This window comes from Sycon ciliatum, chromosome 6 (genome assembly GCF_964019385.1).
Source record: "Sycon ciliatum chromosome 6, ocSycCili1.1, whole genome shotgun sequence".
Taxonomy (NCBI): Eukaryota; Metazoa; Porifera; class Calcarea; order Leucosolenida; family Sycettidae; genus Sycon; species Sycon ciliatum.
In genome coordinates, this window is record NC_088648.1 from 32924603 (window position 1) to 32996201 (window position 71599).

Below are 71599 nucleotides of genomic sequence, written 5' to 3' on the forward strand. Positions count from 1 at the left end.
TATGCCATTTACTACCACACTTGCAAAACATTCATATCCATGTACACGTACATAAGCATACCATAGCATGGGGCATGGATGTGTGCAGTACATGTAGATAAACACAGAAAATGTGCGATAAGACTTTCGAATAGAGGGGGGAGGTAGGGGGGTAAAGTCTATTCGAAATGCGTTACGTTTGCAAAATAAATGCGAACTTATGAGATGCTCCCTAACTGAATAATTATTATCTTGAGTTAGTTGTTTGCTTTATTTACAGTCGAAGAACAAACAGGCAAAATTGCCGGATTTACATCATATCGACTAAAAGAGAAGAAGCGAGTATATTCCCATTATTCAAATAACTGCCCCACCCCGAAAACATTGGTCAACCAGGATTGGTCACACAAACGCTATCAATGAGAGGAAATAGTCAATTTTTCAGACTGCTTCCTTATTCAACTCCCTCATCCGGTACTCAGGAAAGTTACGATAATTATATTAAACAGTTTTGTCAACATGCGTTGGGGAAGAATAGCACTGGGTGTGTTTCGTGTAAGGCAAGCAGACCTCCGGCGACCCATGGCACCTATTTGTGACAGCAGCAGCGCGAGGCACAGTAATGACAGTATGATGGGGGTAAGGGAAGAAGAATGCATTCGGGAGAGAAGAAACATTTGTAGAAAAATACGAGCGCTGCAAAACGGCGGAAACAATGGAGCGATGCACCAGATTCCATGCAACAGAAGATATGCAACCAGCAATGGAGGAGTGAGAGGCAGAGAGGTGTGTGTGTGTGGGAGGGGGGGGGGGGGGGAGATACTATAGAGCCGAAAACAAAGCAGCATTGTTGAGAGCTTAGCCTCCCAGCACGGCGACAAGCAGGGAGTAGTAAAATACCGGCATTTTACTACTCCCTGGTAAGAAGTCTACTCCTGTACAGTAAGTATTAAGGTAGAGCGGCAGCGATCAACAGCTCTCGGGGTCTTTTCAAGGGGCTATAACTCTGAATAATACAGCATGAATGAGGATAGGAACAACAGTAGCAGCAGCAACAGCAGCAGTAGCATTGGCAGCAGTACAGAAAACACTGCAGTGGCCGGTGACCAACGGGCCCAGGCTACCCCCGTAGCATGTATGATACACTACAGACAAGTCTGTGGATGTGTGTGCCATAATTGAACAGGTGATCGCGTGCATGAGGACGGGTTCGCGTGTCACTGAGAGCTTCTGAAAGCAAGCTGTATGCCAGCAAATTAGAAAACGGCTACGCTAACACATTGCAGCGGCAGTGGTAGCACGGACACTAGAAGAAATAATGGAAACGTTTATCCAACCGAGGCACGGACCCAACACGACGTCGCAGGAGAAGCAGCTCGGCTCCTTTCCTGAAGAACGTCGTCGCTGCTGCGAGAAGCTAGCCAAGCTTGGACGGCATCATCACACACATATGCCGCTGCACATGTGCTCCACAACAACACTTAGGACTGTAAAGGTACGAGGACATCTCTCTGACGTGAAGCGCAACGAGTACAAGCACCGTTCGCAGCTTTGCTGTATATTATGGTATAGTCGGCGATTCGAGAGCAGACTCGAGATTTGTCTTCAAGCAATGATCGGATACGTCTGGAGTCGCACCCGTCAACGCGATCTGCTACTGTGTGTCTGGGTACACCGTCGGTAGTCATGGTGATAGTGATGCAGGCATACCACTACACTACCAACCACAGTAACACTGAGTGCACTATTGGCAGCCATGGTAACCCTGTGCATACCACTAGTAACCACGGTGATGCCGGGAAGATTGCTTGCAACCGGGGTGATACGGACTAAACACCTGACGCACAGCAAAACAGAGCGAACAAATGAGGGATGTTGCTGTACTTTACCGGCAGATCGTCATTGGCCGGGATGATAATAGCTTGTGACAAAGCATATCTATGAGAGCAATACTACCGTGTCACATGACCTCAGTCACAGGCTCGGTGTATCCACAGCATATCACACGACCGCAGTCAGCCGTGCATCCAAAGCATTGTCATCGGAAAGCTCAGCTGTGCGTGTTCCGTGACATCAAGTGCGTTCAAGCATTTAAAATTCTCTACATCAGACCGCTATGCTCGATCTTGACTGCTGGGTGGCGATCTGAACATGCGCTGCCAGAACCATTCACCAGATGCGTTACTACTCGTCGCCGTCGTTCCAGAAGCAGTCTTAGTTGTTTCATCGGCAGCTTTCTTGTCGTCAGTGTCGCGTGGACTCACGTACGGCACGGCGTCCGCGCGGTCTTCGAACACGATGGGGAATACCTCGGAGTATTGCGTGACGAAGTGCACCTTGATGCCCTCGCGCACAACCTCGTCCAGCTCGTCCCAGTCGCAGCGATTCTCCTCGGGCAGTACGATGGTCTGGACTGAGGCCCGCCGAGCTCCCAGCACCTTCTCCTTGATGCCGCCGACGCGCAGTACCTTGCCTTTGAGCGACACTTCGCCCGTCATGGCCGTGTTCTGTCGGAGGGGCTGGTTGAGGGCAAGCGACAGCAGGGCGCTGACAATGGCCACACCGGCTGATGGACCGTCCTTCGGTACAGCACCCTAACAAAATACAGCACAACACAATATAATTAGACTCGGGTGGAGAGCCAAGGATTAATTTATCAGAAGAAAAGAGGACCAAAAAAGAGGTACTCTTTTCTTCTTATAAACACAATATAACATAAAACAGTGATTAACATTCGAAAATCATACGTATTAATTCATTGGTTTGAGGGAAAGATGCAAACTGGAGAAAATCTGAAGAAAAATTGACTATCACCACCAGGACTCGAACAAGGGACCTTCGCTTGAGGCCAGCGTACCATAGTCTTTCACACAGTTTGTGTATAATATAAGTGGCGGGGACATGATGCCCCCCCCCCCCCCCCTCAGTAGTAAACATGTGTTGGTAGCTACAAAGTTGGTCCGGTGATAACCTGACCAAAGTGACCGCTTCCGGCAGGCCTGCTGATTTCTTCACCAGTTTTGCACTACATTCACCCACAGTGTACGGTTTGCCAGTAAAAGAGGGTTTTCACAAAGTTTCTCCAGCAAACTCACAACCAGGCATTGCTGCGGCGTCGACGGCGGTGGTAACACTGTTCAATGCACTCAGCACACAGACCAGCTATACTGTATCCACAGCATGCAACGAAGCATTCAAGCTGCTTACATACAGCATGCAGCATGCATTACACACATGCCGGGAGATACAGTGGATACACAGTGAAACCTAAGCATAAATTAGCATCAACGGACAGGAGAATCATGCTGACAGGAGAAGGTAGTTGCTTAGGATGCCTCTGTTGTCCTAGATCACCACCATCCCCCCTCAGACCTCAGACCTGCCCATCGCAGAAGTGATGATAGCGAACAGCTATGTTAGATATAGCAACTTGTGCTGGGATTACACCATTCAACAGCTTGCAAGGCTGATGAATTGACCCCCCCCCCCCCCCCTCCACACACACACACACACACACACACACACACACACACACACACACACACACACACACACACACACACACACACACACACACACACACACACACACACACACACACCGCCACTAACACCACAAAGAGCATCAGCATCATCATCAGGACACCAACCAGTAGCAGCAGCAGCAGCAGCAGCACAAGCACGTACAATTGTTGCTAAACATAACATACCTGTGGAGAGTGAAGATGCAGAGTTGATGTGACCAAGTCATTGATCCTTTCTGGGAAATGCTGCATGGCGTACACCTAGAGACAACCAGCACACAGATAGACATACAGTGAGAATGACAGCAGCAGAGAGATTACATCACCACTGTCAACAAATATACACCAAGAAGCTTACATGTAAGAAACCTGTGCTCGTGGGAGAGAGAGAGAGAGAGATAGAGAGAGAGAGAGAGAGAGAGAGAGAGAGAGAGAGAGAGAGAGAAAGAGAGAGAGAAAGAAAGAGAGAGAGAGAGAGAGAGAGAGAGAGAGAGAGAGAGAGAGAGAGAGAGAGAGAGAGAGAGAGAGAGAGAGAGAGAGAGAGAGAGAGAGAGAGAGAGAGAGAGAGAGAGAGAGAGAGAGAGAGAGAGAGAGAGAGAGGCAGGCTACATCATGCCGCTTACCCGCGAGTACGAGTAGGCAATGCTGGCACTTTCCTGCAGCACTTGGCCCAGACTACCGGTGGTGATCAGACTTCCCTGGGTACCCTCTGAGCCACGATAGCGATTGGTGATCTCCAGGTAAAGTGGGGCACCACCTGATAGACACAACAGCGGACACGATGACAACGACGACAACAACAGCAGCAACGACGACGATGACAACAACAACAACAGCAGCAACGACGACGATGACAACAACAACAACAGCAACAAACATCAGCAGCAGCAGCACACAAACAAACAGACAGATACACAGGCAGACAGAGACAGAGTTCACATAAGAATGAGTTTGGTATAGAGAGTGATACAAGTACAGTGCTGCTGCTCACTGAAATCCAGTTGCCAGAGTCAAGCTGGCAATGTGCACCTTTTCCCAGCCCAGTGTTCGCAGGTCTAGGGCTGCACAATGCCCGGTGGCGTGTACTTGAAAAACTCGACTGGATTTCATTGAGCAGTGCTGTACATGTACATGGCAACACATACACACACCAACTGAGAACAGCCGCTGAAGTTTCAAACATAGGGAGAGCAGCCGTTGAATATTTTCAAATCAAAGGAGAGTAGCTGATGAATGTTGTTGACCTAGTCTAGCTTACTGGAAATGGCCAAGTTGAACAGTGTCGCCATAGACACATTTACATACATGCGAGCGTGCTCACATGCAGACACATATGTACACACATACCCCCACCCACACACACCCACATACATACACCCACATACATACAGACACACACATGATGACACCCAAACACAGTCCGCCAGTCAGTCAGTCAGACAGTGAGTCAGTCAGTCAGTCAGTCAGACAGACAGACAGACAGTCAGACAGTGAGTGAGTCAGTCAGACAGTCAGTCAGACAGTCAGACAGTCAGACAGCCAGTCAGACAGCCAGTCAGCCAGCCAGTCAGTCAGACAGTCAGCCAGCCAGCCAGTCAGACAGCCAGCCAGCCAGTCAGACAGACAGACAGCCAGCCAGCCAGTCAGACAGTGAGTGAGTCAGACAGACAGTCAGTCAGTCAGTCAGTCAGACAATCAGACAGTCAGACAGCCAGACTGTGAGTCAGACAGTCAGACAGATAGACAGACAGAGAATCAGACACACACACACACGCACGCACACAAACACACAGAGGCAATAATCACCAGTCATTGAAACTCACCAGTCGATGTCCAGCTCAAGCCCATGACCACACCGGGTGGAGTGGTATCATACAATCGATCTGACGTATAGATAGGCTTGCCGACAAAGTCGGACAAGTTCTTATCGGACACCGATACTACCTCACTGGTTTCCGGAAGCTTCTCCACGATCTTGTATGCTGCCTTGCGGTAGATCTATACAACAGAAACACACACACACACACACACACGCACACACACACGCACGCACGCACACACACACACGCGCACACACACACACACACGCACACACGCACACACACACACACACACACACCTTGACCTTGACCTTTGACGCCCATCGCCGGAGGCGATGATAGCAATGCTACGGCAGAAGCCATAGCAACTTGTGCTGGGATTACACCATTCAACAGCTTGCAAGGCTGAAGAATTGACTGTCACTATTCAGCCTGGTCTACACCATACAGCTATTTGGAGTGACATTTTCTGGCCAGTGAATCCCTTTTTTGGTCTTTTTCATTTTTTTCTTTTTTTCTTTTTTTTTTTTTTCTTTTTTTTCTTCACACACACACACGCGCACACACACACACACACACACACACGCACACACACACACACACGCACACACACACACACACACACACACACGCACACGGTTACAATGATGCGATACATGGCTGCACGGTAACAGCATGACTGTAGCCATCAGCATCACTACACTCAGACAGGCGGCAGAGCAGCAAGCATGGCAAGCAGTGTGTTGCTGCAGCTGCAGAGCATAACCATCTCCAAATCAGAGTCCTCTGGTTCGGTAGAGTGCTCAATATTCATTCGAATAGAGCTATCTTACACACGGCACAGAGCACCACGCATCATCCGTTGTAACTAATAATTTCATGCCCATACATAGGCAATCATCAGACAACTAGATTGCCTATGGGCATGAAATTATTAGTTGCAACGAATGATGCGTGGTGCTCTGTGCCGTGTGTGAGCATAACCGTCTCTACACTTTCCACGTCCCCAGTACCTTTTCTATCTGCTTCTGCAGACCGCGTACACCGCTCTCGCGACAATAGGCGCGAATCAGAGTGCTGATGGAATCCTCGTCAATGGTGGTACGACCTTCCTCAATGCCGCTGTCCTTGCGAGCCTTTGGCATCAGGTAGCGCTGAAAACAACAAGAACAACAACAACGGCGACGACAGCAGCAGCAGCAACATGATACGGCCACGACAAAACAAAACAATATAAATATTTAGAAGAAAACACCCACCTATAGCAGCACACCACAAAGCTGTGAATAAAACCTGGCCCTTAACGCTGTACAAGCCTGAGTAACATCTAGGCGTGTACCAGCTTTTTAGTCATATAAGCAAGAGTACACTCGGAGGGAGTTGTGGTTGCTCGTGACAGTGCTCATTGAGATACACCAAGGTGCAGAGCCTAGTAGGGTCTGATGATCGGTTAAAACCGTGAAACTCAGAGTTACAGCAGAAACACTTTAGATTCCTGTCAAGTGTAAGCATGAGTACATAAACCTCTCTTGATCTAAGGCGTGTACCAAAGCCAAGAACTAAAGTATACCCTGGTGTGTTACCACTGAAACCAGGATTATGTGTCGATGACCAATCAAAATAGGTTCCTACAGGGCAATGCCAGTTGTATAGTAATCATACTTGGTCTGCGTCAGCAATACTGTCGCTTATCTTTCGACAATTTGAACTTAGACTTTGGACATCAACGCGTGCACTTGAGATGATAAAACTTGGTACGGTGGAAGGTAAGGTATAGAATGACAACTGGCCACAAGGAATTTAATGTCCAAGGAGGGGTTCATACTTTTTTTGGTCCTCCTCGTCGCTACTCTCGGTGCTGGTGACAAATAATTGTTGCTCGGAATCGACACTCTCGCTTTCGCAAGCTCATCTCTCTTCCTCTCCGCTGCCTGGCTATTTTCTAAAGGGAAGTCGATCGTGACGGTCGCCTTCTCTATAGGACTTTGCGTGGGCAGCACGACTGCCTGTGTGGTTCAAATCAGTCGCCCTTCTTTGCAAGATTTATTTTGAATGACGACGACGCGTACAGTACTTGCAAATCTCCACGATGCACTGAATACACCGAGCGTTGAGCTGGAGGTGAGGGAACTGCGATCTCGGCTTGGCGAACGATCCCTGAGGTGAGTGGCCTTGGGCCGTTTTGCAAGATGGAACTGATTCCGAGGAGCCGATTACTTTCTTGGGCTTCGCGCTGCTCTTGCCTGCGCAGTGTGACAAGATAATCTATTTTGATGCGGCTCTGTGTCAATCAGAATCACCCACCCGTCGCTCTCGAAATCCACTCGAAATCTAGCTAGACCTTTCAGGTACTAGTAAACTAACTGACTAACCAATATTGGGATGAAATGGGCTGCCAAGTGAGCAATGGCGACATAAAAACAAAGCTGAAAGATAAGCGACAATATTGCTGATGCGGACCAAGTAATGTTATGCAACACTTGGCCGATTGGACCAGCCAAGATTTCCGGCTATGCAGAACTCGGCCATGCAGAACTCGGCCCATTCGCTTGCCAAGATGTCTGGTTGTGCAAGTATGCGTGATAGCACGTACCTTAGCAATTTCCACTTTCTCATGTGCCATGTATCCGGAGACTTCGATCACTTCCATACGGTCTAGCAGAGCCGTGGAGAACTCAGGTGGAATAGAGTTGCCGGTGCAGATGAATAAGATCTGATACAGACAAACACACACGCACACACACACACACACACACAGACAAACACACACGCACAGACAAACAAACACACACACGTACACACACACACGCACACACACACACAGACAAACGCACACACGCACACACACACACATGCAAGGCCACGTTCGAGATCGCACAAAACACCCTACTCACAGCCGCCAAGTGGTTTCGAACTCGGGACATCAAGATCTGCTCAGGCAAGCGCATGCGCTACTGGACCACATAAGCTACAAGTACCCCCCCCCCCCCCCACACACACACACCCCAGGCGGGTCACTACAAGACTGGCTGACCCGGCTCTGGAGCAGACACACTCAGTCTTACCTTGGAGAGATCGACGGGAACATCGAGATAGTGATCCAGGAAGGAGTTGTTCTGCTCCGGGTCCAGCACTTCCAGGAGAGCAGACTGCGGATCTCCGTGCACACTCTTGTGAGCCACCTTGTCCACCTGTCAAACAGCGTGTGCGACAATCAGTGTGACAACGAAGACAACATCAATATGAGAGCAAAGATTTATAAGATATAATTATAGTGACACATTCCTAAGGGTGTGCAGACTCCACTGTAGCCACAGTTCATGTTTCACATAGTTACACACCAATACCCAAAAACGGTCTCTTGGCTACAAATTCTTCCAAAAATAATTTTAAAATTACATAAAATCCAAATTTCCAGGCCAGGCCCATCTTCAGGAGGCTTTTCAGTGACAAGAACCAAAAAAAGAAGAAAGAACCAAAAGCAAAAATAACGACATACCACAGTGAGAAAGCAAGGGAGAAAAGGCCGGATGCAATAAAGAACATGGGCAAGGCGTAACTGTGCAGACGCGGGACACACACGTGTTTGAATTTGAAACCCAGTTATCCTGACACCAAAGTTAGGGATACTACGGTCTACCGAGCACCCTTTGGACGAATTTCAGCGGGAAAAATAAATACTTTCTTGGAAATAGTGATGTCATTTGGCAAATAAATCTGGCCTTACACCTTCAAAACATGCGGGATTCATACTGCAAACTGCCTATGTTTGCGACGTGTTCATGTTTGCTAATTTCGCGAGAAGAGCAGCACGCAAATATTAACCATTGTGAAAGCAAGCTTCAACAGTGGGTATACAGTCAACTTCGCTAATAACGACTGCGGATATAACGACAATTCGCGAATAACGACAGAATTTCCACGCCCAGAGCAAAGTCACATCCCACTGTAATACATAAAATGGGACTTCGGGTATAACGACACTTCGCGAATAAGGACACCGTTTTGATGCCCCGCCGAATGTCGTTATAAGCGAAGTTGACTGTATTATTATAATATGCGTGGCCACAGTGCTCCGCGAACATTTCCCATCGTAAACTCGCTGGTTCTGAGAGAGGGCAAAACTCTAGTGACGCAAATATTGGGTGGTTTTCGGTAGTTACAGGTATTTCAAAGGTCCAGTCGACCTACCCTTATAACGATATTTGCGTCACACCAAGAAATATTGTTTAAATAAGGGTAATATTGTTATAGGGGTAACTGGTTCGTTTCATACACATACGTCATAATTCATGGATTTTGTTCTTTTTTTACACTCTTCATAGCATAAAAAACTGACATACATGCACATCATGTACACAGCAAGGTGCCCACTGGTGCCCCCATTGCATTTCGTCATGTCCCAGCGACTTATCAAGTGAAGCTTGCCCTACCTGGATAGTAGGCTCTACATATTCCCTGCTAGGTATTGTTATAAAATGGAAAATGTCGATTGGTCAGCCCATTTTATATCGTTATAGGGGTAATATCGTCATAGCAATATTGTTATAGAGGTAAGGCATTGTATACACAAGTCAATGGAGTGATTTGGTTTGCCAGACAAATATCGTTATAAGGGTAATATCGTTATAAGGGTAGGCCGACTGTACATGCATTGTCCCGGACTGCCTGGGTAGCTGAGGGATGATTGTTAGCATAATCATGACATGATTGTCGTATCATCTTCAGCTACAACACGTGGAGAAAGATAAGCTTCGAGCATGTACCCTGGGCCCTACAAGTGAGCGATGGATCTAGTCACCACAGCTGAAAATACTTGATTTCGAAATGCAAATAATACCAATAATGGTGACAGACGGACAGACAGACAGACGAACATACAGACACACAGACAGACAGAGGGAGAGAGAGAGAGAGAGAGGGGGGGGTAGAAGGCTTACCTCATCAATGACCACAACTGGGTTGCAGGATTTAGTCTTCTTCAGGCACTGAATCAGCTTTCCTGGCATGGCGCCAACATAAGTACGTCTGAACACACAATACAACACATTGACACACAAACAAACAGTCACAGGCAAATTTCACGCGAAAGCATTCACGTCACCATACAGGAGTCTAGAAGTGGACTTTTGGCGACATATCAGTAATTGACCTGGGTCAACTGTCTTCATGCAAACACCCTCCTATTAACCCTTTACCGTTTGTACGTACAAATTTCGACTGCTCGCGGTCGATGACTTCTATGTGCACAGCGCTGGACTGGTTCACCGCAGAGAGCTGGGATTTCCCCTACTTGTAGCCAAGATGTATTCGCAGAGGGTGCCAACAATTTTTTTGTGTGATGCAATATAAAATATCGCGGAAATTGCGACTTGAAAAAAGCGCTTTGGGAAAGGTGCGTACCCTGCGACTTTTGGTATTGTCTGCAGATGTTTTCGACTTTTGCTTGAGCTGGCCTCGCGACTGTCTGCCCTGCTGTACAAGCCATGGATACGGAGCAAGCTCTTTCGCTTCTGGATATCCTTCCTGACGACCCTGTCGCCGCTTCATCCAGCGAAGATGAGTTTGTGGAGCCAGACGATCCTGTTGAAAATATTTATTCTGAAGACGATAGCGACGATGACATGGCGAGTGAAAGCAGCGCCAGTGAGAGTGACATGGATGTCACAGACGGCGACAGTGTCGCTGAGATAAGTGCTACCAAGAGTAGATAAACAAGAGTGTGCAACTCGCGGATGGGTAGGCCCAAGGCGGAATGTTTTGTTGACGTAATCTTTTCGACGACGCACGCGCTGCGAGTCTTTCGGAAAGTTTTCCCTCGTGCTCTTGGCCGGTTTTACACTACAAGGTCGGCGCCCAGCACGTGCTCTCACACTGCTCTGCGGCAAAATGCGCGTTCTTCTGAGAAAAGGTGACGTCAACAAAAAATTCGGCCGGGGGGGGGGGTATCTGCAGATTGTGCAGGAGAGATCCGGAGTTGCACACTCTTGTTTATCTACTCTTGGTGCTACTAATGGTGGAAGGGGACGTAGCAGAGAGAGAGAGAGAGAGAGGATTCGGCAGTGGAATTGGCTGTGGTCACGGTAGAGGTTGTGGTGTACAGGTACTATGTACAGCCAGCGGTGCAACCTGCACTAGTCGATATTTGCAACACTTGGGAAAATACTGACACCGCTGTGACTGGTAACACTCCTGCATTCCACCCAGAGAACGAACCCGGTATCCACTTACCTGAGGGAGCCACTCCAGTGCAAGGATCTGATTTATTGCATATTGCAACAGTTTGCCCGATCGGCAATAAATCCTAATAATTATTAGTGCTAAATAGTGAAATTTTTGTTCGTTTCTGGACTTGAAAGTTGTTGCATCGCATTCCTGAGGTTTTTTTCAGAATCACCCTGTGTTGTACATAATAAAAGTGAAAAATAAAAAAGTTACGGCATGAACAATAGGGACGTTTAGCAATGCGAAAATTCGAACTTTTCGTGGTGGCGATATTTCGCGAAAATCTATTTCGAAAAAGAAAACTTGTGAGGTTTAGCAATGCGAAACGACTTTTTCTCGAAGCTATTTGAATCTTATAGTACCGTACCGTTTATGCAGCTCAGTCTCAAGCAGGGGGCTGTAAAATTACCACTCCCTGTAGTGAAATGCGTACCGAGAAAAGAGAAAGTTACTTTCGCAAATCACTGCAACTTCGCGTCCAAGTTTTCGAAGTTTCGACCTTTGTTTCTGTACTCATTCCCAGACTCGAACTTTCTTTCGAACTTTCGCGTTGCTAAACGTCCTTAATGGCGGTCGGTTTTTGCTGTACAAATACCTAAAACGGTAAACTAAAAGGGTTAAAATGTTTTCCATCGTACAGATTTTCAACCCAGGTTGAATGAAAATTCTCATGTAAGCACATACGAACAGAAAACCCCTCATAACACCAGTCATCCCGGGCAAGGCTCGACCAGTGGCAGATGCAACCATCAATACAGTCTCTTAGACGCATACCTGTGACCCTTGATCTCCGCAACATCACTCATGCCTCCAACGCTGAATCTGAAATACTACAGACAGACAGACAGACAGACAGACAGACAGACACACACACACACACACACACACAACAGCACCATCAGCAACACCAACACAGAAGTAGCAACACCGGGAAGACAAGAGGCAACGGCAGCAGCAATAAACACAATACGGACAAGGGCAGCAACATACCTCTCGGTTGAGAGAGCGGGCGATGGAACGTGCGATACTCGTCTTGCCAACACCTACACACGCGCACACACACACGCACGCACGCGCGCACGCGCGCGCACACACACACACACACACACACACACACACAAACGAAGAAAACAACAAAAATGCAATTCAAAAGCCGGGCAACTCTAGACATTGGCGTCAAAGAGCAGGACAATAAGGCCAGCACAGCAAGCAGACATATCAAAAGCACTATTGAACCAATGTTGGATAGATGTCCTGCTATGGTCAGAAGACTCTGCAAAGACTCTGCAAAGACTCTGCAAAGACTCTGCAGTCAATGGACTATGTTTCGTTTGTGAATGGCACATAAAAATAGTGTGAATACATATTGTACTTCTGATGTCAGGGGCGTCGGAAGGTAATTTAGTGTGGTGCGGTCAGACACCTGAAGCGCAATTTACTCATGGGGGAGGGGTGGCCGAGCCGAAATCTTTGGAATTTGTTTGCCCAAATCAGTGTATTTTATCGTTTCACGGGGCACCTGAGGCAAAGAGTGGTACGGTCAATACCGTGGTGACCGTACCGTGTCAGACGCCCCTGGAAGTACAGCCAAACCTTTTTAGGACAAACACCAAGGGAGCAATAAGCAAACGCTTGTCTTCTTAGCGAGGTTTCATTGTAATTGCGTTTCCTTGCATAATATTGGTTGGATCATCTTCAGTTGGTTGTGGTAGCTTTAAAAGGCTGTGTGTTATGCATCTGACCGGTCTCAGCCACTATACCTGCCTTTCCACTTGGTCCTCCTGGAGTACCAAGACGGTTAGACCAGTGTGGTGAGTCAGGCTACACTCACGTACAGAGTCAGAGCCAGTCGATAACCCAAACAGACAGACAGACACACAGACAGACACACAGACAGACACACACACACACAGACAAAAGGCGTGCGTACCTGGCGGGCCGACGAAGAAGAGAATCTTGCCCTGGACTGAACCCTGTAGCTGTCCAACTGCAATGAATTCCTACACACCGACAATAAGATACAACAGAACACACACACAAGCACAGGAAATGTAGACAAGCCCAAACTTCGGGCCGATAATAAATGAAGACATGCATGCATACACACACCGTATTTTACGGAGTATAAGTCGCACTGGAGTATACGCCACGCCAAGATCTCTTGTCACGAAACACAGACATCTACGCTGTAAATCACCGTTGGTTGGACCATTGTAGCAAAAGCCGATGCACTGACGTTTTAGGGAAGAATCACAAGTGTTTAAAGCGCGGCTTATACTCCGGAAAATACGGTAGAAAGAATAACCACACCCAGGAATACGGTAGCACTGGAAAGACCAGTGTGTGTGTGTGTGCGGGGGGGGGGGGTAATTCAAGCCAGAAAACGTCAACCGCACGTGAAGCACCAACGCAAACAAAGAGATCCCAGATAGCCGGTGGACAACAGCGTGAGTACAGCCCTACGCGTACCCCATAAGCTTACCAGAATGCGTTCCTTGATAGGCTTCATGCCGTAATGGTCTTCATCCAACGTCGTCTTGGCACGCGGGATCTCAAAGTTCTCGTCCGTGAAGTGACCCCAGCGGATAGCCGTCAACCAGTCGAGATAGTTACGGGACACGCTACATATTCAAAAACACACGAACAAGAATAGGAATGTAAGGCAAGCAGACAGACAGAGTCAGACAGACAAACACAGGCACACCCACCCACCCACCCACACACACACACACACACACACACACACACACACACACACACACACACACACACACACACACAACAAAGCACGGGCGCTTATATCATTAGCTGTCTGATAACATTATCTGCTGACAATTGTCGGCGATGCTACTTCCTCCGGAAAGAAAAACTGTGTGTGCATAGTCCTACACAGAACAACAAGGCAAGCAATGCTTATTTGTTGCTAGTTTCATTGCGTAAGCATGAAACTCAGGGTAGCGATTAACTAGCCTTGATTGTCCTTGTTGTTCTGTGTATTATGCTCTGCCTGTGCGGTGGTGTTGAGCACTCTCAGGAAATTGGGTGCATCCTCCGGTGTGCATAGTCCTATGAAAAGTCCTATCTGTTGCTTGTAGTGAGACGAGGCTTAGCATCACAAATTTACGTCGTGCATCGATGGAACTGGGTCAGATTTGCGGCTCTGTGAAAATAGGTGTGCCCATCCAAGTATTATTTTCTACGGGCGAAGCTATAAGAGCCTCAAGAAAACTTATGAGTACAACGATGTTTTTAAGTTGACTATCAAGCATACTCTAGAAAAGTCAGAGCTCAACTGTTTCTGAGTGAACTGCACGCTTCAGTTACGAGAAAACAACACACACAGCATCACCAGTACCTGAACTCGGAGGAGTTTTCATCGAGGAAGGACAGCTTGTTAAGCTCTTCATCAATCACATTCTGAACCTCAGCGGGAACGGTCAGCCCCTGCAACGACAACAACAAAAATGAAACCTCTTTCCATCGAGCAATGCATGTCCTGAAGCCACCCCCATACAAAATCAAGATGTGAATCTCATCTCGGAGAAAGGACTGACAATGAAAACGGACCAAAACGGATAGTATTGCACAAGCATTAGCACCTGTGCTAATAAGAAAGAGTGCAAGAAGAGATGCCAGAAGCACACCAGACACATGTACACAGACAACACACATAAATACACGTAGTCTCACACACACACATAATTATGCTAACCTCGAGTCGAGCCTTGAACTTTTCGGACAGTGCCTCCTTGTTATCTTTCTACATTGGCAAACGTACAGGGGAAAGGAAAACAAGCGTTGTGTTGTGTTGAATGAGTGGGTAGATCGGTAGATGGACTATGAAAGAGAGAGAGAGAGAGAGAGAGAGAGAGAGATGAAACACGCGATCTACGCAGCACACACTGCATTGGCAGCCGCAAGCAAGCAGCACGCGCAGCAGCAGCAGCAGCAGCAGCAACAGCCGATAGACCCAACATAGATAGCAATGTGTACATTAGAGCATGAGTCATAAACTAGCACAGTGCACACAACACCACCATCATACATACCTCCATGCCAAGCTCCTTCTTGATGATCTTCAGCTGCTCGTTCAAATGATACTTGCGTTCAGTGGCCGACACTTTCTCTTCCACCTGCAGGCAAGCATTACGAACACCCAACACACACACACACACACACACACACACACACACACACACACACACACACGTACGCGCACGCACACACGCACACAAACAGATGAAGGGCGTGGCAGTTTTTGAAAAACACCAGCGCATGCGATAAAGCGTCAGTTGGGTTGCTATTCGTGAGTTGTTGTTATTTCCAAGGTTAAAAGTAAGCAGTCAACTGGTTACTTGGTCTGAAGATAGTGTTGTTTTATCCAAGGTTGTTATTAACCCCTTTAGCGCGAGCGTCGTACTAGTACGACGCACATGAGTTGCATGCCCCACGGCCGTCGTACTAGTACGACGCGCGCTGTACACTGTACAGTGAACCTGCATCTCATAGTCGTGGGGTCCGTGTTGAGTCCATAGTGACTTGTTCAAACTATCGTAACTCACTCAATACTTGGTCGATTCTCACAATCGAAACATGTATCTGCAAGAGAAAACTCTCAGCTGGCGATAGAAACAATCGCCGAAGCGATGCTACTACCGGTTGTTGAGATATGCGACTCGACACGGCAAATTTCAACTCGATTTTTTTGCGCAGTCTGCAGAACGCGTATTTTCCATCATGGATCATTTGTGCGCTACCTGCTGCCATGGAAACAAGATTCAAATGATGGTAGTGGATCCAGTGAGTCCTCACAAAAATTTGAGCTCGATACGAGCAAGGAGACCGAAATGGCAGCTGAATATTTGAGCTTGGTTAGTCTTGGCCGTGCTGTGCTCAAGTCTGTCGAGCGCGTGGATGAAGTTTGCCAGACTGTAGCACGGGGTTTTGGTTTCGCTCCGAGCTAGGTTTGACACCAGTTTGTCACTCGTCTCAAGACCTTTCCAGGAAGCTCAAGATCGTGGAATTCGTCTAAGGAAAGGTAAAGTTATCGATCCTTGAGCAGCTAGTACTTTCATGGGAAAATGCGACTTTTACAGGTGTTGTCGTGGGGCGCGCTCAGGTAGCGTCGTGCTAAAGAGGTTAACGAGGTTGACTCTACATGTACAACGTGTAAACGTACGTCTTTAGCGAGTTTCTGCTGCAGATGGCAGACCTCCAGCTGCTGCTTGAGAAGCTGCAGAGACAACTCCAGTCGCTTGGGGATCTAGAAGAGGAAACAACACAGCATGCGTGCACATACACATACACACACGCACACACGCTTGTGCACACACACACACACACACACACACACACACATACAGACTCACACACATGCACACACATATGCACAAGAGATCGCGCGTGTTCAAAGAGCGACCATGCTAGGCATGCAACATACAAGTTGCCGTCAGCCGGAACAGTGCTACATAACATTGCATTGCTGCATTCCAAGCACTCTGGCACTGCTCACACTTCCTTACAAAAATGCATTGTTGAACAGACAGTGACACTGGACAATGCGACCAGATGAGTCTCTGTCCTCGGAGCTGTGTTGACGAGCCCAAACAGGACGACACAGTCACTGTCCCCACAAGAGTGCACCTCAAAACAGCACAGGAAAAACCACTCGTCTATCTACTAAGAGTCTGCTATTATGCGCCCTCAGGTGGTCACTAGAGATACCCTGGACAGCAGTAGCGATGAAGTAAAACGAACTGGGATGTACTACACGCTCCTACTTCCGTTCAAAACACTTTATCAACGCATCCGCTCCTCAGCACAAACTCCATGCCCCCGCTTGGACTTCGAAGTCGTCAACGCAAATCGTCTTACCGTTCTCTCTTCCAGGACTTCCTGCAGCTTGGCTGGATCGGCATTGGCAAGGGCAGCTCCTATGCACAGGAAACATGCAACATCACACCACACCACATCGCCAACAAAAAAACAACACAGACAAATCAAAAGAGTACACACGCAGCAGCATCGACACTCAGACCCTCATGTGCACCCACAGATGTTCTCTTGTAGCAACGCCAGCAGATAGCAGCTTTCTCTCTCTCTCTCTCTCTCTCTCTCTCTCTCTCTCTCTCTCTCTCTCTCTCTCTCTCTCTCTCTCTCTCTCTCTCTCTCTCTCTCTCTCTCTCTCTCTCTCTCTCTCTCTCTCTCTCTCTCTCTCTCTCTCTCTCTCTCTCTCTCTCTCTCTCTCTCTCTCTCTCTCTCTCTCTCTCTGTCTCTCTCTCTCCGCCTTGAGAACTTACCAAAGTCAGCCAAGTGTGCTGGGTTGTCACCGACGACAAACTTTCCATCGGCAATCACCTGACTGAGTGTGTCTCTGTACACAGGGCTGTTGGCGATGATCTCACGCAGCGTGTTCAGCACCTCTGCTGATAACGCCTGCGCAGGTACGGTGTGTGTGTGTGTGTGCGTGTGTGTATGTGTGTGTAGAAAGCAAAGTCGAAGAACAGAATAAACAAAGACGTACAGATGTACATGTGCAAGATGCACATTGTGACATAGACTGTGAACAACAATGTCTTTGCAGGGATATGCGGTGCATTATACCAATGTAGAGCATGTGGCTGCATTTGTACACAGTGCATACATAAAGTCAACTTCGCTAATAACGACTGCGGATATAACGACAACTCGCGAATAACGACAGGGTTTCCATGCCCAGAGCAAAGTCACATCCAACTGTAATACATAATTATACTGGGACTTCGGGTATGACGACACTTCGCGAATAAGGACACTTTTCTGATGCCCTGCCGAGTGTCGTTATACACAAAGTTGACTGTCATAACTCATGCCATGAGTATGCACTATCCACTACTAGTATGCAGGCCTCTATCGTAAGACCATGGAACAATGCATGACATCACCACATGCCACCCATGGGCGGCCATGGCAGAGCATGACATCATTACATGCTAGCTATGTACCAAGCATGATGTCATCATCAACTAGCAATGGCCAACACATGACATCACAAGGTGTAGTGCTGTACTGCTACCCTGTATACTGTAAACCGTGAAATTATTGCCATGGTCTAATTTCTGCGAAATTCGCGACCGGGTGGAAATCGCGAAATTTAGACAGCGCGAAAAGGAGATCCATGAAAGGTTTAGCAAGAATGCCACAGGTTTAGCAAGAATGCCATTCTGCAATCGCAAAATTAAAATCTCGCAAACCTGTCCAGATTCTGAAAACGCGAACTAAAAACGCCGCGAAAATATCACGCTTTACAGTAATAGGGTATTCACACGACATGAAAATGAACGAAAACACGTTTGTATAAAAGTGGACAAGCTGCCCATCGGATCCACACAGACAACAGACCCGTGCAAATCTCGTACTCATGTAACTTGAGTACCACACTCTAGTACTCTCGTTGTTTTTACACGCGCGCAAAGCACAAACGTGGGCCTAGGACCCCCGACCAAGATTATCAAGATGTTGCACGCGCTAGGGTCACACGAGGAAAAAGAGTACCACACACGTGAGTTTGCGCGTCGTGTGAATCCCCTATAAGTACTGAGTGTACTGACCTTGACCATCGTGTCGCGCTTGTACGGATAGTGGTAGACATTAGCCGTGGTTACCATGCCAATGTGCGGTGGCTGCTCATCAACCTCATCCCCAGACTTTCCCCGGCTGCAGCTGACTCAGCACCGTCCACTGTACTTTGTTCTAAAAGGTCAGGTGCCAAAATGAAGAGCAATTTGTTTTAACACAGGTGCATAAATACAAACTCGCAAATGCGCACGCGCACACAGAAACACACGAACAAACTCCAACGCACGCACGCGCACATACGCATACACACACACGCACACACACACACACATACATAACCCATGTACCATCAAGAGTCCATAACCCCAAGAGTGTGCAACTCTGTACATGGAGATCCGCGCGGCGGAATTCCAACATTACGCCAAAAATGATGTACACGTTCGTTGCGCTTGTACTATTCCCTGGTTCCAAGCACCGCGGAATGCGGAGTTTTGTCCTCTGTGCCTGGGCGGCATGACGTAATGTTGGAATTCCGCCGCGCAGTGGGCCTACAGCGGCCAGACCCCAGTTGCACACTCTTGGGGCTATGGACTCTTGGTCCCATGTATACGCCCGTCGCAAGCGCAGCATGCAAATCTGCAAATGCACTGGATGTGCACCCACAGATTTGTCCTATCGCAACGATACCGGATCTGATTCTGAATGAAATAGATCAAGACTAGCGCCAGATAACACACGTGCACACACATACACACACACACAAACACACACATACAAACACACACACAAACACACACACAAACACACACACAATGTACCACACACACACTAGCACTCTGAAGGGTGATGCGTTCATTTTGAGGAGAGGGGGGGGGGGGCAAAAAGTGAAGGAGGGCACAGTGCCCCGCTATGTCACTTTGGCGTGAACGCTGGGCAATACAATACTTACCCGCGTCTGGAGTCTTGCCACCCGGTAGCGGTCCAAACGGCCCTCTGACACGCGTCAGAAAGCCGAACGGTGGTGCTTCAACAACAGATGGAGTCTTCTGTGTTTCATCGGGTGTGGCGGGCTCCTGAAATGTTCGCATGTTCAAATGTGCACAGTAATGCGAACGATACAAGAAACAAATTGTTGGCATCACAAACATACGTCAGGTAAAAACTAACTGAAGCATGTTCATGAACACACACCCACATGCATATACGTACGCACAACAAACCCAGAAACATGCAACAGCATTGGTGTGTATGTGTGCGTGTGGGCCCGCACACGTGCGTGCGTGCGTACGAGTGTGTGTGTGTGTGTGTGTGTGTGTGTGTGTGTGTGTGTGTGTGTGTGTGTGTGTGTGTGTGTGTGTGTGTGTACGTGTGTGTACATATACGTATGTATACGTGTACGTGTATGTGTGTGCGTGCACAGTTTCTCACCGTGGGAATGGCTTCCACCTCATTGGCAACCGTTGTGGTGGCATCCGCCGCTTTCTCTGCATGATCTTCTGAGTTCAGCACCTCGGTGGTTGTCTCCACTTCAGTGGCGGTGGACGTTGTCGACGACGTGTCTTGTGCTCCAGATTGTTGCGGAGGTGCGTGCGTTTCAATGCTGATTTCAATGGCAGGGCCGGGTTCAAAGGTGATGGCACCCGGTCCTTCAGCTCCAGCACCGGTCACAGAAGCAGCGGCAGTGGCAGCAGCCGAGGAGTCTGAATCCAGGGAAAGCTCCTCGACATACTCGCCGGAGATTTGTATCCTGTACAGCAGGGGGGGGGGGGGGGGGGGGACAACAGGACAACAGCCGTGATCAATGGGCACCTCACTTTACACCACAAAGCATTGAGTTCTGCATACGAGTACGTTTTGCCATGGCATACCTGTCCTAGTTTGTAAACCCTGGCTGAATGTCTAACAAAACCAAGGCAGCAGCCGCGCCCCTCGTGTCGCACGTAGGTGTGATGTTTTTCTGTAACAGGAGTGGGTCCCTGACCGGGAGAGCCCTGTCCAGTCAATACCAGAGGATAGGTCACTATGCTGGCAAGGAAAACCACCCAAACGTGCATGAATCCATACAAAACCCGAATCCAAGTGGATCAGGAACGTCAGCGTTGTCATGACTCCGGGTTGGCTGTGACGCAGAACTTTCAAACCCTATAATCATTATTATATTGAAACTTGTCAAGACGGCCACTCGGATAAGGCCCAGAACTGGGCCAGAACTTGACCACTGTAACCAGTCCCAAAACTTGGCCAAAAGACCACTGCAACCAGGACAAAGGGTGTTAAATAACCCTGGATAAGATCACCTAGTACCTGTACACAAATCGCATACTCTACAGTGCATTTCAAAACTATAGAGGGTTTTTGAAATATTTCAAATTTGGCTGGAACTTTTTGAGAATAGTTTTCGGAATATTGCTCGGGATCGCTCCACAATTACTCTCATATAGATTCTAAAGGATTGGATAACAGACGCCCAATTTGGAAAAAATTATGCACAAAGTGATCACAGATTTTATGTGGTATAGATGCTGGCATAACGGTTTTTGCCTAGGTACGCGTCTATAGTTTTGAAATGGACTGTAATTTCAGAAATTTTCGGTGCTCAATATTTTCGGTATGAGGGCAACAGGCTAGGTTAGGTGAACAGAAATTTTCGGTACAGAGAAGCAGTTCCCTATTGGATTATGTGTGTTGGTGTTTGTTCGGTGTATTGAAATTTTAGGTATGAAACAGACGCACCGAATGTACCGAAAATTGTGAAATTTACAGTATATCTTTCCTTGAGCGGACGTCTTAGACAGGTTTCATTGTATTGTACAGAGGTGCTCAATGAAATCCAGTCGATGCACTCGAGTACGAGCCGGCCGGGCATTGCACAGCCCCGGACTTGCGGACACCAGGCTAGGAAATGGTGCAAGGCACAAACTTGAGGGACGCGACTGGATTTCATTGAGTAGGACTGGAGATCTGGTGATGATGTTATTACCTGCGATGTGCGGCCAGTAGGATGTTAGTCTGACCACCTTTACTGTGGTGCAACTCAACGACTTGAGCAAACACACCAACTGGGTGAACCTCGTCCAGATTGTTGATCACCTCAGACGTGTTGCTGCAAACACAATCAACATGCACGTGCACACACGCACACACACACAATTGAGAGACTGAGCCAGCGAAACCTTCCCAGAACCATTTGTCACGACCAAACCGGCTCGTTTTTCAAATTCCCTTTACCTTTATCAACCTTCGTCAACCAGTATAACGTATCCACCCCCCTCCCCGGCACAAAAATTCTTACTTTATCGCCACGGTACTCACAAGTTTGCAATGGAGCAAGGTTACATTGTCGGTGCTACACAGAGTTTCATGGCTACTCGGCTTCTGAATGGACTGTAGGTGGTCACCAAAAGGCTAAAGCTACTGGTCGTTTGATGGAGCAGTACTTGAACCAGACCAGCAATTTAGGTACTAGTGGGGAATAGGCAAAAGCAATTATAAAAACTTACTTGTCATCTCGCCTCATGAATACACCCACGTACGGCTGTCCCAGCTTGCACTTCCTCGTGATTAGATCTACGACTCGCTGATCGCGCAGCTACAATGCACACAGAGACACAGACAGACAGACACACACACACACATACACACACACACATACACACACACACACACACACACACGCACACATATAGGGTACACACAGGTATAGTTGTGTTCACATACGCGCCAGCACACAAACCACACATGCATCCACTCAACTCAACCAGTGGTACAGATTTCAGCCAATGGTCTATATCGCAAAGATTGGTCTACACGACATGCAAGCAGACCATATGTAGCCAAGGAACTTATTGGGGGACACTAGGGACATTTTGCACTGTGATTTTTACTTGTTCGGCTCTGCATGATGTAGACAAGGTTAGTAGCTAGGTTTGGCACCATTAGCCAATTCGGTAACTTAAGATGGTCCCTGTTACAGTACATTATGTTCGGGGGTATTTACACGACGGTCAACCGTGCCGGCCGCATGCACGTAACTGGGTGCTGAAAGCTTGTCAGAATGTCGCAAACTGCTAAATGCATTCACACAGACAGTGTTCAGACTCCTGTACCGCGCACGTACAAAGATTGGTGCACACTGGCGTGTAGCATGCTGGGAGAGTAGGAGTATGCGCAAAATGCCACCTAGGTCGTACACTGTCGCGTTCAGAGTTGCCAAGGGCAGCCACGTGATTCGAAAACTACGTACGGCAGAGCACGGGGACGCTTGCAGTGTACGTAAGACTTTCTGTAGATCGATATGGTGCAGTACTGTGGGTCCGCAAAGAACTGGGGTGGTCAGCCTCCTAGCCTAGACCGTTCTTATTTTCATGTACTACAGTCTATGCACTGTTGAGTCACCGTGTATACATTGGTATGCTGTGCTTGGTGAAATTCTAGCCTGGTCGGTCTTCGGCGCCCGGCAGTGCTGTGTGCCTAAACGACTTCCGATACTACTGTACCAGGGCTGGCAGCAGTCACTTACAAACATTGTCTTGACAAAGCGCGGGAAAATTGGCGTGCGCGAAACGCACAGTACTGGCACGTTGGGAAAGATATCTGGTACGGACACCTTGGTCAAGCCATGCATGTGTGGGTCGTGTGTAGTGCCATCCACTACCGTCTCTGCCTCGCTGGCAGCCGCCGCGTCCTGCTCCGCCGGGGCGGTGGGCTGCTCTTCTGGAGATTTCGCATCACTTTTCCCATCGCCATCTCCACTGGAACTGCTACTGCCGTCGTTGCCACTGCTGCCAGTACTGGCGAAACGCGTACTGAGCGTGAGAATGGCAGGCGTGTGTTTGTCCCCAGCTGCACGATACAGACGGTTTTGTCTTCTCTGCTGGTTGCTGCAGGACAACGCTGCAGCTGAGTAGGTGCTCAGTGGTCGACGCAAGGCTGGATTCAGCGCATTCAAACCTTTCTCTGATGCTGCCCTGGCCAAGACAGCACCAGCTCTCACGCAAGCCATTTTCCCCGCACCAAACTACGCAGAGCACTTCATATAAGACCCTAGAAGAGAGAGACCTAATTCGGTAATACACACGGCAGGATGAGGTAGGCAAGAAGAAGCTCACTCCAGCAATTATTGGTACATGTATTTCCAAAACTTTGAAATGGATCATTCCAGATCCAGGATCAAGAAGTGAGGCCCTCGAGGGGCAAAATTTAATTTTTTCCACCTTTTTCGTAGCGTCCTTTTCAAAAAATTCAAGTGATGACCCAATCCGTTGCGCAATGATCGTTACCCTGACGACGACTCACATCATGCAGACAAAGATATCAGTCCGTGCGCCAGTTCAGAAAAAGTCGTCTAAAAGTTGCACTTTTATTTTCCAGATTTGCCAGATTTCGCAGTTTTCTCAAGATATCGCGAGACGAATACTCAATGGCGTCTCCTTCGTCGTCCTTTGGTTTACGTCCCCCGTGAGTTCTTTGTCTCAGATCGTTGTCGAAATCCAACCTAATAGTTGTTCTCTGCCCTAAGTTTTGTCCGTGGCGATAACAAATAACGAGAAGTTGAGTTCTCGCTCGTCGCTTGCGTTTTCGTTATGTCGCTGATATTTTGGTTGAACATGCTATAATTTCGTGCCGTTGGTTTGTACAAGGGTTTCGCTATTTCCTGCTTATTTATTTAGAAAGAGATATTAGCCAACAGTGCATCCTCCAATTTTGGCTTGTGCAAAATATCCGACAGCGGTGATACCAACCGTTTTGTCAACACTGTATTTTTGACACATTTTGACACACACATGTCTTCAATTGGTGAACTTAGGAACGACCGACAGAATCGTTCAAGGGGTCCTAGTATTCTGCGATGTACCAGCCAGACCATTGTATCCGTAGACCACGAATTTATAAACAACACGAACCTCAACAGGTTGCTGGAGCTTCAAACACAAACCCTCGTAGATCAATGCATGTGCCTATACTTGTATGTACAACAGCAACAATATCAAGCCAAATACAGTACTGAGGTGGGAAAGAAATATAAATAATTCATGCAGAGAGGATGACACTACAAACACAGCACCCGAGCCAATGCAGAATTGAAGTGAAAAAATGGCATCTGCGGATGGCCTGGATATGGTGCTACTATGTACAGAGTTTGAGTTACAATGCAAACTCGACCAATAAGGGGAAAAAATAAAGAAAAATCTAAATATTCACAAGGTAGTTAGAAGATTCTAAACAACGCCAATCTGGTTAGAAGATTCTAAACAACGCCAATCTGGTAGCGATTGAAGCCACTCATTTGGTAATGCATGACTCGACGACTCAGATGTCAGCTTCACGTGCTTTCTCTGTAAGCTTGATCTGACGGCCAGCTCTGGTCTGTACGCCCTCACGGAATACACTTGGACGAGAAGTTGGCGGTGACAGTGACATACAGGCCGGTGTTGCAGGTGATGCTGTCGTCTCCGGTGAAGCTGCAGGAGACAACGGCAATGTGAGCGCAGTTACCGGAGCTTCGGGCCTGGATGTTGCGCTGCTCGCTGACGGAAGGCTTGTTGGGTCGGACACTGGCAGTGCTGGAGCACACACTGGCTCTGGCACATGCTCCCTCTCTGACTGTGCCGGAGGTTCACTCATGGGTGCTTTCTCCGCTGCTGCTGCTGCTGGTGCTACAAACTCGGTAACATGCTGACGGTTCCGGAGCAGTATGCGTGACCCATCAGTGACCCCAACCTGACGACCATACTGCTCTACTACCTTCCATTCTTTTCGAGGGTCGCTGTACCCATCATGGAGCACTACCCGCGTACCTGATGGCAAATGGGGTAACTTGCGGACACCTCGGCGCGAGTCATGACCTTCAACCATTGCTGCTTTCGCCTTGATCTGCTCAGATGGGTTGACGATCTGTGGGGTGATGGATGCTGGAACCCGTGTCCGAATGACTCTGCTGAACAACGCTTCGCTCGGCGATGTACCTAGCATCCGGTGCCGCGAATTGCGAATGTCGAACAAGACTTGAGTGATGCGGCGGTGTAGCGGTAGATGAGGTCTCAGGCTGGCAACTCGTTCTTTCACCAGACGATGTAGTCGCTCCACCATACCGTTAGAGCGGGCATACCGGGGGCTAGACTTGCAATGCTCAACACCCAACTGAGCGAGAAACTTGGACATCTCAGTGGATGCAAACTGTGGGCCCCAATCCGAGACGAGTGTTGAAGGCAGACCAAACCGTGCGAACAACTCCATCAGCTTGTCGATCACACCCGTTGTCGTAGTATTGGACAGTGGTAGAAGCTCTGGCCAGCGGGAACCATAATCAATAGCAGACAGGAACGTGGCTCCCTCAATGGTAACAAGGTCAATGGCCAGTTTCTGCCAGACACCTTCTATCTCTGTAGGGAGGAGCTGTTGCGCTGGATTGGAGCGTTTACGCCAGCATTCAGAGCATTTCTCTGCAAACAGATTGGCATCCTTCATGAGACCTGGCCACCAAACCCGTTCGCGAAGGGTATCCCGGAATGCATCGATGCCTGGATGACCTTCATGTGCTAGTCGCAGCACCGCTGGGCGGAGCTCTTCTGGAATGACGTAGCGATTGTCTAGCATGACAATCCCTTCAATGACTGTCAGCTGATGGCGTAGCAGGAAGTAAGGCTCTTCCGTTTGGATGCACCCTGACCAAACTGATGTGCCCACTCTTTGTCGGACGCTGCTCAGTGTCGGATCAGAGTCCGTGGCCTGGCGAATATCCTTGGAACGAACCGGACAAGCCTCGAGAATGAGACTAACGAATTCCGCCATTGAACGTGCCTCTGCAGGTGAAGCTGTGCGATCAGGTAGAGGAGCTCGAGAGAGGGTGTCAGCACAAACCATCTGCTGGCCAGGGACGAACACCAAGCTGTAGCGATAGGGCATCAATGCGACCAGCCATCTCTGAAGCCTCGGTGGCACTTCGTCGAACGGCTTCTGGACGATAGAAATAAGCGGCTTGTGATCCGTAAACACTTGCACTTCTCGGCCTAGTACATACTGCCGAAAGCGAGTCAGGCCGAATACCACTCCCAGCATCTCTCGTTCCAGCTGAGAATAGCGTGACTCAACATCTGATAGAGAGCGACTGGCACATGTCACTGGTACCCAACAGCCACTGGTATTCTTCTGCCACAGGACTGCTCCCAAACCGTCTGGCGATGCATCACAGCTGATAGCAGTAGGGACGTCTAATGCTGGTTGAAAGAATGCCAACGCTTGCAAAGCTGACGCTATACCAGCCTTTGCTGAGGTGAATGCCTGCAGGACTTCATCATCCACACTGAAGGGATCACGCTTTGCTAGCCTGCGCAGAGAAGCCGTGATCTGGGCCAAGTTCGGAATGAACTTTCCAAGGTACGTAGCCATCCCCAGGAACCGTCGCACATCAGAGATAGATTTCGGAGGGGCCAGCTCCTGGATGGCTTGTAACTTGTCATCATCTGGGGACAAGCCGGTCGCACTTAGCCAATGTCCCAGATACTTCACACGGTCCTGGTTCAGTCGGCACTTGGTCCAGTTGAGTTGGAGGTTAGCTGCTCGCAGTCGCTGCTTGACTGCTTCTAGCCGTGCATCGTGTTCTGCTTGATTGGAGCCAAACACTAGGATGTCGTCGATGTAGACGATGACTCCTGGCAGGCCTTCCAGAATGTCGGACACCACTCGCTGGAAAATCTCAGGCGCACATGCGATACCGAAAGGTAAACGCTTGAAACGGAACAGGCCACAGTGCGATGAGAAAGTCGTTAGAGGCCTTGCTTCTTCTGACAAGAGTAGCTGATGGAATCCAGATTCCGCATCCAGAACTGAGAAGACCCCTGCGCCATCAAGCTGAGCTGTGATCTCGTCAACGGTTGGAAGAACGTTGCGCTCACGTGTAACTCTCTTGTTCAGTTCTCTGTAGTCCACGCATAGTCGCAATGCTCCATTCGGTTTGCGGACTGGAACAAGTGGTGACACCCACGGCGTGGCTTCCTTGACGGGTTCAATGATATCCAACTTGGTCAGCCGTTTCAGCTCGGTCTCGATGTCAGCCCGGATACTGAAAGCTGGGCGTCGTGGTGGCTGGGCTAGAGGCTTTGAACCGTCTTCCAGAGAGATTTCGATGGGTGACACGTTCACCACGTTTGCTTGTGACAGGAGGTTCAGCTCCTTGATGACATCCTGTCCGAAGAGAACGGAGTGCTGACTGGCTGCTACCACGAAACAACTGCACTTCACGTTCTTGCCACCATGTGAAATGTGGACGTCAGCCATGCCCAAAGTCTCTACGACACCGCCATTGTACGCTTTCAGCAAGCGGTCACTCTTGCGCGTGGGCTTGATCACATCATCAGTGAGGATCGTCCGAGTTGCACCTGTGTCTAACAGTCCAGTGCACAGCTCACCATTGACTTTGAGTGTAGTCTGGAATGTCTTGTCGCCAGCGAGTGCATAGCTACTGACGGCGAAAGCGGAGTCGTACATGCGACTTGCATGCTCATACTCATCAGGCTCATCCTCTACTGGCCGGGCTCTTTCTTCGTGTCTTTCCACTTTGTTTGACATGCAGACCGCTGCAAAATGCCCTCGCTTGCCACACTTGTTGCAGGTGACGTTGGCCGCAGGACAGTTACGCATGCCTGGTTTGTGACTACGTCCGCAGTATTTGCACTTCTTTCCCTCTGATCCAGAACCAGCTGCAGAGACAGCTTGCACACGCTGGATGGGCACGGGGAACACAGGCGGTGCGTCACTAGCTCTGGTACTATCGTACAGTTTACTGTCAGTAATCGACGCTTCCAACGCCACTGACTTGGTGACGGCGTCGTTCAGGGTCAGCTTCGACTGTTTCAGCAGCTCCTTTCGAAGCTCAACAGAACGCAGGCCCACGATCAGCTGGTCGCGAATTTGGCAGTTGACAATGGTATCCACAGAAGTGGAGCTGAATTCGCAAACATCTGCCTTTTCTCTCAGCCGCCCAACGAACGAAGTCACCGACTCGCCCTCCATTTGGCGGAGTTGGCGGAATTTGTGACGTTCAGACGTGACATTTGTTGACGGTCGAAAGTGTGCCAACAATGCGTCCGTCAAGGCTTGGTACTCATCTCCAGGTGAGCCATCTTGTGTCTGCTCCACCGTGACAACCAGACCTTTCACAATGCGCCTCACTGCTAATCCAGCCAGATTCAAGAACAAGCGTTTCTTGTCAGCTGCTGCCGTCACTTCACTGATTGAAAGGAAATCATTTATGTCCTCGAGCCAGAGTTCAAAATCAGCACCGACGTTGCTCGCAGCATAGTCAGGAATAAATTCCTTGGGCGTCCTGCCCTTTGTCATTTTCGTTCACTGCGCCAATGTAGACATCTATTCAGTCACTCACAAGACAGCCATTGTGCTAAACAGATCTTCTTTAGTTCTCTATCAGAAGTGCGCCATGTCATCTCTCTCGTGCTATACATAAAGCGGTACAAGCACGGCATGCCTGCACGTGCGTACATAGTACTACATACAACTGCATGTACGATATCTACAACAACCGCCACAAGCTATGACACATAAAGTCTCGTACCTTCATTCACGGCGGACGCATGGAGCAAAGAATACGTTTACCATACACCCGTACATACATCACGTTTTCATGCGCTTTTTTCAACAGACCCACACACGTCTGCATGTACATGTAAACGCACAGACATGTACACGTACGTACGTGCACGAACATACACACCCATAAACATGCACACACATACACACACACGCGCGCGCACATCCGCTAAAGTATGGGAGCATATGTGCACAAAGCATCACGTGATTGCATTCACAAGTTTATACAAGACAGCCAGGTAATGAATGCATACTTGTAGTTGTGTGGTAGCTGCTACAACAAATGGAGCATTGCCATTGGCTAAATATTGCAATAAGGAGAGTGTTATGATAGTCATGCAAAGGTTCTGCTGTTATCAACGAAGTGCACGCCTCTCGTGCTAAGTTCAAGATCCATTGTACTCTTCTTTGCAACATACTTCGTGCAGCTTGCATCCAATCGTAGGCATCACGAGTCAAGGCAGCAGCCACATGGACCAGTAAGATTCACTGATATTGAGGATTTGGACCAGGGTGCTGTTCCGATCAAACTTGAAATAACACCTTGTTGAGCTGGGTCTTCCCCACTGGCACAGCCACCTGGTGTGGCCCTACCATTAGTGGTCTCTGCCCGTTGCCTTCATTTCATTGGTAGGGTTGTGTTTGACGAAAAGCCCACTTGACTGCCTTCCAGCATATAGCTTTCAAATGTAAGTGTGATGTATTGATATCACACATAATCACAGACATGCTGACGTTTGGTACATGCCTCAAGACTAGTCAATAGAATTGATAGTCATACATCACTTCAAGCTAGGACCACTCCAGTGGGAGAAATGAGGTGATCCACTGTTGTCCGCTGGAAGCGTTTGACCCTGTTGATCATGGTGATATCTACATAGGCATCAATACACAGCCGGAAAGTGAAGTGTGCACGCACAGACGCACACACACACACACACACACAGTGACACACGCACACAGACACACACACGCACGCACACACATACCAAGCAGCATAGCACCACAATTTCCACCATGTAAAGCAGCAAGTATCGCCCCCCAAGCATGTGTATGCACAGAGTACATGATTATGCCACAAGGGATTTTTTATATTTGAATGCAGGTGCACAGACCCTGGGTCATTGGCATTGGTCATGGGTTTCATATTCATGTCCTAACTATAAATTGATAAGTCAATAATAATTTTGCTCTTCTGTTTCATGCATTGTGTGTAAAATACCGTATATTCTCTATTATAAGCACAGGTCTCCTGTTGTGTATGCAAGTTAGTCATTATATATCTACTACACCGTTTGTTACTGTATTGCGCATGCTCGCATATGGTTGTTGTTACTTTACCTGACCAAGAGGAATGGCTTCCGAATTGCTAGTGTTTGTGTGTGTCAGTAAGAATGCATGAGTGAATGGAATGTTAGTCCGCAAGGGGACATAACAATTTGGCGACGAAGATAAAAGACGAAGATGTCGCGATCGAAGCTTGAAATATTTGAAAAAGGTGATTTTCGTGAGTATGTAGAGAGACTCACGTTTTATTTTATCGCCAACAGTATTGGACAAGTCGCAGCTGGGGCAACCGCGGACCAGGAGAGAGCGGCGGACACGCAAAAGGCAGCTGTCCTGATCAGTCAACTCTCTGCTGAGAACTACTCGATTCTGAAGAGTCTTTGCCTGCCGGACAAACCAGCGCAGAAAACGTTTGAGGAACTCGGAGAATTGCTTTCTGAGCACTTCAAGCCTAATGTCAGTGTGTTGGCGGCGACTCATAGATTCCAGAGGATTTGTCAAAAGGATGGAGAGTCAGCAACACAGTATGCAGCTAGATTAAAGCAAGCAGCCATGGACTGTAAGTTTCAGGCGTATTTGGACAGGGCACTCCGAGACCAGTTTGTCAGTGGGTTGAAGTCGATGAGTGTTACGAAGGAGATATTGTCGAAAGCAAAGGAGACCTCAAGTTTGGCGGACATTGTGACGATGGCATCAGCCTATGAAACTGCATCGAGAGAGTCGGAACAATTGACGGCGCAGTCCGTCCACGCCGTTCGTTCGCGCCAGTCGACGAGCAAGCCAACTCCAACTTTCAAGTCGCACGACAAGAAATGTTTTCGGTGTGACAAGGCTGGTCACAAACCGGAAGAGTGCCGCTTCAAGAGTGTGAAGTGTCACGCGTGTGGTACGGTGGGTCACATCGAGAGAGCTTGCCGCAAGAAGAAGTCTGGACAAACCGTCCATCACATCGCGGAAGAAATTGGTGAGTTCGTTCCATGTGCTAGTAAACCCGATGTCACCATGTATAGTGTAAATGCAATGGGGCGACTACCGTACACTGTATCATTAGATGTAATGGGTACCACTATCCAAATGGAGATTGATACAGGAAGTGCTGTCACGATTCTCAGCAGCGCAGATTTCTTGCAATGCAATGGTGTGCTGAGTAACCTGATGGAATCCAGTATCAACCTTGTGTCCTACTCTGGAGATGTGATTAATTGTCTCGGGGAAGCGGAAATGGAGTTCCGAATGGGCACACAATTGCACACACTATTGGTGAGGGTTACAAATGGAAACCGTCCATCTATTCTGGGCAGAGATGCAATGGCTTTGTTCAAACTCCCCTGGAAATCAATTTTCGAAGTGCACCAGGTCGAAAAGTCTGGCGCTAAATTCATTGAGAAATACCCAGGGTTGTTCGACACCTCAGAAGTGGGAAAGGTGAAAGGCGTGCAGGTGAAATTGCATGTGTCTGATGAGAGCCCTGTTTACCGAAAGGCAAGGCCGGTACCACTGTCAATTCGGGAGAGCTATGTTGAGGCTCTGAATAAATTGGAAGCAGATGGTATAATCGAGAAAGTCACGCATTCAGAATGGGCCTCCCCCACTGTCACGGTAGAGAAATCAGGAGGTGGGTTGAGAATCTGTGGTGACTACAGTGGCACTATCAATCTGCATTCTAAATGCGAGCAATACCCGCTACCCACTCTTGAGGAGCTATTGCACAAATTGGGCCCGGGGTCTAAATTCACGAAGCTGGATTTGTCGCAAGCCTACCACCAGCTAGAGATAGCACCTGAATGTCGGAAGTACACCACGATCAATACCATGCAGGGGTTGTATCAGTACAAACGACTCCCTTTTGGTTTTCACAGCGCCGTATCTATTTTCCAACGGGTAATGGAAGAAACCCTTAGCGATTTGCCAGGATGCGGGGGCTACATCGACGATGTGTTGTGTACTGGTCGTGATGAGGAGATCCATGAGAAAAATGTGGATCAAGTGCTATCTTGCCTAAATGAGAAAGGATTCAAGCTCAATCCTAAGAAGTTCAGCTACATGGCGGATAAGCTAACGTACCTCGGTCATCAGGTAACCGCGCAGGGAATCGCACCCTCGCCTGATCGAGTGAATGCCTTGAAAGTCGCAAAGCCGCCTAACAACGTGAATGAATTGTACTCTTTTCTGGGTGCGGCAAATTTTCAACGGAAATTTGTACCTCGGTTCGCAGAGATTGCTGCACCACTGTACAACCTGCTCAGGAAAGAAATGAAATGGCAATGGAGCAAGGCAGAGGAAGATGCATTCCAGGCCTTGAAAGATGCAATGTGTGAGCATACGCTATTAGCACACTACGATGTCAAGAAGCCAGTCACACTCCAGGTGGACGCTTCTCCAATGGGTCTAGGTGCCGTACTATTGCAAAGGCAAAAGAATGGTGATGTTTTGCCGGTTGCTTACGTGTCAAGGAAATTGACACCGGCTGAATCGCGTTATGCACAAATCGAACGGGAAGCCGTAGCTGTGGTTTTCGGTGTTACGAAGTTCCAGAAATACTTGCTAGGGCGCCACTTCACGCTTCAAACCGACCATCAACCACTATTGAAGTTACTGGGAAACAACGAACCAGTTCCTACACTTGCATCAGCTCGCATCAAGAAATGGGCACTAATGCTAGCTGGCTATGATTATGAGATCAAGTATTTGCCAGGCAAGGAAAATGTCTACGCGGATTTCCTGTCTAGGCAACCATGTGAGAATATCAGTCCGTCTGCAGAGGAAATGGTTACGGTTCGTGTCTTGCTAGTGGAGGAAGATACGATAATCAAAGCAGACGTAGTGAAATCGGAAACAGCTCGTGACCCTGAGCTATCTAAGGTGCTCTACTATGTAGTGAATGGTTGGCCTAGCTCAGTACCCCAATCGTTTCGGTCTTACCACAATAAGAGGGATGAGCTGTCTGCGGAAGATGGTATCCTATTGTGGGGACAACGAGTTGTCATACCCAAATCACTAAGAATGGTATTGCTACGTGATTTGCACACGGAGCACTTTGGCATGGTCAAAACCAAGCAAATGGCACGACGGTACTTATGGTGGCCAAATGTGGATCAAGAGATTGAAATGTTAATCAAGGCATGTGCTCAATGCCAAGAAAGTGCGAAATGTCCACCTGCCAAGTCGGGAACCTGGTCATGGCCAAACGGTCCTTGGAAACGGGTGCATATCGACTTTGCAGGACCATTCATGGGCAAGATGTTCCTGGTTGTGGTGGATGCATACACAAAGTATCTGGATGTAATTGCAATGTCTAATGCCACGTCTGCAACCACTATTGCGGCTCTGCGGCACGTGTTCTCTGTGTTTGGTCTGCCGGAGCATCTTGTTTCAGATAATGGAACCCAATTCACGAGCGAGGAATTCAAGGCTTTCCTCCGTGCCAACGACATTGTGCACACCCTGACGGCTCCAGGCCATCCGGCTACGAATGGACTTGCTGAGCGCTATGTGGGTGTGTTTAAGCAGAAGTTGAAGGAAATGGGTGCAACGAGCGAACCACTGCAAGCTCGGCTCGACAGGTTTCTGCTAACGTACCGCACGACACCCAACCATGCCGGCAGAACACCTGCGGAGATGATGTTTGGACGCCAGCCACGCACGCGGCTCAGTGCTCTGCGTCCCTCGCAGGTACGTCAACAAGCAAAGGCTTATGAGGACGGCAATCGCGTCAAGCCAGCGTTCACAGAGAGTGACTCTGTGTTTGCGCTCAATTTCGGCAAAGGTAATCGTTGGGTCCCGGGACGAATTGTGCGTGTCCTCAGTGACTACAACTATGAAGTACAAGTGGGTGATGTGTTGTGGAAGCGTCACCGAGATCAGTTGCGTCTACGGTCAGTTCCGGCAAGCTTGAGTGCATCGCTGCCAGAACCACTGTTGGATACAATCGATCAGACGTCACCGTCACCAGTGCTGTCAGACGTAGCAGAGTCGTCACTGGCCAGTGATTTTCCGGCTAGCGTCTCGCCACAGTCTGCTACTGTACAAGTTGAGGCGGATCCTCCTTGTGAGCAGTCTGCTCCTGAAGTTGGTTTACCACAGGTTGAGAATACTCCCTGTGAAACCACTGTTAGACGTTCGTCTCGGCGTAGTGTTCGTCCGGATAGACTGATTGAACAGCTTTGAGCCGTTCCCTGATATGTCATTGCTGGACTGTTTAGCGAACTAGTAATTATTACCATGTACAATAGTGTGCAAGATCCTTGGTATTGCTAATATTGACTGGCGGATTCCTGCATCAGATTATGTTATTGTAGTGCTGTGTCAAAGTTTAAGAATTCACGTACGGTGGATTGATGAACTTATTTTATGTGTTGCTTCAACGATTTTGAGGTATTTAATTGTGGTAGAATATTCCCTGGAACATTCTTGAAAGGGGGCAGTTGTTGTGTATGCAAGTTAGTCATTATATATCTACTACACCGTTTGTTACTGTATTGCGCATGCTCGCATATGGTTGTTGTTACTTTACCTGACCAAGAGGAATGGCTTCCGAATTGCTAGTGTTTGTGTGTGTCAGTAAGAATGCATGAGTGAATGGAATGTTAGTCCGCAAGGGGACATAACATCTCCATTACTAGCACAGTCTCTAATACTAGCACACTGTGAGCACCTTTCGAAACATTATAAGCACAGTCTCCATTATTAGCACGGTCTTGGTGGAAATCAATGCTGCATGCATGATATCAAGAGTACATAACCCCCCAGAGTGTGCAACGCCGATCCAGCTCTGTGTAGGGTCTTGGTCGAGCGGAATCGGATCTTCTGATGTCATGCGTACACTTCACACCAGCGCAAGGCCGGTCTCGAGGCAGGGCACCATTGTTTTTGATCCAAGAGTACCCGCGACTTCCCGGGTTCCCCTCGGATGTGTACGGTATTATGACGCAAAGATCCGATTCCGCTCGACCAAGACCCTATGCAGAGCTGGATCAGGCGTTGCACACTCTGGGGGGTTATGTACTCTTGATGATATCTAGCATGTATTTCTTCTTGCTCTGTATGGATGTTTGGTTGAAAAAATATAAGCACGGTCTCCAATATAAGCGCGGTCTCCAATATAAGCACGGGGTAGAGGGGTGTTGAAAAAATATAAGCACGGCGCTTATAATAGAGAATATACGGTACCAATATACAGGCAAATTGTACTAAAGTACCATACAGCTCTGCATCAATTTTGCCAATGCTGTTTATTGTACATAGTTCACAATCGCTGCAATCGCTGCCATTTCTCATAAATAATATTGTCATGCAGTATAGTTACGAAATACACCGCCAGGATGCCACAATACAAAGATGGCTACATTTTTTCAACCAACATGCAATTATTGCGAAAAAATAAATATTTCCATAATTTCGTGCCGTTGGTTTGTACACAATTTCAGGGCTAAAATAACCTTACCCTGTCATGGCGATATCTCTGAGGAGTTGAATTCACCTAGTCTCCCTTGTGCAAAAAATTCCCTCGTGGTGCTGCCAGCTGCAATGTAATGGCAACCCAGAATAGGGTGAAAATCGAAAACGATAAATTCCTCGCCTCCCGTCCATCCAACTGCGCTGGTTGCATCAAGTACGATGTTTAGAAGACGAGTGGCATCCGACTAACGACTGGCAACATATTTCTTGAAGAAGGAAGCCCTCATTTCACCGACTGGCCTCGAGGTAGGCAACAAATCGACCGACAATTTACTGACCGGCGTCGTCATCTTTCCCGGCATAACGTCTGCATGTATGGTTCCCGCGCAGAAAATAAAAATCGGGCCAAAACAGGGTCTGGCGCACGGACTGATATCACACAGCTTTTTGCTTTTGTTCCATGCGTGTGATCCATGATCCAGTGCAGTTCTTCCCGATCCCGGCGGCATCCATCCGGCCGACTGAGCTGGAACATGAAAATAAAGTCAGGAGGAAAAAAATTCTGCGGCTTGAAAAGACTCGCTGCCATGCCCCGCGGTTTGTGGTAACCTTTCGAAAACTTCTTCTCTTGCTTGATTCATTGAACGGCTTCTTTCAATCTTTGCGCACTACATGACTCTAATGACTGTACACTCAGTAGCACTGAAGTGTTGTGGTATTCGAGTTCGACGAATCTTCCACGCCGGTTCATCGCTACTTCCTTGCTTGAGCCACAGTGCTTGTGAACCATTGTTACCCAAATGCTCGCGGCTCGCAAGGATTTCCGCGTAGATGTGCCGGCGGCAGCATCGTCTCGGTTAGATCCGAGTTGTTCTGCTAGTAGTATTTTTTGTTCAGCTGTGCTTCGACGGTAGCATGAACGAGCAAGAGGCCGAGCGGCGTGTGCTGGCTCTAGCCGCTCGCGTTGTGCACACGGACGACGCTGATCTACCCGCAGTGCTGCTGGGTATCCAAGACGTCCTGGATGCATGTGCGCTGGGCAGCCGGGCAGCTAAGCTGGCCCGGAGGCAGGTGTTCGAGTGCCAGCTGGCTAGCATGTGCGTGGACGCGATGGGCCTGGACTTCGAGCGGTGTCGCGGCGGATGGACGTCGGCGGGACAGCTACCCCTACTGCTGGTGAATTGCTGCATGGATGCGGGGCTACAGGGAGACGAAGAGTTCGAGCAGAGGCTACTGCCCGCGGCCGTGCAGATGTTCCTGTCGTTGCTGCAGCGCATACAACAGCGATACATGACAGTGCGGCAAGACGCGGCGGCAGCAGTCACTGCGGCTCGTAGTCATGGCGGTGACACACACGGACCGGGACGCGGAGACCCGACGGCGGAGCGCAAATCTCTCCAGCGTGCCCTGGTGCATGTAGGCGATGCACTGGCCGCACTCTGCAACTGGAAACAGACGCTGACCTCGGCGGCGGTGGCGTCCGGTAAATGGCTAGCCATTCTGTCGTTCGCTAGCCCCAGCGTGGGCGTGATCGCACTGAACACTCTGCTGCGGATCATACATGTAGCGTCCGCGCAGCAACTGGAACGCGCCGGAACGGAGCACTGGTGCTCTCTACTGGATATCCTGGTGTTACAGATCATTGCCGGTTCGGTGGACGTCGTCGGCGAGGACGCTATCAGCCTAGACATACAAAGCAGCATGGAAAGTGTGGCTTCACACGCCGCAGTGTCACACCAGCGAGGGCGACAACCGAGTACGAGTGTCCGCGGCAGCAAGAAACGTCGCGTGCAGCTCGCCTGCAGCATCGTGAGCCGCCTGCTCTCCGCCGGCGCCGTCTCCACGGAAACGCTGGGACGGCGGTACTACGCGGCGCACGACCGCGTGAGCCAGTGGATTGGCTGGGGTTTCGACGACGTGCTCGGTGTGCTGTTGAAGACTCTCCGACGGGCATCGGCGCGTGTGAAGCGCGCCCAGCAAAAGGAGGAAGCCGCCACTCGCATTCAGTCGCGATGGAGAGCTCACAAACAGCAGCAAAACTGGCAGAAGGTAAGAACTTGGCTGTTGGTATAAGGCCATGGTAAAAAATATCTTTGATTCTCAAGTACGCGCGCACCGATTTTTGGCGGCGCACCGACGAATTTTTTTATTTCTATGTATGCATATGGGCGCATGAAAACGGTCAATGCGAAAGGCATGAATCCGGGAGTAGTAAAATACCGGTATTTTTCAACTCCCTGGCCTGAATAATAAAATAATTATATGAACCTGTTACGTACATATGTGTGACCCTATCTTTGGAAATAAAAAAATTGTGGGAAATAAAATAAAAAATCGCTCGCTCGCACCGATTTTCACAGGCTCATGACCTGAGAATCAACTTTATTTTTTACCATGGCCTAAATAGGCTAAAGCCGGCAGGGAAATTCATTTCGGGGTAATAGCCGAAGCAGGCCGAAGCAGGCAGGGGGCGCAGCGCCCTTTTACTCTGATTGAGCACCCCGGTGAAAAAGTGCACCCCCCCCCCCCCACCCATTTGTTGATTTTGTGTTTTTCATGCCATTCAACAAAAATGCAGTCGACAGTCGCTACTAGAGGGTTCAAAAGGCACATTTGTGTGGGGTGAACTGTGAAGTGGGGGGTTCGCCCCCTACGTTGCATTTTCCATGGCAAGACGATTTTGGAAAATGGAAAAATGGGTTACTGGGCAACTGTTTCCCCTGTCCGCTCCCCCCCCCCCTCCCCCCCCCCCCCCCCTCCCCCCCCCCTACTATTTGACCTGGTTAGAACCCTGTACTGTAGAATATGTGTGGCAGTGGATCAGCTGCCCCGCGCCGGGTTGTCTCCACTTGAAGTAGCCAGTGTACTTCGTAGTACAGTCAGACCTCGCTTATCCGGTCCTCTTTTATCCGGATACCTCACCATCCGGAAGAAAATCGTTGGTTACCGATTTACAGCATATGGCATGCATACATACAGTTTGTGTGTTCGATTATCCGGTTCCCTCGCCTATCCGGACATTTTTGTGGACGGATGTGTGCGGTTAAGCGAGGTCTGATTGTACACTGTACACTGTACACGTACTCATTTCCAGAACATTAGTCTATAGCCTACGGTACTGTTGGGCGGCTGAAGAACGACCAGGCTAGAATTTCACCAAGCACAACATCCCACTGCGGTAAACACAGTGCCTGTACCGTGCATAGTCTGTAGTGCATGAACATAAGAACGGTCTAGCGACTACAGGGCTGACCCGTTCTTCCCCGACCGTGAGTGCTGTACTGACGGGCGCCGAAGAACGGACCGCGGAAGAACGGCCAGGCTAGAATTTCACCAATTTTTAAGGTCGGTGTAGGCTGGACCTTTTGCAAATAAGAACGGAAAGCGTAATATACACTTTAATGTACACTCAGACGTACAACTCTGCATAAATGTACATGTAAAACTGCACCACGATCTCGAGCTGGTTGGGAGGACCCTCAAGACCTCGGCAGATCTTGAGGAGCTGAGGAGCATCGCCCAGAATCGCGGGGCGTGGACCTACCTCAGCGGCCGTATCCTGGAGAGATATGTTGCTGCTCACAGATGAACCCTGATAATGATCAGCAAGTTCAAATTCAACTCGGTTGAGCTGCTCGTTTGCTTGTTTTAATTGTATTCTATTTTCGTCACGCGTTTTATATCGCATATGTTTTATATCGCGATCAATATCCTGTTTGGCTGTTGTCGCTTCGGCTTATGCGAAAGCTATACATGCTGTGTATATTTACATTGCATTGATGCCAACGCGGAGAAGCTTCTAATAATAATAATAAAACTGCACCATCGAATAAGTACGAAACTACTATGTCAGTTAAAAATAAGAACGGGCTAGGCTAGAACCTTGACCCCAGTTCTTCGGCGCCCGATACTAAGGTATCTGCACTTCTGGTAACCGCCGATGTGAATGATTCTTATCTCACACTGTTGCAGACGTGCGCAGCGGCGTTGCTGCTGCAGCGATGGTGGAGAACAACCAAGCAACGCCGCACCATCAAGACCAGCGAGGCGAAGCGCTCGTTCGCCACAACCTACCGCAGCTCGCTCTCCCGCAAGCGTTCGTCGGTACATCGACACAAGGCCAAGGCCTCGACGCTGGGAGTCGTCAACACCGATGGAGTCGGTCAGTTCCTGGCTGTGCAGGCCGCGCTTACTCTGCAGCGGTGCTGGCGAGGTAGACAATGCCGCCTGCGCTTGGATCACGAGCGGAGCTACGCTGCTGAGCTTAAACGCCAGCATGCCGCGCAACGCATTCAGCGCACGTATCGAACGTACCGCTCGCGACGCCAGCGAAACCGTGATCTGGTGCGAGCGGACAGAGCCAAATCGTCGCACGCCCCGTCCGTCCGCGTTCACGACCTGATCGCTGACATACCGGACGCTCGACGCATGGAGCTGCAGCATGAGATCACGCGATATCGCCAGGCACATGCGGGGGCAGCGTTCACAACGGGCGACGACCTGCAACGACTGCACGATGACACGCAGAGCGCATGGCATAGATACAGCACAGTGACTGCAGTGCAGTGTGAGCGCCTACTCGAGCGCATCAAGCTACTACGCACTCGTACCGTCACCGACCTGGACACTCTTGGCTCCGCTTCTACCCGCACACTCACCTCAGTGCTGGATGGTGATTCCAGTGGTGTTACTATAGCGACATTCACGTCCCATTCCGCCGCGGTGCAGTCGGTCGCTCGGCGCAAGCACGAGGACATGCTACGCGCGACGAAGCTACGCTGGTGGGAGCATCCGGTGACCTCGGCTGACGATTGGCCGGTGTGATGGTTTTCATGACGGGAGTGTGTATGTGACGGTTGCCATGGCACTCATGTAGATCGACATATCTGCCATGGCGCATGTGACGGCTTCCATGGCGAGTGTGCCGGACCTGACATCTCTGGGATGTGATCACCATGCACTGCTAAGTGTGGAAAACTGACACTTCGAAGATGTGATTATCACCATGCAATGTTGAGTGTGTACCTCACACCTCTGGGATGCAATGTCGCCATGGCCTGCTAAGAAGCATACATGCTTGTCCTCCGAGACACTACGCACATTGCACGGCACTGCAACTCTTTTGTAGCGGTGACTATAATACTCTATACCGGTAACCAAGGATACCTGAACCAGAATGAACCAGTCGGCATCAGTTTCGGTTATGGGATTCAGCGCTTACGGCACGCCTGGACCGCGGATCATCGGTACTGCTCTCCATGACTACCGTGTTGCACTGTGTCAATTGGACCAATCAAATCAGTAGCAGCCGAAGCTTGCCATCATCGAAATGACGTAGATGATGAGCTCCATCCCTCTCGATTAGGCACGGACTAAAACCAACGCAAACGTTTTTAAGGGTTTGCAGTACATTCCTAAAAAGCTGTCAAAAAACTGTGTATTCATACTCGAATCATAGTACATGTTCATGTTAATTCAGCCAGTATCAGGGAATCAATTAGGCCAGCTCATTTTCCAAAACTCAACACTTGAGCTTGAAATTGCCATTTTATTAGCCAGAAACATGCACACACCTTGGTTGTGCGCAGAATGTCCCCTCCCATCACACTAGCTCGTCTCCACCAACCATAACATTAAATCAGGCCGGAATGTCTCCACCAGCAACAAGTTCTAACTAACAAGTACAGAGCAATGCAGCATGTTCATACTTTCATAGAAGATCAAAAGGACCAAGGAACTACAAGTAACGCCAAGAGTATAGAACCCCCCAAGAGCGTGCGACTTCTGATCCCCTTTCTATGGGGTACGCCGACGGCGAAAACTCACATCACGTGGTGCAGTGTCGCAGTTGTACGTTTTCAGCCCGTTTTTAGCGAGCAGCGGAGTAATAAAAAAAGCATTCTCTGACAGAAACTCACTGCGGGTATGCAAATCCCCAGCATGATCATGGCAGATATTCGGGTTGCACGCACGCTATCCTACGTTTGTACGTAGTACGAACATATCTGAGACACATGTGAGTTTTCGCCGTCAGAGACCCCATATGCTTAATAGTTGCACACTCTTCGGGGGTTATGTACTCTTGGTTACGCTATAATGTCCACTAACACCACCAGTTACTTGCATGACAATCAGCTCATGCGATAACATTGCACGACACTGACCGACGGTACTGACGCTCTACAACTAACTGGCTAACAGCTCTAGCACATCTTGGATGCGCACTCCAACAGCCTTCCAACTTGGAGGAAGGTTCCAAGTTATAATGATAACATATCGCATGAGCTGATTGCTTAGTAACTGGTGGTGTTAGTGGACATTATAGCGTAACTTGTAGTTCCTTGGTCCTTTTTTTGTCAATGAATTTATCCTTGGCTCTCCATCCGAGTTCATTCAAACTTTTTTGCATTATTATCTATATTTAATTGTCTCACAGCCCCGAACTATACGCAGCACCAAAAGCAGATGTTTCCACCAACTCATTCGGCTAGTACCACTACACCATGAAAGCAATTCTGAGAAGCACGCAACAGGAGTGAAAGTATACAAATAGTGTTGTCACGGTCATTTTTTGACAAAACGAAAATCCACGATTGCCTCTCCCCACCGGCCCTCAATAATAACTCTTTTCGCAAAAAAAGAAAGAAGATGAGAAGTTAAGAACGGTTCAGTAGGGGAAAAAAGAGAGATTTGCCGTGTGCCTGGTCACGTAGAGTGAGCAACGATAATAATGTTTTGGAAACGTCAAATAAGGCATCGGGCCAGCAGTGCTTGCCTAGGCGAGGCATCGTGCACCATCAACAACATCAGCATGTGTACACGCACACACACACGTACACGCATACCTGTAATAATATACAACAGCGCAGATACTGTTTTTCACGGACCAAAATAATAAAATAGAACACATTGAACAATAGAAATCTGCGGCTAAAAGCAAATCTGCGTAATGGAAACCTCCTGAACGGCTTGCATGTCTCGAGTAAGCTTACACACTGGCTGGATGTGTGCTTCGCAGCAATCCGTCCACTGTGCCAGTGGGCAGGTACTTGAGCCTTCAGCTCACACCGACACTCTGTACAGTTCTCTATACCGTGTGTACACGGCGAACACTCCAGGCACATTGCGGTGGGTGCGTCTACACGTCGACGATGACATCCACATAGTTGGCGGGGAAAAAGCCTGCCTCGCCATTACACTCACCGGCCATCCAATTCTCGTCGATACGCTCCGTGAGGTAGATGGTGTCCCCCTCTCGGAATCCCATCTCCCCTTCGTTCTCCGGATCAAAGTCGTACAGGGCCAGGGCATGCGGTCTGTTTGCTGAGGAGTTGCTGCTGCGTGAGGTCTTTGTTGGGCTCGGCTTCGGTGGCGGCTCGTCTTCGTCGGAGTCCACCTCTCGTCGACGTGTGCTGGTGAAACGGCTAGCGCGCTGCTTGGGTGCGCGGAACTGTGGGGAGTGAGAGAGGGGGGGGGAGAGAGAGAGAGAGAGAGAGAGAGAGAGAGAGAGAGAGAGAGAGAAAGAGAGAGAGAGAGCGAGAGAGAGAGAAAGAGAGAGAGAGAGAAATTAATGAGAGACAGAAGTGTATGGAGAGGCTGACACTCCCTGTTATGATGAACAAAACTGATAATTTGAAGGCCAATGCCAGAGACTTTTACAGGAACTACACGCCATCACTACCCCTGGCTCATCAGAGTGATGCTACAGTGCAGCCGGCCTCGACCTTGACGCTGCCACCGAGAATGTGGCCCGATTTCCACACGTGGAGCACAGTTCTGGGTGATGTTCCTTGAGTTCGGTGTCTGTGCTGCCACCGCTGGGCCACCACCTGTAGTTGTACTTCGAAGTAGCTACAGTAAAACCTGTCAAGGCGACCACTCGGATAAGGCGACCACCTGTCCAAGAAGACCACTGGAACCAGGATCAAGGGATGCTATTTCCAGTCAATTGACCCTGGACAAGGAGACCACCTGGAACAGAGACCACCTTGTGAAGGTCCCTTGAGCGGTCGTCTTAGACAGGATTCACTGTAACTGGATAGGTCTAGAGCAGGTAAGGGAGTCCTTAAATCAATCCCTGCCTGGTCTACACGCTACACTAATCTTGCTGCTAGCACATGTACTCCTACGTAGATCTAGAATACAGACACAAATTGAACTAATTGTGCACTGTGCACGAACGAGTTGTAGTCACAGTGTGGAAAGAGGGCCGCCGCATGTACGTCACCTACTTTGAAATGGCATGCCGCTTTCATTACATACTGTATAAGCAGAAAATTTCGTCGGTCAATAATTTCGTCCAACTCCAAAGAAAGGGAGTTCGTCCGGTTGTAAATTTCGTCCATGGATCATAAGAGTGTATGGAAAAGCTGGACAAATCAATATTAGTCCGGCATTTAATTTAGTCCAACAGCTCCTTGGACGAAAAAGACGAAATTAAATTCCAGACGAATATTTCTGCTTGTACAGTAGTGTGAACAGGGCCTAACCTCGGCAACAAGACACTACGGGACACCAGCCATGTGTTAACAACATGCATAGACTACTGCCGAGCTCTAGTCTGGAGGGGGGGGGGGGGGGGGGGGCAGCTACCCCACCCACCCCCTACTCACTTGCCATTTTTTGGGTTTTTCAGTTCGCACAACCAAAACGCGGCCACAGAAAAAGAAGAAAACAATGAAGCATTCCGGGTGCGCACTGGACACATACTGGCATGTTGTATTTTGTGAAACAAGGCAATATCGGAAAGGGAAAATGGATTAACTGCTCATTTCCCCTCCTCTCTCCATTATTGGAATTTTATCCTGGCTCGAATCCTGCTATTGAACACCACTGTAAGGCGAAAGGAACCCCCGTGTACACACACTTGCTTCATGTACCAGTTTACCAACACTGAACTCCGGCGGTTTTCTGTGCATGATTCTATGCCAGTCACGTACAGGGGCGTCGGAAGGTATTCGACATTGGTGCGGCCCTGAACGGGTGGAGGGTCCGGGGGTCCTCCCCCGGATGATGGGAACATCTAATGGAAACTGGGCCAAAATAATCCATATTCCGTTGCTTCAATATGCCAAAGATGAAATTATTGGTGAGGCTTTGGCCGCACCGGTTCTAACGCCCCTGTTGTACAATGGGGTGAAACTGTTACTAGTATTCTCATCAACTGCCGACGACGAGGCCAACAGCAACACGACTCACCTCTCTCGGTTTTGACGACGCCTGGTCCATTTGCGTCATCAGCTCGGCATGCAGGTTCTGCAGTAGCGATGCCGACTCTCTGTGCATCTCACTCATGGCCTCGATCAGTGCTGATACTTGTCCGATCTACACACAGTGTGTGTGCACAAACAGCAGCAACAGCAGCAACATATCATCATTGGCTTGTGCGTTTAATAAAACACGTTTAGTAGTAGTAGTAGTAGTAGTAGTAGTAGTAGTGGTAGCAGCAGCAGCAGCAGCAGCAGCAGCAAAAACAACAACACCACCACCACCAACAACAACAACAACAACAACAACAACAACAACAACAACAACAACAACAACAACAACAACAACAACAACAACAACAACAACAACAACAACAACAACAACAACAACAACAACAGCAACAGCAATAGCAACAACAACAACAACAACAACAACAGCAGTAGCAGGAAATGAACCATATCCACAGTAGCGGCGACAATTGCAAAACGGCAGCAGAACATTAATGGCGACGGCGATGACGTGAACAACAATGACAATGACACAATACTTTTAAATACGCTTGGTTTCTGCTATAGCCAATGCCAACACGCAGGTGAATTACATGTAGTCATACAGCTTGGCACGGTTGCTGCGACACCGCACAATGTGCAACGTGCAGAACCGTTCACACACACACGCACGCACGCACGCACGCACGCACACACACACACACACACAGTGAGTTACATTAGAAAACACACTTTAGCTTGTGACTTTGTACTTCACACCGTGTGTGTGTGTGTGTGTGTGTGTGTGTGTGTGTGTGTGTGTGTGTGTGTATGTGTGTGTGTGCACTTGCACGCGAGCAGCGCACATGTGTGTATGTGCGTGTGTGTTTTCGAAGTGTGGGGGCAGGTGGGCACTCCCATTTTAGTTTTGCTTTAGGTCAGGTTTAGTACAGGCCAATGTGCCGCCCAATAGATCAAAAACCCGAAAACGAAGACAAGAATTGAGTACTACTTGAGCCGAAAATCAGCCCAACACAACAGATTTCCGAATGAACTGTTATGTTCACGCACACGCACATGCGAGCACAGACACGCACATATACATACAGGGGCATGTGCATGCGCTCGCGCAAGTACGTGCGCCCAGGCATACATGCACACCACAGAGTCTAGACTAGCAGCCACGGTGCGGTTAACCACAGATGGTCCAGATGTAGACAGAGTCGCGGCATGGGCAGATGTTCAGTTTGTGTCACAATGATGATGTCCAAGGGTTTCTGGGGTCACTTGACGCCATGTAGCAGCAGCCCCTGAACCATGCATTATGTCAAGACAAGTCATGATGGTTGGCGATACTGCATGATCAATCAGGTACAACTATACTGGTGGAGATGCATCAATCCCAGCCAATGTGGAAGAAATTAGATCATGACCTCAGAAGTAGCCACTTCTGTGTTGACATTGGAAAGCGTCTGTTCCCCAACATGGGAGATCATGTGGGGCATGACGGGCCTTTTAATTCATTCAACGACGACAACAAACACACAAACAACAACAACCACAACGACAACAACCTCTTATAGGCCACTGGTCATCCTCAGGATAAAGATTACATTTTTATAACAACACATGCGACGCTGTATTTTGTTGTTCGGTGGATCACAATGGGCCAGCACAGCCGTGCCAGCTTTAGACGAACTCGCCATGTACATGTACACGGTGTAAAGCGAATATGGACAGCTGCGCTTGCAAATGCCACATCTGCACATACGCTGCACATGCACACGCCCAGACACTCGTCATGCACACTCTAGATTTCTCAGGGGCTTCTCTATTCAGGTGGCTCTTACCTGCTCGACGTCCCCCTCAAGAAGGTTCATCATCCCGGTTTCCGCTAGCTCCTTACTTTCCTCGAACTTCTCCTCCGCCAGGTTGATCTCCACGTCAGTGACGTTGGAACCCTTAGCTTGTTTGCGCTTCTTCGCGTCGAAATCCAGTCGTCGTCCCTCCATCTTCTTGCGATGATGTAGTATCTCCTTGATGTCCTTGTTGATAAGCATCGTTAGCGGGTCCATGAAGTTCTGCTGAACGTTAATCTCCAACATTTCTCTCTGATCGGCCACCGTCTTGAGCGTGTCAGCCGTGTCGCGCAGCGCAGTTCCGAACGCCGAGTCGTCGCCCAGATCGACCGATGCCTTGGTCATGATGTCCGACATCTGCGCCTCGACGTGCGGATAGCGCAGCTCCTGTTGCTTGCCCGCTATCTTGCCGTACGCTGCTTTTGCGGATATCTTACCGCGCGCAGCCGGATTAGGGTAGAGCAGCTCCTTGACCTTCTCTAGTAGTTTCATGGACACATCGTTGGTAGCGTCGACCTTCTTCTCCAGCTCACGAAACTCTTCCTCGATTTCGGTACCCTTTTCCTTGAGGACTTTCTCAGACATATACTGAGATGCCTTATTGATTTGCTTCTTGAATCCTCCGACCGACATCTTGCAGCGCTGCTTGGTGGTGCTGAAGCCTCCTCTTTTTCACAACAGTTGCTCGCCTAGTCCTCTAGTCTAGCTATATCGTGCGCTCCGTACTCACAACGCCAAGATCCCAACGGCACTAGTGCATTCAAGTCGTCCGAAATTCTAACTTTTTCCGATTGCTTTACTCACACGCGCGCGATACACGACTCCGCAACACAGGAACCAGCTCGCTTGCGCAACGTACTAGCAGGCGTTGACCGCTACAAACACACAAACAATCGCTACAGAAAGAATCGCAACGGAGTGCAGCGAGAAGAACAACGCCGAGGGCCTGAAATTCGCGAGACCCGTCATCGGTCAAGACATGATGAAGTCCTCGCGCTAGAAAACACAGATAAAAATCCGGTGCCTGCTAGCCCTGCCACGGCTGTTAGCTGCACTTGGATCGCGGCAACTTAGTTTTCTGCACGTGAACCATGAAAAATCAATGCATGCTCATGCATGTTCATGCATAACCAGTCAGCTGGCCTGCTCGCCCACGCATTTGACAGGTAACAATTCCATCAAATTTGAGATATCGCTTCGTTCTAAGTCTCAAAACAGTTCTAAAGTCACCAAACCACGCTGGTAATCGATGGCTATTCAATGTTAACATCTTCAGGAAGACTTCAGCCGTTTCCCGAGAGTTTGGGCATCGTTGCCGTTATTTTTCACGGTGTTCTTCTTCCTCCTGTCTGGAGCTGCAATTGCATCCTGGAATTATTTGAAAGGTATTTCGTGCGGGCTGTGGGGGGTTCCAACAGGCATAAACTGACATCGCTATAGGATAACTGGTAACTTTCACCCTTCAAGGAGGTAGAGCAATGAGAATTTTTTTGTGGCGGTCGTCCAATTTTTGTGGCGGTCGTGGCTGTATTTGTGCACTTCCAAGGCTTTCATTCTGCCTGATACTACTCTGTACTGTATGGGAATCGTTGTTTAGGCACATGTAGCTGTCTTATTTGGTAGATCTGCTGTTTTCAATCACTTGGGACACTTTGTCTAGCCTATTTGTCTTTCGTTCGTGCCATCTATCAGTTTTGTGGGGTGCCTTGACCTGTATTTGTGAAGTTCTCGAGTAAAGACCCTAATTCTTGACTGGAGTCACGTCTTGAATTGAATTTGCTGGGTGAGCCCTCGTTCACGCAGTTGTACTTATCGTAATAGTCAATATCTGCTTGCTGGACGGACTAGCGGCTAGAATAGGGATGACCAAATGGTCCAAGTGTGTACTAGTACACGATTATTGTTTCCATCATCGTGAAATGCTCGTTGTGGAATTGCAGTCGTCTGCCTTTGGCACTGAGGACATGAGGAGAGTTGATTGTTACTTCTGCTCAGCAATGAAGCGATCATCAGCTCTCTTTGTTCTAATTATTGAGAGGACATACCGGCATCGCAATCAAGTAAAGATCAGGCAAACCTCGCCAACCTCCAAAGAGAGTCGAAGATATTTTCTCCAAATGCAAAGACGATCTTTGTGAGTTTGTGACTTGCATTTGCGTGCATACATGAGCAAGTCACGGACCACGGCACGTGCGCGGTTACCATGCCATCTCGAACCGACGCCATCTTTCTAAGTTAGTTGCCGCTTCTTGACAGCCGTGCTGCATGCATGCTGCGCAGGTAAAAATCTTGCGTTCTGGATATCTTGACTTGTGACGTTGTGTATGACTTCACGGCTGTCAAGAAGCGGCAACTTAGAAAGATGGCGTCGGTTCGAGATGGCATGGTAACCGCGCACGTGCCGTGGTCCGTGACTTGCTCATGTATGCACGCAAATGCAAGTCACAAACTCACAAAGATCGTCTTTGCATTTGGAGAAAATATCTTCGACTCTCTTTGGAGGTTGGCGAGGTTTGCCTAATCTTTACTTGATTGCGATGCCGGTATGTCCTCTCAATAATTAGAACAAAGAGAGCTGATGATCGCTTCATTGCTGAGCAGAAGTAACAATCAACTCTCCTCATGTCCTCAGTGCCAAAGGCAGACGACTGCAATTCCACAACGAGCATTTCACGGTGATGGAAACAATAATCGTGTACTAGTACACACTTGGACCATTTGGTCATCCCTATTCTAGCCGCTAGTCCGTCCAGCAAGCAGATATTGACTATTACGATAAGTACAACTGCGTGAACGAGGGCTCACGCAGCAAATTCAATTCAAGACGTGACTCCAGTCAAGAATTAGGGTCTTTACTCGAGAACTTCACAAATACAGGTCAAGGCACCCCACAAAACTGATAGATGGCACGAACGAAAGACAAATAGGCTAGACAAAGTGTCCCAAGTGATTGAAAACAGCAGATCTACCAAATAAGACAGCTACATGTGTCTAAACAACGATTCCCATACAGTACAGAGTAGTATCAGGCAGAATGAAAGCCTTGGAAGTGCACAAATACAGCCACGACCGCCACAAAAATTGGACGACCGCCACAAAAAAATTCTCATTGCTCTACCTCCTTGAAGGGTGAAAGTTACCAGTTATCCTATAGCGATGTCAGTTTATGCCTGTTGGAACCCCCCACAGCCCGCACGAAATACCTTTCAAATAATTCCAGGATGCAATTGCAGCTCCAGACAGGAGGAAGAAGAACACCGTGAAAAATAACGGCAACGATGCCCAAACTCTCGGGAAACGGCTGAAGTCTTCCTGAAGATGTTAACATTGAATAGCCATCGATTACCAGCGTGGTTTGGTGACTTTAGAACTGTTTTGAGACTTAGAACGAAGCGATATCTCAAATTTGATGGAATTGTTACCTGTCAAATGCGTGGGCGAGCAGGCCAGCTGACTGGTTATGCATGAACATGCATGAGCATGCATTGATTTTTCATGGTTCACGTGCAGAAAACTAAGTTGCCGCGATCCAAGTGCAGCTAACAGCCGTGACTTGAGTCTGTGTGTGTGTCCGTCATCGATCAGTCTGTAGTTCGTGCGTGAAAGCCGTGAATGCATGCAGCAGTGCACGGCTAGCTGCATGCATGCATCATTGCATGCACAGAATGACAACAGTCACTGAATCAGCTGCAGTGCAGGGCAGTGCTGCCAGTGCAGGCCCACGTCTACATGAGTCACATGACACAGTCACTGACCGGAGTACAGACAGACGTGCTTATGTACATGTCACACATCCTTTATTGCTGAACCACATTGATACAGATTGTAAACCAGGGAGTAGTACCGGCGGTATTGTACTACAGTAAGATCGGGCGCCGAAGAACGCAGGGGCTCGAGCGCAGCCAAGGAAAGTTCTTAATTTTTTGATTCTAGCCAGACCGTTCTTATTCACACGCGCGCGGCGAGTCGAGTGACGTCATGACGTTTGTCATGTATATGTACATGTACATGTAGTGCAATGTACATAGTACAATCATGTACTTCTTAAGGGGGGACGGGAGGTTCAGAGGGTCAAAAAATGAATTTCTGAGTTTTGAACTTTTTGCTATGGAATCTTGTCTTAGGATATTTGAAGCGCCAGAATTTCAAATTTGAGCGTAATCGGTTTAGTAGAAGTGGAGTTATGAGCTAAAGTATGTCGAGATAAATTTCAAATGTAAATACTCAAATGTAAAAGAGAAAAGGACATATGGATACGAGTTTAGAGTAACTCTCCATCACTGTAACATGATACTATATACAGTCAGAAAGTGCAATAACTAGGCACAAAACTGACAGAGTACTGAGACATTCGACGTCCTGACACCTAACTTTAACGTCGAATGTCTCAGTACTCTGTCAGTTTTGTGCCTAGTTATTGCACTTTCTGACTGTATATAGTATCATGTTACAGTGATGGAGAGTTACTCTAAACTCGTATCCATATGTCCTTTTCTCTTTTACATTTATTTATGGCTCAACATCCGAGTTTCAAAATACTCAAATGTTTACAATTGCCTAAATTTGTGATTTTGGTTTAGTCCAAAATCAAGCGTTTTTGATTCAACTTCGCCAGGTAAGCGACCCTGGCTTCTGTTTTTGTAGTCATGGAGAGCTGCCACGTGCTTCCTTGATCGCGTACGCGCGTATGACGTTCTGCAGCGCCACGACGCCCACGCGAAGGAAAAAATCTTTGTTTTTTTGTTTGTGATCGTGAAAGTGAACAATTTTACATGGGGAACCGAAAGAGAAGCTCCAGCAGCTCTGGAAGTGGCCATAGGAGGAAGAAAAGGAGATACTACGCCCCAAAGCAGTCAAGCTCTGTACCAGTTGTGGAAGAAGGCACCGTTGAAGCGGCGCAGAGCGCTTCCTCTCGGAAGATTTCGTCGAGGCCAAAATGGCTTAGTGATATTATTATGATCATGGAATTTGAATCTGAGCTTGTGTGCTCGAGTGACAGTGATTCAGACGAGTCGTCCAGTGATAGCTGCCAGGAGTATGATGATGATGCATTCTATCCTGATGTTGAGAAGTCTGTCTCTGGCTACAAGATCGTGGATTTACAGTGTCTCCAGGAACTGATGGATCAATTAAATTTACTGTCTGTAGGAAGTGCACGAAGGGAGACATGATCGTCAGTAACTGTCATGACACTGGACTCGGATCGACCCTGCGACTTCAATGCGCTTTGTGTGGATACAGTGGAAGTACGTCTCTGAGCAAGAAAATTTGCAGGAGCTATGATCTGAATTGACGATCTGTACTGGCGATGCGATGCATTGGACGTGGCCATGGTGGACTCCGAAAGTTTTGCGGCGTAATGAATTTTCCTGCTCCTGTAACGGAGAAAGCGTACCGCAGCCACCAGGAAGTTGTCCTTGCTGCAGCCGTAAAGCTAGCTGAAACTGACATGGTTCAATCCGCAGCTGAGTTGCGTGCCATGACAGATTCCACCCACGTCGCAGTGACGTTCGACGGCACTTGGATGCGCAGGGGATAATTCGTCGCTGTATGGTGTGTTCGCGTGCATCTCCTTCCAGAGCGGCCGTGTACTGGACATCACAGTGAAGGGTCGATACTGTCACGAATGTAAGATCTGGACTGAGAAGAAGCGAAGTGGTGCAATCACGGAGGAAGCCTTTTCAACCTGGCTGGATAATCACAAGTGCAGCATAAACACAGCGGCATCTGCACCCGGTATGGAGAGTGAAGCTGCGTGCGATATTTGGCAGCGGTCTGTGGGCACACGCGGAGGCCTCATAAGAACCCTCTCCCAAAGGCTGTGTTCGAAGTCGTGAAGCCCATCTACATGCAGCTGTCCGAACGAAGTCTGCTGGAGCGCTGCCAGATGGGTGCAACGCAGAATGCGAACGAGTCGTTCAACAACGTCATTTGGAGAATGTGTCCGAAGGAAGGCTTCTGCTCCGTCGACACCGTTCAGCTGGCAAGTAGTTTGGCAGTGCTCAACTTCAACAACGGCGCTATCACCTTGCTCAGTGTGCTGAAAGAGTGTGGATGCATTGATGGCAATCACACGAAGGCAGCGCTTGAGCTAGAAGACCAATGGCGTGTGAAGAAGTCCCTCCGCAAGTCATCAGCAGTGGAAAAGGAGAGCAGGAAAAGGAGAAGGAGGCAGAGGAAAGGCTGGGAGGAGACCACTATTGAGAAAGAGGGCACTACATATGACAAAGGTGGTTTCTGAATGGCAACTTCAGGTCAGATATGTGAAAATATTTCAGTAGCACTCCACTATCAGTCCTTTTTATGTAATTTTTAGGTGCATTTTTCACTGATTTTAGGGGTATTATGGGCACTCTGCGCAGTTTTTTAGAAATGCTGTACATATCTTGTATGTAAAAGTATATATTTTCTGGTTCTGTACGGTCCATTCTAGATCCGTTGCCTTCTTAGGACACAAGATCTTCTGTTAGAAACAAAATAATGGACCTTGAACTTCAGTCAAGTTATCTTGCGCACGTGCATTGTTATTTCAAGGCTGCAGTGGCACACCATGGGAACTGTAATCGCATTGTGCTTAGGCAACAGCCCTAGCCCCTTGGTACCTGATCATTTTGCAGTGTTATGTGTTTATCTTCAAGTGACCATGTTTGAGAAAAACTGCGCAGAAATCATGCCCGGCTATCGCATTTTTTCCAAAATTGCTTTCCTGCATTTCTCCATGATACCAGTATACTTTCCACAGTTCTTGGTTGCAATGTCGTCAGTGGATGTCAAGGAACATATACTGAAAATTTGAAGGAATTCTGATGTTTGAGTGCTGAGATTCAAGCGAATTTATAACGGGCACCGCAATATGGCCAGCGAACCTCCCGTCCCCCCTTAACTTAACTAGTGGGTGTCGTAAACGGGAATGACTGTTACGTATTGTACATATGTACATGTACATGCAGCAGTTACCAGTGGTTACTGTTTACACGAGTACATGACATGTACTCACCTCCCATACATGTACAATGTATACAATTTTAAAAGTGTTCTTAAATCTGATAATTCTAGCCTGGACTGTTCTTAAATTTTGCCGGTTTTCCAGCCTGGGTGTTCTTCGGCGCCCGATCTTACTGTACTCCCTGTTGTAACTAAAACTAAAGAGCACACAGACAGTGCTTATGTGCCCCCCCAGTATCACATGATCGCGCTGTTTGAACTTACACTGTACTTCTTTAGTCTTTGAGGGAGGGAATATACAGCATTTGCCTTGATCGGTGATGCAGCCTTGTGTTGAGGCCAGACAGTAACACTAACTCAACTGTTCTCTAACAGTTCTCTGTCCACCCTGCACTCCACTCGTTTCGCACACATCCGCACATTCGAATATTCACTCATAGTAGGTAGAGTCATACGTGTACACCACTGGCACTATTGAACACGTCCATATTGCCTGTGGGGGCCATGCCACCACATGCCAGTGTTGCCAACCGCCCGTATTTGTCCGTATTTTTTACGGAAAAACGAAGTTTTGTCCGCAGTACGGATTTCAATCGATTATCCCGCAAACGATCATGTATATGATCGATTACTAAAACCATCATAACCCCATCGTTTCTTGTGCAAAGTCAACAATCGAAGGGTGTACGTGGTAGCAAGAGTACATAACCCCCCTTGGTACTCTTGGTGGTAGCAAACACTCCAAGCCGTCCAATGCAACAATCGCTGAAGCGATGTGGGACTCCAGAGATATCGCGCGCCGTATTCGGTTATTCTTACCTTGGCAAAACCAAATTTTTGTCGAGCTCTTCGCCATTATTGGGGGAAATCCCTTTTTGCGTGCTTTTTGAGCAATTGAGCACTTTATTTTATAATGATGTAGCCGGCTGAAGACTGAAGTTTGAATCGCCTCGAAACTTTTTGGCGTTCTGTGATGAAGGAGAGTGGAATGGTGTTGATGGGAGGATTTGCTTGCATATTAGGCTTGGAGACAACTTTGCTGTGTTACCGCGTCTGATTTGTGGCGGCTTTATAATGGTGCTTGGCATCCTGGCGTTGCTCCTGCCTAGAGCTTTCCAACGAGCCCTAGATTATGAAAATCAAGCGAAGTAGAACAAAGTTATGACCTGGTGAAGTTGAAAATGGTACTGAATTCATGCGTAGGCTTTACAAGTGAACTAAATCAGTCAAAATGTTGACCTGAAAAACGAGTACAGAAAACTCTGAAAAATTCTGCAAAATGGCACTGGGCAATACGCATGGATATGGGGTTAGAGGCCACTTGGTAACACTGACATGCACAGCACAAAGACAAAAGTTCACACTTGACCCGATGACCGCAAGCATCATGGGATAATATTCATGAGAATCGTGCTCGTGGGTGGGGGAAGTCAGCTTTTGCACGTATCGTAACGAAGTTGTTAGACCTAGATTTTGGACCTACGAAGTAGATCTACGAACAGCGAGGGCTAGCTCGCCAGCCGGCCTCTATCTCTACCAGCCCAAATTGTTTTCTTGGCAAGTTGTTCTTGGCCCATCCTGTACTGAACTGCCTTCGATTTGTCGCTCTCGTCTTGCTCCCAACTCAGGGCGCGCTCTCACATTTGGCTAGCGCGGAGTCACAGTGTTCCACGTGAAAGGATTCGTAGAATATTACGAATACTATACTGGCGGATCGAGCTAGGTGAAGCATCCTCCTCCGTTGCCATCACCGGTGGCGCATTAGGACGTGACGCGGATACAGTCTTTTGCCTGGGCAAGACAGCACTCGCGCTGGTAGTGGCCAGTGGTACTATTAGACCGTCCAGACGTGTATGTACGAAGGCACAGCTGCATGTAAAGGTTAGTAAATAACTGTTGGGTTTGTGAACGTAAGTCGTTCCGCGACTGCGGTGGCTAGCGACACGGTACTTGAGCTTTGTCTGTCTGATGCACACATTACACAGGGCAAGCTTGAGCGGTAGCGACCGCAGAGCAGCTTGATGTTTTCAAGAATCGAGGTGAGTTGAACCTGGAAGTACCAAGACGTAGTTAGTGAACAATCATCTTCACCGTGAAGTATTGCTGCCGCTCGCGCGCGGCGCGGGTGCACGACTCGAGCTCGAGGCGAGTTGATATAAATATTTTTTTATATTTTGGCCAGTCAGCCACATGTACGGTGCTTACTCGGGGATTACTACTACAGTACTGGTAGCCAAGGGGAAGTACTAAGTCAGTAGCCATACAGGGGTCGTGAGCCCGCCTTTCAGCACCGGGAGTTACAGCTCGCACGACTCGACTCCACTGAGTGAAGAGTTGATATCGCCCATTATCGGCTAGTCCAAGTCTGCAGAAGGCGTTGACTGGTTTCCTGTGGGATGAGGGCTACACCGTAGCTTAGCCGTAGAGCATGAGCGCTGAGCGCCAGCGGAACTTACTTCCTGCTTCGACTCATGGTGGTGACAAGCAATTTTGCTTCCGACTCAGTCTTTCCTTTTCTATCCCAGCATGGCAACTTTCCTATGTCACCCCCCCCCCCCCCCAAGACGAAGTGAATACAGTACTAGTCGAAATGGCCCAAAAATCCCTCGAACTAATGAAAATGACATTCACATCTGTACATAGTGTTGCCCTGGTGTCATTGTGTGATGGCTGTTTATCGATAGTTGGATTCTTGTCTCCAATGGATATTGTTTTCTTTTCTACTCTATGTTGCAGGTACTGTCAGGGTTACCATGGTTACAGGTACTGAGTTCGTGACTGTAACACTGTGACAACAACGGACTGAACCAACAGACAACTGCTAACTTAGCGCTGCAAGCAGCACATGCAGTCTGGCGGCAGCAGTATTGCCAGTCTCCGCAGCCCAATCATCTACATAGTACACAGTACAGACCAGCACTATAGCTATCCCGGCCTCAAGTCAATCAACTGCAAGTCTACTCAATACAGCTATCTGCACAACTCCATCAGTTCAATAACTCGGATTGAAATCGAACCTATCCTATCTACGTCTATATGCTCACCGATCCCGCAGAGTTAGCTATCAGGAGAACGGCTACAACACCACCCCTGTCCTGAAGCACACGCAGTACTAAGGAAGACGGCTGAGCTGCGGCACACCAGTCCCAGTGGTGCAGTTTTGGTATCCTAGCTCTGCACAGCATACTATAGTGGAAGGCGATACAGTGATGGCAGTGCCGGTTTCAACTAACGTTACATTGTAGTGCAGATCAGTTACTGAAGTACACGTTCCTACACATTGGCAGCCTGCACGATAGAACTTGGCTTTGTATTGACCAGCACATCCGACTTGCCTTGTGTTGCGACTTGCCTTGCGACTTGCCTTGCCGACTTGCTTTGCAGAGATCGGCCACAATAGAGCGGGTTAGATAAACCGCTCTACGCAATAGCAGCCTGGGAGAAACTACATATACGACTCTCGTACATATAGGTCTGGGTGGTGACAAGGTGCACGAACATTCAGTGGTGTGCTACGGGGGAATCACACCCTGGTCTGACGGAGCTCAAACTCGACAGGTGACCAAACTACATCACCGTCCGAAACAACATCACATTTTACCTGGCCTGACATCAACTAGATCTGCAAACACGCATACTGCAACTACCTGCAGTTGCCAACACAATTCCGCACACAGCGATAGCTGCACTTGTTGGTCAAGTAACGGGTCGAAACCCGGCTGAGCAGGTGGAGCAAGATCGTTTCGTGGAAGCATATCGCCGGTATTTCAAGACACACCGGCCGCAATCATGCCTAAGAGTGGTGGCAGGATGTTGACAAGCAGCCACCAGGGCGCCATGAGTAAGCCGGTGGTAAGTAACGTCCAGCCAGCCACTCAGGAACAGAGTAGTGACTCCATACCGCAACACTCAGAGCCGCGTTCTCACTCGCAACAGTTGCATCCGCCACCACCGCCACTGCCGTTGCTGCGCGGCGTGTCGTTTGGTGCTTGGTATGGGTGCGACCGCCCGCCAATGCCAAACAAGCAGCACCTCGAGGAGCTGTTCGTGCGGCTGCAGGGCCAGTTTCCGCAGGCGCGGCACTTTGAACGCGCCAAGAGTGCGTACCAGTGCGTGCCCTGCGTCGTCAAGGTGGCCAAGCTCAGCGACGTCAGGACTGTGAAGTCGGTGGTGTGCCGGCGAGGACGAAAACGCTGCGTGCTTATTGTGGCACCATTGCACGGACAGAACGCCGGTGGAAGCGACAGTGGCGGTGGTGGTGGCGGTGGAGCCACGTTTGGGAATGGCGGAGAGAGATGCATTAAGATGATACAGGACACCAGCGAGAGTGCGCAGGCGAGCAGCCAGCTCTACGAGGAGTTTCTGCTGCACATGAAAGTGACGCAGCATCAACTGGAGCAGCGCCCGTGCATAGATCAACATCTCATAGCCGCGTGCAAGGGCGTGTGGTTTGAACTAGACTCGGCAGTCGGCTACGAACTGGATTACTATCCTGATGGCACGCTGGCCAATCTTGATTACACTGTGGAGGACGATGAGCGATTCCGTCTTCTACGTGACGCGGTGCAGGGCTTGAAGTTCCTCTACTCCTTAAACATTATCCACTTTGATGTGAAGTTGTCCAATTTCTGTGTAGGCCGTCGCAAGGACGGCTCAAGGATTGCCAAGGTCATCGACCTCGGCTCGGCTAAGTTTGTCGGGCAGCGGCTGAACCGCCTCGGTGGGCTGGACGACACCCGCCGGTATCGTCCTCCCGAGCTGTATCCGGCGGACAACGAAGTAGACCGGATGAGCCACCCGCGGAGCAGGCCCACGCAGCTCTGCACCGTGAGCGTGTTGAGCGACTCGTGGCGATTCGGTCACGTCGTGTTTGAGGTGCTGACCATGCGGGCAGGGGCGTTGTGGGAGAATGCTCACAGAAGCGACACCGAATACTTGGCGTTCGTACATGCTAACCACCGTAAGCCAGAGCCTGTGTCCGTACGTCCACAGCGTCGTGCGAAACTAGTCTTTCCTGACGTGTACACACGCGAGCTGCCAGCCTGTGCCGATCTCCTGATAGCCAACCTGCTGTGCCCGGAGCCCCGATATCGGCTCACCTTCACCGAGATCATTCAGGAGATCTCAAAGCACCTGGATTTGAGCGAGAGAGCGACACAGACACAAGCAGAAGCTGCTTCTGCTCCTGCAGCTGCGAGCGGTGATGGGTGCCCACACGCTCTGCCTGAACGGCCACCCGCAAGGCATAAGCATGCCGAATCCACCGGCGCAAACACGACATCTACACAGCAGGAGCAATCTCAGACGTGTCCCCGCTTTGACGATGTCTCCGCAAACTGTTGCTGGAGGAGAAGACGGGGGCAGCAACGCCCGGCCCCGGGAGAACATGAAAGACGTGAACCGAGTGTTGCAGAACCATCGCCAGCCCGGACACCCAACACCAGAGAAGATGCAGTTGGCTGCTTGGGCCCATTCAGATTTCGGGGCTAATCCCTTACTGGGGTGTCTGACACGCTGGGGTCTCTACGGTACAGTCAACCTACCCATGTACTTGTAACGATAACCCCCATAATGATCTTACCCGTATAATGAATACCCCTATAATGATCTTACCCTTAAACGATATTTTTCTATCAAACCAAATCACTCCATTGACTTTTGTATACAATGCCTTACCCTTATAACAATATTACTATAACGATATTACCCCTATAACGATATAAAATGGGCTGACCAATCGACATTAATTTTTCCATTTACAATATCTAGCAGGGAATATGTAGAGCCCCAGCACTATCCAGTTAGGGCGAGTGGGCACCTTGCTGTGTACATAATGTGCTAATGCATAAGGTTTTGTGCCAGTAGTGACATAAGTGTTTGGTTGAGATTGATTGAGGTCATGATTGAGATACGAGAGGTTACCTGGTTCAAGCCCGGCCTGGGAGCGGTTTTTCCAGCCGCGTTCAATGCTACCCCCAGTCAACTGGGAACTTGTGGCCAGACACTAGGGCCTGGGGTACATGGATGCGGCTAATGGGATTTCTGGGCACTTGACTGGCTGTACTGACCGTACCACTCTTCGTCCTGGGTGACCTACCAGGCTGTGAATCAATAAAACCACTGAGCCGGCTGGGGTGTAAATTTCGAAAATCTGAGGAGCCACCCCAACCCCACGAGTAAATTGTACCTTAGGTGGCTGACCGTACCACCTTGAAATATCTTCCGACGCCCCCTGAATAAAAATATTTTGTTGGGCCACCACATGATCTCCTGTTCTAGAGGAGGAGCTGCTGCAGTGCATAATTATATTAATGATTATGTCTTCAAGTAAAACATGCAGTCTCCAACTCGGTTTCAGTATCCTTGTGATGAGCATAATGCGGTTAGAATGCCAAAGGGTTTGTAATTATTGGAAATGGTGTAGATTTGCAGTACAGTTTAGACTGGGTGTGTCCACATGGATCTGCTTGCTAAGTTTTGCTTCAGAGCTGCAAGAAGCCAAAATGCTTCTTTTTTTGTGAAAAAACCTCCAATTCACCAAGCTTCCACTTCACCGCCTCCCGCTGAGCATACTTGCAATCTTATACTGAATAATTAATTTATGATAGGTGCAAGGTGAGAACAACCATGCACAGTGGCCTAGTAGATGAGTTGGGGCCGTTCCAGTTCATCGTGTGGAAGCCTGGGTGACTGCCTGGAGCTGTTCAAACCTAAAACACACTCCACGCTTATCACTGTAAACTGTTTTCTCGAATCTCGGTAATACCACTGATTAGATGGCCAAGTTTAGCCCGGCAACGATACAGATTATTTTTCTAAGCCACACAGAAGGTGAATAAGGCCGGGTGCAATGATGGCCCGGAGACCAGAAGGCGTAGCTGACACAGCCCTACACTACCGTTTCATGGCGCCGGTATCCATGGTATCCGGCCGCTCAGTCGTCCGTACCGCCGTCTTGACGGAGGATATGTCTACACAATGTAAAACCAGCTTTTCCAGAGAAATAGTCAGACCCCTCCCCACCCTCCCACACACACACACCCGCCTCTTCCTGTGAGGTGGTTTGCTACTGTAAAATGGCTAATTTCAGCAACGGTGATATTTTAGCGATTTTAGTGAAGGGAGTGTTTTCGCTAAAGTTTTGCAGCGCCAATCGAGACTTTGCATGCACAATACAGTACTGGTCATCATTTACATGTATAATATACATGTAAATGATGACCAGTACTGTATTGTGCATGCAAATATAATATACAGTCAGACCTCGTTTATCCGGATCCCTCGCCATCCGGAAGAAAATCGTTGGTTGCCGATTTACAGCATATGTCATGCATACATCAGTATGTGTACTGTAAAAGCCATAATAATTATAATAACGAAGTGCTAACTCTAACGAGGAGAAATCTGTCGTTTTAAAATAGAAATCGTTATACAGAAATCGATACAATCATGCTGTCCTTTTGAGCGCGTTGAGAAGGAGTGAGAATCGTTACCTTTGGTACACGTAAACTAGTCAATTTTGGGAAATCGTTATAATATGCGCCTCGTTAGAATAATGGCTTTTACAGTATTCGGGTAACCGCTTACCTCGCCTATCCGGATATTTGGTGGAAAACGTAAGTGTGCGGTTTAAAGCGAAGTCTGACTGTACTAGTCATAATAATTACATGTAATAAAATAATTATATACCTGTGAAACTGCAAGGAACATCTTAGCTCGTACTGTGAAGCTCGGATCGCTAAAATACCGGTGTCCGCCAAGGCCTACCTGTGGGGAAGGGTTATCAGCTTGTCAGCTTGCCCTATTCATAAGTTAATTGGAGGGAGTTGATTCTCACTAGCTCGATTCTTTGTTATTCTCATTGAGGATTCACTCTCTCCGTATGCACGCCCATGGTAAAGTGTATAAGGCGACAAGCATAACCCTGCACATGCTTTGAATAGTAAGACTTAGTATAAGCGTGTAAGTATATGTGTGTAAATGCTCCCAACGGATGAAACTGACTCCACCGTAATCTTGACAAACATTCTCCCGCTTGGTAGGTATTCACGCGAGATGATTTACTAACCAATACCAATCTGCGGACCAAACTGTTTCGTCCTTTGTCCAATATCTTAAAAAGATGCCAAAGGAGAAAACTCAGGGCACAGCCGAAAAACAATTCCCACGCACACCTACACAAGCCAAACTCTCTAAAAACACAACTACACACAAAAAGTCACAAAGGAAAGAAAAAGCAACAGCAAAAAAAGGAATCAGAAAACAGAGCGACACACGCTCAATACCAGGCACGCACAGATGTTCTTAGGTGCCAGGCAGGTAGGCAGGCGGTAATCCCGAAATCTTTCTGAAGAGATATCAAAACGGTCGGGCAAGCAGCAAGCCAGACCGCTTACAGAGAGCTACACACAAGCCACAGAGGATGCAACACCCTAAAAGCGGTATAAAAACACGCACACACACACAGACACACATACACACACACACACGCGCGCGCCGGGGTACACACCACACGTATCCGGCGGAATTCTAAAGGAAAGCCTTGGCTTCCGTTTGCTGCCATTAGCGACCAGGTCGGTGGCGCGACACACGGCGTCATGTGCTGGCTCAGTGTTGCTGGGCCTACACCATTTTAGCATCGCCGTCCGAGTTGGCAGCGTAGCACGAATAGATCACGGCGAGGATCTACACAGCCACACAAGCAAAGCATATACAGGACCAGTACAGTACCGGTATGTCTAGAATTCCAAATCCGGCGCACGCCAATCAAACACCCCTGTATCAGAGTGAAGTGATCCTGTTCCGGATTGGACCAATCAAATGCACCCGTAGTTAGCCTGGCTCATACGGGCAACATGTAATGGGCGTTTTCAGAAGTGTGTGTAGTCCAGCAGGCCACAATCAAAGAGATGCATTTTGGGCGTTATTTTTGTTATATCGTTAGTGGCAAAGACACAACTGGCAATATGGCGGTAAACACACGCCAACTTCATTCTCGTTAATGGCAGCTAACCCTGGTTTATCGGGTGTTAGCGGCCGTCGTGAGTTCCCTTCGGGAACGGACACGATAATTTACTTTACTTTTTGTTTAATGGCAGCTAACGATAATCGATAACTTCCTTAGCTATCAGCAAATGTTATATCGATCATATCGTTTCGGCCCTACTTTTGGCAAGTCCTGTTTCAATCAAAAGCAGGTAACTTGAACTTTGCAGGGATCCAATGAGGACTGCAGGTCTACCCTTATTAGTAGACAAACCCGGGGTAGGGGGTTCTGAATGTTTGTCTTATAACGAGTATTATCTACTATTCGGGCTTGCATGTACCACTGCTGCACGCCTAATTTCAGGTGACAGGGGACTTTGGATCGTTGTCTACTTTTGAGGTTTGTCTTGTACTGTATAAGCAGAAATATTCGTCTGGAATTTAATTTCGTCTTTTTCGTCCAAGGAGCTTTTGGACTAAATTAAATGCCGGACTAATGTCGATTTGTCCAGCTTTTCAATACACTCTTATGATACATGGACGAAATTTTCAACCGGACGAACTCCCTTTTTTTTGGAGTTGGACGAAATTATTGACCGACGAAATTTTCTGTCTGTACAGTAACCGATGTCGTACTACAGTACTGTCGGTCGCCGAAGAACTGGAGGGTCAGCCTCCTAGCCTAGTCCGTTCTTATTTTCATGTATTTCAGCCTGGTGGCAGTTGAGTCACCGTGTATACATTGGTATGCTGTGCTTGATGAATTTCTAGCCTGGCCGTTCTTCGGCGTCCAACAGACCTGTAACGAGGGTAGACCTGTATGACTGTGTAAAGACGTGTGTAATGTAAATCTTAATTTTAGTAACTGGTTTGAGGGAAAGAGACAAACGGGAAATTTAATTTAATTTTAGTATTATTTTAATCACAGCAGGCAGGCATAGTGGGATGGTCTAAGACCATGATTGAGAAACAGAGGGTACCAGGTTCAAGTCCTGCTTGGAAGCGGAAGGATTTTTTCCAGCCGTGCTGTGACCCACAGTTAATTGGGAACTCGTGGCCTGGCACGAGGGAAACATGGATGCAGTGAATGGGATTTCGGTCTTTGACCACTTTGTGGTGGGTCTGATCTACTCACCTCCCACCGCTTAGGAGCTGCATCTGCGCCTTGATCCAAGAGGGTGGTGGCGTTCCTGCGGATGCGGAAAACTGGGCCTTTGGCCGAGTCTCACGCGAACCGTGAATTTTTTATTTTATTTTTTTAATCACAGTGAAGAGACCGTTTTTGGAGTTGAGAAGTGAAGTTTGTTAACCCTTTCACTGCCACTGTCGACGAAAGTCGACAGCGCATTCATGCACTCTGAGTGCCACTGTCGACAAAAGTCGACAAGCAAACATGCAGTCCCCAGTGCCACCGTCGAGATGTCGACAGGCAGACTTCACCCGGTTTGGGCTGCTATTTTTGAATATTGGAGATGTTTAGCCGTGGTAGAGGGCCACTAGGCCCTAGAAGAGGTCCATACCCATCGAAATACGCTGCCAGAAGCATGGGTTGCCATTTGAAAAAAATCGAACCAGCGTCGTTGAAAATGCGCATCTGATTTTTAGCCGAGCGGCGCGGAAGAAATCGGTTCTCACGCACTTCCACCTTGCTGAGTCGGTGCCAGTTTTTTTTCTCTTTCCCGTCAACTTTCATTGCAAGGAGCATGACATTTGGTTCAGACTTGATGCCTAGCCATTGTCCAAGACTCCAGGCGGCTATCCATTGCGATAGGCGGTTGGAGCCACGGGTAGAGACAACCACACGACGGATTCCTCACAGACGCATTCACTGCAAACTTGGCGGAAACAGCGCTGGCGGCGCTCACCGAGTCCAGAACGAACAATTTCTAAGAACTACCACATTACAATGGCGACCAGCACAGTCAAGAGACACTACAGGTATGTCAGCTACAACATAATTATATTCTTTCTACAACGACACCTACCTCAGGCTCAATACCTGACGATCTAGTGCAAGCTGATGCGAAAGTGCATTACACCCGCGAACGCCGCGCTTGTCAACGGAACAGGGAAGCGCTTCACTCTCCGAAGTCGAAATGTATTCGGACTGCTGCTAATCGGGAGAACAAACGACCACCATGGCGGCAGAACATTCCGCAGCTGTTCACCGACACGATCCGCTTCACCAAACGACTTACGATCGTTTCGTTCTCCGAGTTTTCTGGTGGCAGCAACTAAAATTTCGTCCGCAACAACAGGACGAAAGTCTCTCGCAACTGAAGTCCTGTTGCCACGAAGACAGAGAACATTCCGCACGCCATCTCTTCTGCTTCCAGTGTTGTAGCTCTCCGGTCCACTGGCATATCTTTCAATCCCAGCGAACGAAAAAAAGGATCTGCTTCTCTCTCCAAAACAACAACTAACTTACTTTACTTCGCGAGTGTCCGGGCCGATCGTGTACATAGTGTATGTAGCGCATGCGGCGCACGGCGCACTTTCGCATGACATGCCATGCATTTTTGCACAGCGGCTGGCGCTAGAGCGCGCAGCACGTTTGTACTTCGGATTTTGCGATTTTTTTCGACGGCAATGGCTTCCTTTAGGAGTTGTCTACCTACGATGTATACTTTGGAAAGCGATATTCCGTACAGAAAGTACCAAAAAATCCATGAGAAGTTGGCCTTTCGATTTTTCGAGCTGGAGGCAAAAAGTGCCTGGCAGGGAGGGGGTGTACAGCTCAGCTGACAGCCTGGCAGGGAGCGCCTTGTCACCTTGAGTGGTCAGCTGGCAGTGAAAGGGTTAAATGTGTAAGTGGCTGCGTTGGAGTTTGTGGACAATTAGAAAAATGTGTAAAAACAGATTTGACTGTAGTCCAAAGCACTCTCACCTCGAGTACAGCAAAGGAAACGCCGATGCCAATGAATACGTTTGTGTAACTCTTGTATAGATCCTGAAGCTTGTCAGTACAGCCCTGTTGTCATGATGATCATGGCGTGGGGACGGTAGCAGTATCACGGGTGAAAAGCAGATGCACACACGCACACACACGCGCACACACACACACACACACATGCACACACATGCACACCACACACACCCACGCACACGCAGAGGAACAAATTGATGAGTGACTTGCCTGTCGCACAATCCAAGACTCCAACAATGAATATATTTCCTATCTAAATGCCTGCAGATTGAGTAAACTCCCGATCAATAACCCGTCCAGTTCATTAAAAAAACTGTCCAAATTATGTAAAACCTATTAAAACCTGGTTTGCCTGATAATTTAACTCCCCTGTCTTTGACTTTCCCTACGTTAGGGGTCGTCGCAAAGTTTTAGTCGTCCCGGAAACGAACATCGTTCATTTCGTACTCGGACCCCTCCCTCTGAAATGAAAGCAGCTTGCTACGCTGGACGACAACAAATTGCATGTGCATGTACATAAACAGTGTCGGTGCTTTTAAGCTAGCATCCTTTTGAGCCAACATCGCACGTCGAAAAGCGGCCAATGCTGAGCCTGACTTGGCAGCATTTCCGGGCCCCTAGTTGCATGCGCAGCGCGGCGAGTCCAGATGACGTGACATGTCATCTGCCGATGCAAGCACACAGACAGTCGTTGTACTGCTGACGGCGGTGGGGGATTCCAGCACGCAGACTCCAGTCACGTCTTTACTTTAGACGTATACGGCCGTATCCGTCACCCAGGACTATAAGCAGCTGCATATCCATGACAGAATACAGCACACAAGCCTCCATTGAGCACCAAGAGAGATCCACGCAAACTCCCCGACGAGGAAGGCCGCTAGTTGGAACGCATATGGCCCAGTCCCACCCACTGGCATCAACCGAGCCTGCTGGCGTGTGGCGTATATTTGCGAGTGCTGAGTCAGCTGTGAGCGTTAACCCCACGTCAAAGTCAGAGCCTGAGTACTGCCCAAGTTCCTGCAGTGAGGCTTCAGACCCGCTGCCGAGTCAGCAGCGGGAGAGAGAAGGAGAAAGGGTGAGGGAGAAAGAGAGAGGGAGAGGCAGCGTTTACATTGTGCATAGATCATGAAGGTCTGGTGGCAAGTTCTGGTCCAGCCTGACTCTCGGTTTCCCGTCTCGATGATACCAGCTAACAGAACACTGGTTAATTTCGTTAGGGCACATTGACACGCACGGATAAAACACGGCAGTTGGGAAAGTTGTCATGTCAAAGTGCTCACGTAACGTTCCTGGAGCGTTTCTGCCAGGAAAAGTTGCCCAGCGCGCGGAGGAGCACTGGAAAAGGTTTACTGTCCGTGAAGTTGGTTTGGCGCGGTGATTTGAAAGCTGTTTGTTGGAGTGTAGTGCGTTTGGTGAGGTTGAAAGTGTTCGCATCGAAGAACAATCATGCCGAAAACCGTGTTCAACAACGAGATGGAGCGAGCCGTGATGAAGAGCTATGTGGAGGTACGTGCGTTGTTTGCATACAGCACAAATCGAGGAGATAGATGACGAAATACTAAATTGAATTCCGGTATTCCCTCTTGTGCGCTAGATATTTGCAGGCGCTTCAGGTTCTACATTGACAGCTCAAGAGAAGCACGCAGCGATAGCGAAGGCTTCGCTGGATTGCTCACCACCTGCGTTCCCGTCTGAGAGACGCAGAGCACGCCATGAACACTGACGATTGATTTCGTCCAAGAGAACGGCGACGACCATGGCGAGAAATTGAAGAGAGCGGTGTTGGGCGATATGGTAAACTAGGTGGCAGAAGTCGAATGCAGCTACAAAACCGGCCATGCTCTCTCTCTCTCTCTCTCTCTCTCTCTCTCTATCTCTTACTCTCCTCTACAACAAATTATTTTGTGTCCCCACGGGCAATGTGCACATGTTTCTTTCTGAGAATTTTGTTTTTGCCGCGCCTGGTTGGCATGGCAGAAAGAGCGTCTTCGGGGATTTTCACGCTTTTTACGAAGTACGTCTGAATACACCGAGACACTTTCCACGCCAGGCAAGCTGTACCCGTATTCGGTTTTTCCGTGCGCGTGAATGCGCCCTACGAGGTGTAATTTTTCGCCGAAGTCGTTACCTCTATCTCGCACCTTTCCTAGGTGTTATGTTTCTAACACACTCTGTACTCTGTACTCACCATTTCGTATTTCCTGCTTCTTTGCCATAGCGATCAGAACCCATCAAGTAAAGAGAAGAGCGCATGCTCCAGTGGTTCTTGTTTTCTTCATTCTACTGTCTCAATATACTACTTCATTCTATACTTCTGTAACAATACTTCTTCACATCCCAGAGCAGCTAACAATTCCCTCCCCTGTTCTGCATCTGCCAAATGACCCAGCCCGAGGTACCCACGCCATAATATTAACGTTTTTATGGGTTTTAACCCTTTGGAGTCCATGGTTCGATTTCGAACCATGGGCATTTTGTAAGCATGTGGGCGCAGTCAACTCTTTCGGTTCTCGGCCACATCTTGACCAAATTCAACAATCGAAGGGTTTAGGTGGTAGAGAAAACTCTCAGCTATCGCTTCGAACAGGTCCGAAGTCTCTCCGATGAAGTTTGAGTGAGCAGCGAGCGATCGAACATTTTGAATTTTCTGCGCTGCGTGGTGCGAGTCAGTAGTGCGTGAAAAAAGGGATTTTCCCAGCTTCAGGACAGGCAGCACATGCCAGGACCGGTGGCGCGAAGTCACGGCAAAGTAAGCTGCTACTCGAAAAAATTCGAACCGTTCCGAGCTATATTCAGTGAAATGGCTGCAGGAGACTGATTTCGTCTCAGATCTGGAGCTGGACTCGCGTTTGGAGCGCGTTGTGGTGGACAATGAGTAGTGCTCTTGGCGAGTTTCGGCTCATTGTATTGCTCTCATCAAGAGCTTTCCAACGAGCCCAAGATCTTCAAAATCGGCGAAGTAGAACCGAAGTTATGTTGGAAATTGAGTGCGATTTTTCGTGACGGCCACAAATACTGAGGAAGAAAAAAGTTATGGACTCCAAAGGGTTAAGGGGCGGCTTACACCACGGAAAATACAGTACGTATACCACCCGAGACCAATTAAATCTAACGTGCATTCATCCAGGCAGCTTGGGTTGCTGATAGGATGCATGGTGAATCAAGATATCGGCCATGTTGGTTTCACAATCCACACAACATGATCATTTTTCTACACAAATCTATAGTCACATCACACAGATGATACTGTGAAACCATTCTCTATTCTAAAGAGGCTCATCAAGGAGAGCTGTCGGTGCACTCAAGATCGCTCAGCCCGAGCAATCTCCCCAGCCATCTCCGAGCTAGTCGCACGCCGAATGAAAACATACTCCGCTGATGCATTATTTTCTTCCGATTATCATCTTCTTTCCTTCATTTTTTTTCTTCTCTTGCCATGGCTGGCTAACGCCCCCTCCTTTGCATTGGCTTCTGCCATTGGACGGTGAAATAAATAAATAAATAAATACTTGCGACAGAGCGACAGAGGGCATGGAGGAGGAGAGTTTTATGTATTTTAGGCTCAGAATGAATGGATGAATGAATGGAAATGAATGAATGAACGGAAATGAATGTCTTCACTGACCTCTTGATTGTAGGCTGCTGTACCATTACAGCTTGATTGGTCTATGCAACACGACTGTGGGATCTCGAGGTTCTGACTGGTGTAATCATAAGTTCCGTTACCACCGCAGCAGTTGAACTGTGAAACAGCCGGTGAAGCCAGCAGTCACGGACATACGCACACATGCATGCACGTGCACATACGCACACACGCATGCACACACACACACACACACACACACACACACACACACATGTACACGATGAAAAAGGTTTCTGAGCCACCCATCCAACCGCACATCATTAACAGGTAGGATAATCAAACTGAAAGGAAATGGAGTAGTTATCGAACATAAACTTGAATCTGGCACATGTTGTCTAACAACTACATGTTCGTGTAGAGTGAAACCTGTCTAAGACGATCACTCAGGGGACCTTGAAAACGTGGTCTCTGTTACCAGGTGGTCTCCTTAGCCAGGGCCATTTGACTAGAAATAGCATCCCTCGGTCCTGGTTTCAGTGGTCCTCTAGGACAGGTGGTCCTCCAGGACAGGTGGTCCTCTAGGACAGGTGGTCCTCCAGGACAGGTGGTCCTCCAGGACAGGTGGTCCTCTAGGACAGGTGGTCCTCTAGGACAGGTGGTCCTCTAGGACAGGTGGTCCTCTAGGACAGGTGGTCCTCTAGGACAGGTGGTCCTCTAGGACAGGTGGTCCTCTAGGACAGGTTATACTGCAGCTACAAAAAGTAATAAAAAGGTAAAACGGTAAAACGGTAGCCATGCAATTGGTGCAAATTCACAATAGCTTTATCCCTAATCGTGAGGCAAACTAACCACGTCCTGCAATTCATCCAGTGCCTTCTTTGTGTTAGTGTCGTTGGTACTTCCTCCATAGGCCTTCCTGATTCCGTCCTCAATACCTGTCTGCAGCTCATCCTCCAGCTATAGTGACGTGCAACATACATCCACACATACACAAGTAGACACGCACACACGCACGTACACACACGTACACATACACACGTACACACAAGCAGACGCGCACGGATGCGTGCACACACACACACACACACACACACACAATATGTATTTCATTCACTGGAACCCAGCAAAGCCTTTCGAGTTGATAACGAAGAGACGCGGGCACACCCTTACTCCTCCACCCCCCCCCCCCCCCCCCCTCACTCTCGTCCTTACATTGCTACGATAAATGGAGCACCCCCTCCCCCTCTCCACACATACTCTGTCTCTCTCTGTCTCTCTCTCTCTCTCTCTCTCTCTCTCTCTCTCTCTCTCTCTCTCTCTCTCTCTCTCTCTCTCTCTTCCCCACTCTCTTGCTCACCTTGCCACGGTACAGGAAACCCAGAACAACAGCTGCAATCTCCAGAGCGATCAAGATCAACATCAACGCTGCAAACTGCAAAGTAGAGCAACAGACCGCACATGCACGCATATACAAGATGAGTTTTTCCCTTCCAAACATTCATCCCCCAATGCAAGTTGTGGCAATACCTGGAAATAGCACATACCAGGGGCGTAGCAGCCGCTCCGGCCGGTCCGGCTTTGGACCACTTTTTTGCCCGACCACTTTTTCGCCCGACCACGACCACCATAGTAAAACAATGCCAAACTTGCCCAGAATGCAGGATTTTGCACCCTAATTTCAAAAAAATTACGGGGGGGGACATCCCCCCGG

The 71599-nt window shown here is 48.6% G+C and overlaps 6 protein-coding genes across 6 annotated transcripts in view; 2 read left to right on the forward strand and 4 right to left on the reverse strand.

The window, feature by feature from the left end:
- Window positions 1-461: 461 nt before the first annotated feature.
- Window positions 462-20177, reverse strand: LOC135819927 (lon protease homolog, mitochondrial-like). The gene is made up of 20 exons (XM_065333226.1): window positions 20054-20177; window positions 19137-19278; window positions 17847-17982; window positions 17422-17480; window positions 16727-16810; window positions 15597-15680; window positions 15260-15307; window positions 14903-14991; window positions 14030-14168; window positions 13478-13547; window positions 12538-12590; window positions 12322-12377; window positions 10263-10350; window positions 8388-8513; window positions 7916-8035; window positions 6336-6476; window positions 5326-5500; window positions 4126-4259; window positions 3689-3763; window positions 462-2573 (listed from the first exon to the last, which is right to left on the reverse strand). The coding sequence occupies exons 2-20, from the start codon at window positions 19191-19193 to the stop codon at window positions 2094-2096; spliced, it is 2214 nt and encodes a 737-aa protein (XP_065189298.1). The 5' UTR covers window positions 19194-19278; window positions 20054-20177; the 3' UTR covers window positions 462-2093.
- A 5236-nt stretch (window positions 20178-25413) lies between these two features.
- Window positions 25414-29442, reverse strand: LOC135820238 (uncharacterized protein K02A2.6-like). The gene has a single exon (XM_065333553.1). The coding sequence runs from the start codon at window positions 29440-29442 to the stop codon at window positions 25414-25416; it is 4029 nt and encodes a 1342-aa protein (XP_065189625.1).
- A 1731-nt stretch (window positions 29443-31173) lies between these two features.
- On the forward strand, window positions 31174-35163 carry LOC135820239 (uncharacterized protein K02A2.6-like). The gene has a single exon (XM_065333554.1). It carries the CDS (start codon window positions 31174-31176, stop codon window positions 35161-35163), a length of 3990 nt encoding a protein of 1329 aa, XP_065189626.1.
- Window positions 35164-36970: 1807 nt separating this feature from the next.
- Window positions 36971-42060, forward strand: LOC135819928 (IQ calmodulin-binding motif-containing protein 1-like). The gene is made up of 2 exons (XM_065333227.1): window positions 36971-38442; window positions 40366-42060. The coding sequence occupies exons 1-2, from the start codon at window positions 37309-37311 to the stop codon at window positions 41215-41217; spliced, it is 1986 nt and encodes a 661-aa protein (XP_065189299.1). The 5' UTR covers window positions 36971-37308; the 3' UTR covers window positions 41218-42060.
- Window positions 42061-42929: 869 nt separating this feature from the next.
- LOC135819929 (endophilin-A3-like) lies at window positions 42930-48422 on the reverse strand. The gene is made up of 3 exons (XM_065333228.1): window positions 47438-48422; window positions 45592-45717; window positions 42930-43843 (listed from the first exon to the last, which is right to left on the reverse strand). Exons 1-3 carry the CDS (start codon window positions 48077-48079, stop codon window positions 43532-43534), a joined length of 1080 nt encoding a protein of 359 aa, XP_065189300.1. The 5' UTR covers window positions 48080-48422; the 3' UTR covers window positions 42930-43531.
- A 14042-nt stretch (window positions 48423-62464) lies between these two features.
- The window catches only part of LOC135819931 (tetraspanin-3-like), a 13482-nt gene continuing 4347 nt past the window's right edge, over window positions 62465-71599 (reverse strand). Inside the window, exons 3-7 of the mRNA XM_065333229.1 lie at window positions 71246-71320; window positions 70738-70845; window positions 69928-70044; window positions 66264-66347; window positions 62465-63076 (exon numbers count right to left, since the gene is read on the reverse strand). Of these exons, the coding sequence (XP_065189301.1) occupies window positions 63014-63076; window positions 66264-66347; window positions 69928-70044; window positions 70738-70845; window positions 71246-71320 (447 nt within the window). The 3' untranslated portion in view covers window positions 62465-63013. The remainder of the gene's footprint in view (window positions 63077-66263; window positions 66348-69927; window positions 70045-70737; window positions 70846-71245; window positions 71321-71599) is intronic.

Bases quoted from the DNA above. Each gene is read 5' to 3' on its own strand.
- LOC135819928 (XM_065333227.1), top strand. From the start codon at position 37,309: ATGAACGAGCAAGAGGCCGAGCGGCGTGTGCTGGCTCTAGCCGCTCGC. The intron at 38,443-40,365 runs GTAAGAACTTGG...ACACTGTTGCAG, and splicing joins AGCAGCAAAACTGGCAGAAG to ACGTGCGCAGCGGCGTTGCT.
- LOC135820239 (XM_065333554.1), top strand. From the start codon at position 31,174: ATGTCGCGATCGAAGCTTGAAATATTTGAAAAAGGTGATTTTCGTGAG.
- LOC135820238 (XM_065333553.1), bottom strand. From the start codon at position 29,442: ATGACAAAGGGCAGGACGCCCAAGGAATTTATTCCTGACTATGCTGCG.
- LOC135819927 (XM_065333226.1), bottom strand. From the start codon at position 19,193: ATGGTAACCACGGCTAATGTCTACCACTATCCGTACAAGCGCGACACG. The intron at 14,169-14,902 runs GTACTGGTGATG...TTGAATATGTAG, and splicing joins GAAAACTCCTCCGAGTTCAG to CGTGTCCCGTAACTATCTCG. The intron at 8,036-8,387 runs GTAAGACTGAGT...TGTCTGTATCAG, and splicing joins TTCCCGTCGATCTCTCCAAG to ATCTTATTCATCTGCACCGG.
- LOC135819929 (XM_065333228.1), bottom strand. From the start codon at position 48,079: ATGTCGGTCGGAGGATTCAAGAAGCAAATCAATAAGGCATCTCAGTAT. The intron at 45,718-47,437 runs GTAAGAGCCACC...CACTGTGTGTAG, and splicing joins TTGAGGGGGACGTCGAGCAG to ATCGGACAAGTATCAGCACT. The intron at 43,844-45,591 runs GTGAGTCGTGTT...CACTCCCCACAG, and splicing joins CGTCGTCAAAACCGAGAGAG to TTCCGCGCACCCAAGCAGCG.